The sequence below is a fragment of the Nymphaea colorata genome, chromosome 3 (assembly GCF_008831285.2).
Source record: "Nymphaea colorata isolate Beijing-Zhang1983 chromosome 3, ASM883128v2, whole genome shotgun sequence".
NCBI lineage: Eukaryota > Viridiplantae > Streptophyta > Magnoliopsida > Nymphaeales > Nymphaeaceae > Nymphaea > Nymphaea colorata.
In genome coordinates, this window is record NC_045140.1 from 27,201,745 (window position 1) to 27,273,833 (window position 72,089).

General features: G+C 38.5%; 7 protein-coding genes and 1 non-coding gene across 8 annotated transcripts; 2 read left to right on the top strand and 6 right to left on the bottom strand.

Annotated features, from left to right (window-relative positions):
* Positions 1-2,388: 2,388 nt before the first annotated feature.
* On the top strand, positions 2,389-2,460 carry TRNAT-UGU (transfer RNA threonine (anticodon UGU)). The gene has a single exon. It is a non-coding gene; the product is annotated as a tRNA-Thr (tRNA).
* A 1,591-nt stretch (positions 2,461-4,051) lies between these two features.
* Positions 4,052-5,652, top strand: LOC116250792 (homeobox-leucine zipper protein HAT22-like). The gene is made up of 4 exons (XM_031624726.2): positions 4,052-4,364; positions 4,483-4,760; positions 4,871-4,950; positions 5,088-5,652. Exons 1-4 carry the CDS (start codon positions 4,178-4,180, stop codon positions 5,362-5,364), a joined length of 822 nt encoding a protein of 273 aa, XP_031480586.1. The 5' UTR covers positions 4,052-4,177; the 3' UTR covers positions 5,365-5,652.
* Positions 5,653-14,644: 8,992 nt separating this feature from the next.
* LOC116250427 (pathogenesis-related protein PRB1-3-like) lies at positions 14,645-15,139 on the bottom strand. Its single transcript, XM_031624051.1, has one exon. It carries the CDS (start codon positions 15,137-15,139, stop codon positions 14,645-14,647), a length of 495 nt encoding a protein of 164 aa, XP_031479911.1.
* A 3,907-nt stretch (positions 15,140-19,046) lies between these two features.
* LOC116249556 (pathogenesis-related protein PRB1-2-like) lies at positions 19,047-19,826 on the bottom strand. The gene has a single exon (XM_031622682.2). The coding sequence runs from the start codon at positions 19,723-19,725 to the stop codon at positions 19,234-19,236; it is 492 nt and encodes a 163-aa protein (XP_031478542.1). The 5' UTR covers positions 19,726-19,826; the 3' UTR covers positions 19,047-19,233.
* Positions 19,827-24,955: 5,129 nt separating this feature from the next.
* Positions 24,956-25,730, bottom strand: LOC116251654 (pathogenesis-related protein 1A-like). The gene has a single exon (XM_031626038.2). It carries the CDS (start codon positions 25,642-25,644, stop codon positions 25,150-25,152), a length of 495 nt encoding a protein of 164 aa, XP_031481898.1. The 5' UTR covers positions 25,645-25,730; the 3' UTR covers positions 24,956-25,149.
* A 3,474-nt stretch (positions 25,731-29,204) lies between these two features.
* LOC116251655 (pathogenesis-related protein PRB1-3-like) lies at positions 29,205-31,540 on the bottom strand. Its single transcript, XM_031626039.2, has 2 exons — positions 31,525-31,540; positions 29,205-29,680 (listed from the first exon to the last, which is right to left on the bottom strand). Exons 1-2 carry the CDS (start codon positions 31,538-31,540, stop codon positions 29,205-29,207), a joined length of 492 nt encoding a protein of 163 aa, XP_031481899.1.
* Positions 31,541-48,430: 16,890 nt separating this feature from the next.
* Positions 48,431-49,211, bottom strand: LOC116250828 (pathogenesis-related protein PRB1-3-like). Its single transcript, XM_031624777.2, has one exon. The coding sequence runs from the start codon at positions 49,145-49,147 to the stop codon at positions 48,653-48,655; it is 495 nt and encodes a 164-aa protein (XP_031480637.1). The 5' UTR covers positions 49,148-49,211; the 3' UTR covers positions 48,431-48,652.
* A 20,058-nt stretch (positions 49,212-69,269) lies between these two features.
* Positions 69,270-69,926, bottom strand: LOC116250943 (pathogenesis-related leaf protein 4-like). Its single transcript, XM_031624945.1, has one exon. It carries the CDS (start codon positions 69,852-69,854, stop codon positions 69,363-69,365), a length of 492 nt encoding a protein of 163 aa, XP_031480805.1. The 5' UTR covers positions 69,855-69,926; the 3' UTR covers positions 69,270-69,362.
* Between the last annotated feature and the right edge of the window lie 2,163 nt (positions 69,927-72,089).

Consider the following 72,089-nt stretch of genomic DNA (forward strand, 5'->3'; position numbering starts at 1 on the left):
ATCCTACTTCGTTCTCTTTGCAAGTGAAAGGTCACAGCAATCTCATCCGACGAAAAGTCGCGTCTGGGTTGTCAATGGAAACTTCTGCAGACAAAAGAAAGTTCTGGTTCTATAACACGCGCGCGCGAGAGAGAGAGAGAGGATCACTCTCTCAGTTTCTTTCCCCACCAAGTCCACAGTATACTGCATGTTTGCGTCTGTCTTTTTGGTAAGCTCTGTGTCTTCAAGAGGCGGGTCAAACCAGAACAGCAAAAGAAGAAGAGTCCTCCTCTTGACACCAACATCCTGCAATGATATTTGGGACGTCAGCAATGATTTACAAGCTCTTGCTTTCCGTAATTTACTCAAGAATATTGCTCCATTTTAAAAGTCGAAAAAAGAAGAATCATGGCGAGGAAGCTAAATTATTTTAATATCATATTCTTGGAACTTTGGTTGATTACTTTTCGCTTCATCTAGATGGCATATATCAACGCCAAAAGCAAGCAAACAAACAACCAACCTTGTGGAGAGATAATATATATATAGAGAGAGAGAGAAAGAGGAGATTGTGAAATAAAATAGTATTAAACAAAGAAGATGGGTATAATAACACTAGATCTTGATTGTCTCCTTCTGTTCCATTCAGAGTTATTTGCTTTTTGTATGTTTGCCGAGACCAGCGGCTCTTGTGGGTCCACCATGTTAGGCTCCAAGGGTGAAAAAAAAAAAAACCAAAAAAAAAAAAAAGATGAGAGCTTATCCATACTTTTCTTCTCTCTTTATTTTCTCCCTAAGCGGACCCATTAGCTAACATGGACCCGTTGAAAGTTTCTCTCACGGAATCCGATAGCAAAAGTGGTGGGGGCCACCTTGCCAACCGTGCCGCCAACGTCTCCTTCCTCCGAGTCGGCTGCTGAGACCGAGACGTTAAACCGAGACGAACGAAACGCCGAGGTCTCCAATAATGGAACTTGGAATTTATATTGAAAGTTGGTAAGAAGACCATAATACGGAAGATAATTTTGATTGCTAGTCGGATACAGATCTTCTTATCGAATCCTGATGCTCACCGGCATTAGTTGATAGTCTGATAGATCCGATTCGGTTCACGCAGAGCGTCTCGGAGAGGACCAAAGATATTCACGGTTTTGAACATGCCAAGCGTACAAATCTGGATTTAAGAATCCGCAGAACCTGGATCCTTGTATTTGGATCTTGGATGAGCCTCATATCTGATCCGAACGCAAGAAGATCCGGCTCAATCTTCAGGTAATCCCTGTTTGGGTTGATGCAAGAATCGAGATCCTCTGGTCTGGGATTTTGGATCCTGTCTTGAGTCGAATCGAACCAAATCGATTCAAGCAGCTTTAGACTTTAGCCGAAAGAACAAACACCACCAATAATAACAATAGTTATAACACTGTTTCTTTCTTTTAAGTGATGGCAGCAGCCATAGGTCAGAATCGGATCATTCTGGGCAAGTTTGGATCCTCCGAATCTGCCTTCTGTGCGTTTCGAAGTCAACATTCTAATGCTTTTGGGATGTGGATGTTGAGGAATCGTGCAGGCTGCAGCTTTAACGAAGGAAGTGGCCAATTTTTTTTTTTTCTTGGGCATTAAATTATTAATAAGAAATGATAAGTTTTTTGATAAAATTGAAAAAAAAAAAAGTCGCCAACAGGAGTTTCAGCCATTTGGGTAGCGACTTGGATTTATCAAGTAAATCTCAAATTTGAATAAGAAACTGAAATCTTTTGTTTAGAAGACACATCGATTGATTAGTTACGTATATCATGAACTTGTATACATTTCATTTTCAAATTAATGGATGCTGGATCAAATATAAGGGTGATTAATCAAATTCATAATTCTCAATTCCAGAATCAAATTATAGAAAGGTACATCATGGTTAAGTTCAAATGCTTAAATCAAACATCCTCTTAAGTAATAAAAGTTTCCTCCGCACGGCCTTTTGCTTTACGAACCAACTTTTGTGGGAGGTAAAAACAAAGAGTGAATGGAGAGAAGGCCCCATAATGGCACGACACATAACTTTTCTTGCGTGTGATTTGCTATTTCCAATTCCTGCACAAAAGAAGAATAGTGAGCCAACATTGCATTAATGCGGTGGTGACGATATGAATTTATGTTCATGGGGATCGTGCTTAATCTCTAATGCTTTATATCTCTTTGGTTTCCTGCGAATTGACCCACGCCGTAATGACATTTACCAAAAATCCACTTGCCATGTTTCACTATTATACAAAAGGACGTTAAAGTATTTCTATTTCCTGTTCCCTTTCGCGACGGGGAATCTGAATCAGGCGACAGTGAAGAGACGTCTTCCCTTGATCTTCTGTCACAGTAATCTTTGTTCTTTTATATTTAGTTTTTTATCTCATCAACGCCCCTATAGCTCAGTGGTAGAGCGTCAGTCTTGTAAACTGAAGGTCCGTAGTTCGATCCTGCGTGGGGGCATTTTCTTTTTTTTTTTTTTTTAACGTGAGCCGGCTTTTAAGTTTTCTTTTATTCGTGTGGTGGTTGGAAGCTAAAACTTTCCAAAAATTTAGAGAATGGCAGTGGTTAATAATATTCCAGTTCGGTGTACTTTTGAAAATCATAGTTACATCTGAACTCATGCCTGATTCTTCCGTAAAAGAGGGAAAAGGGAAAAAAGAAAAAAGGCTTTTTACTTTTTATTCTTTTAGTAGGCATTCTTGGTGACCTAAAACTGCCGTCTCTTTACTCATATACATTTGCAGAAAGGTGGTTGGAACAGAAGTTGCTCCATACATGTTGTTGATTTGGAAGTCTATAATGAGATGTGTGCTGGAAGATCAGTCCGAAAAGTATGATACGGAGCAGAAATGCATTGACCGACCCAGACCCAGACCCAGACCCGACCCGCTGAAAAGTCTGTTCTTGACGTAGACCTCTACTCCTCGGTTTGCATCTTCGCAGTCCACTTTCCATTGAACAAAGACGCGAGGGGAGAAAGAACGGACCAATTTATCTTCCCATTCTTTTCCACACTCATTTTTGGAATTTGATCACACGGACTTGATTAAATTCATCCGTTTACTAGACATCGACCATCAAAACTTTCATTTACAATGTCTACCCACTTGAGCAACTTCAGAAATCAATGACTCAGAATTCCACATTTTTCAAAACTTGAATGGCATCTTCTTGGTCAAAGAACAAGATTCAAGACCTCAACATATATATATATATATATATATATATATATATATATATATATATATATATATATATATATATATATATATATATAGAGAGAGAGAGAGAGAGAGAGAGAGAGAGAAATTGTTTGAGGAAAACTAGTGCCGGTCATAATGGAGTGCAGCAACTTTGCGTGTGTTTTAGGGTAAAGTGGGCACACCTCTTGAATAGAGGGCACCCAATCATCATGCCACCCATTTCTTCTCCCTACAATTGGTATACCACAAGTTGGCTTGCAACATCCCCATCCCCATGACCAAACTTATCCGTCTCAATCTGTGTTATATATATATATATATATAAAAGAAAAGAGAGAGAGAGAGAAAGAGATTTAACCTTTCACTTTCATTGAAGGTAATATTCATAAGAACAAATCTTAACTGATGGCTGTAGAAAACACGGTACAGGAATTCAATAATCATAAAAGTCATCTGCATTAGTGCTAGTCAAAATACCAATAATTGCGTCATGATGGTAACTTAGGAGAACTCATATCTATTAACTGTGGTAAAAACACTAAACAGGCCGGTGATGCTCAAGTTAATAATGGCATTGTCTTTAATCATATTGAATTCATTGCTACCAATATTGGTACATCCGTTACACCGGAGCTGGCAATGTAACCAAGCTCCTCATATATATATATATATATATGAACACGCATTTTGTTGTTAAGTTATATTCTATAGTTATTCTTCCATACATTCATGAGGTCGGTTTCTCGTGGTGGTCAACCTTGTCAAGCGATATCTGGGAGGTTTTATTGTGTCCAAGAAAAACGCATAGGTTGACTCCTTTCTTCCTCTCCCCGCATTGGATATATATACAGAAAACGAAGAGCAATATCGTCCCCTGCAGTCGCGCGCACTCTCTCTCTCTCGCTCTTTCTCGAGCATTTCTTTCCAGGAGAAGCCTCTCCCTCTCCTCTTCCAGTTCCACTTTTGTGGTAGAGATGACATTCGAAGATGGGTGCAACACAGTTCTCGTGCTTTCCTTAGGGAACGGCAGTCAAGTGAAGGCCGACAGGTCCTTGAAGATGGAGCAGAGCAGAGCCTCCGGTGTGAGATTCGATCGTCTTTTCCCTTGCACCGATCTCGAATCGGATCTGTCCTTGTGTCTACCAAACTCGACTTCAAGAGGTAGCCTTCACCCTCGACGTGTTTTTTCTTTGCTTCCCTTATGCAGAGACGTCTTTTGTCATCTTCGTTGGTTTACTTTCTGGTTAGTGCTAACAAAGGATCTTTAATATTCTTCTAGAGGAAGGACTAATCAAACGGCAGAAGAAGATCGATGTGAATAAGTTCTGCGAAGAGAAGGAGTGCAGCCTTGCCTCGTCTTGCTCTCCCCACATTTCACAGCCACGTGTTAAGAGAGAAATTAGGGAAGCCTTTAGTGAAGATTTGGAAACAGAGAGGCTGTCGTCCAGAGCTAGTGATGAAGATGAAGAGAGTAACAGTAGAAAGAAGCTTAGGCTGAGCAAGGAACAATCGTCCCTTTTGGAAGATAGCTACAGAAAACAGAGCACTCCCAATCCGGTAACGAGATGCCCGCTATGAAAATTTTCGCTTGATCAAGATTTTGACAATAATTTCTTCTTGGACTCTGTCTTCATGTCCTGAGTTTTGCCGATTTCCTTCCATTGCAGAAGCGGAAGCAAGAATTAGCCGAGCAATTGAATCTACGGCCTAGGCAGGTCGAAGTATGGTTCCAGAACAGGAGGGCAAGGTACCAAAAAATCACAGAGACCTTTTACTTTAAGCACCATCATGAAGTATTTGTGTTCATGTGGGTTGGATTATATTGCTAAGCAGCTCGAAGATATTGTCATGGCATTTAACTTTGTTCCTTTCCTGAATTTACAGGACCAAGCTGAAGCAGACGGAAGTAGACTGCGAGTTCTTGAAGAGATGCTGTGAGACTCTGACAGATGAGAATCGAAGGTTGCAGAAGGAGCTCCAAGAACTGAAGGCCTTGAAATTCTCCTCCCCACTGTACATGCAACTGCCAGCGGCCACTCTGACCATGTGTCCTTCGTGCGAGCGAATCGCCACGAAGGAGACCACCACCAAGGGCCATTTCACCATGACTCCCAAGACCTCCTTCTGCAACCCCTTCTCCCATCCCTCTGCTGCATGTTAGGGAGCCCAACCTTCATATCTTCTGGCAGAGAACTAAAAGGTGGGGGAGGACCTTCATGTTTCTGATGGTCGCGTTCGGGTAGTGCAGCGACAGATTTTAGAGTTTTCCCCTTCGACTGTAAATTCTCACTTTTCTTTTTCTTGGGTTTGTTAATGTTATTGAGACACAACGAAAGGTGCAATTAGGAGTCGATTCTAGATTTTACTGATTGAAGTATTGTACATATACGACAGCAACCCTGTTCTTGGTAGGTCAACTTTTGATGAATATAATATTCTTCCATGCTAATTGTCAAGCCATGAAATCGTCTTCTTGCCTCACGCTTTCATTATATCTGCAACCGTCGATCGGTGGACGTATTTGAGTGGCTAGAGAGAGATAAGATGGGACCAAACATCCTATTCTTCAAACAAATGGGGAGAAAATTAAGAAAGGAGGAAGGTGCCTCCGGCATTGGTGGATGATGATGAGCCGGCCGGGGAATGATGAAGAGCCGGCCGGGGAATGATGAAGATGATTGCTTGATTTTTGGATGGGAAGTCTCGTGATCCCGCTTACGTGATGGATGGACCTCTCACGTGTTTGTTTCTGACTAAACGCTTCGTCCTTAAGTCAAGACGACTTGTCCAGAAACGTGTGCGACAAGGAAATAATAAGAAATCATTGCCTTTTCTTTTCTCTTTTCCAATCTGTTGTTCCAAGGGCGACCAGATGGACCAGCGACAAGTATTAATCCAATCGGTACGTTGGTCGTCATGGTCTGCGAGCGATCGTCATGGACAGACCACACCCACCCACTGCCGGTCAAGATCACACACCACCACCTTCTGCTTCTTCTGCGGTCGATCCGAACTCATTATTCTACGAAGAAGCTGGACCAGGAATTGTTGGTTCAGGGAAGAGAAGCAGAGAAGAGGAAAAAGAGGTGGGAAGTCCACGCAGGAAAAGTGATGGAAGGGATGGGAGAGGAAGAGTATAATGTGGTGCCCGCTTTTTCCGTAACGAGTGGGGTCGTCTCCACGTGATGATGGCTCTGCACTCTGCTCCTTGATTCCACAAGAATATCGCAGAGAGGAGATAGAGTTTCAACTTTTCAATCTCTCTCTTTCTAACAGTGGACGTAATGGGAGCAGCTCAACCGATTTAAGTTTCTTGCCTGCTATAATGGGGAGAAGGAAAACTGATGGAGAAAATGATGCGCTCGCTACAAAAAGTAGCAGCTGCCGTGGATGTGCAACTCATCTCTGTCACGCTTTGAAGTTGCATATTTCTAGATATAAAGGCCTACCCACGTATGCGTATATAAAGCAAAAGCTAGAAACATAATCGCTTAGGTGATCTGTCCACCTTTAAAATCTTCTTTATGTTTTCTATCACTTTGTCTGTGTTGATGATGGATGAGCTCACTAGCGCCTTTTTGGAAAAGTTTTATAGCGGGGTAAAAGAATTTGGTGCATGTCGTTTCCATACGTGAGAGTTGGTTATATGCACCAGTGCACAGCCTTCGGTGCATACCTTTATCTTCATGTACATATGCACATAGTCCTGTGTACAGTACAGGAGTGCATAGAGATTAGGTATGCACATATTACCATTTTTGGTCTGTCATCATCTTCATGTTTGGACAAAAAATGAATGTAGATTCTGTCATCGACTCTTGATGTATTAAATTTTAACTTTATTTTGTCTTCTTCTATACAATGGTGTTGCTATACACAAGGGTATTATTGAATTAGTGCCCCTTAGAGCTTGAATCAATGATATTATTTGAAATATTCAAACTCGAGTGTCGACACGTGGTGAAGCTCTTCACCATGGCATTATGCATTAAAATATATTTTCTTTTAGTGCTTGAAAGGTGAAAAGAATCGGCTCCTGAAACATATCCCAAGTGATCATGAACATCACGAGTCCCCGTCTCCAGTTATCATACGGGGAGAATCGACTCACGCTTTTGCCCGTTGGAGCTCTCCGGGTAAGTCACAAGCTTGGGACCTGCACCATTAAACGTTGCGGCAATTAGGAGGGGAAGAAGGAAGCCATGAATGGTGAGAATGAGCGTGATCCACCGACGTTTGCCTGTTCAATTCTTGTGAACATATTCCATCCATTCATCGGATAGTCATAGTCCCTCTCCATCTCTCTTGAATCTGACTGAGAGAGACACAAGGACGTCTACTGCATGCGTGAGTGGGACGGACACAAAGAACCTGTCGCACCCATGCATCATCTGTCTGCGTCCAATAATGCACCCCTGCCCATAACGTTTGCTACCAATTCCGGGAAAAAAAAGCATCCAATCCAATAGTGGTGCTTGGGACCAGATATCATCACACTAGAGTATGCCCACAGCCGCCGCACCTACCAATCGTGGGTTTGGTAACTCATGAGGTCGTTTGACACTAGTAACAAAATTGTTACTGTATAGTGAAACTACCCAAAAAAAATTAGGAGAGATTCATTGAACCTAGTGTTCTAAAATTTTGAAACAGAAACATTGAAAGTAACAATCCGTTATAGGTACCAAACGACCCTTAAATACACGGTGCACGGTTCACTACATCAAAGAGGAACAACCGGAAAACCACCGGAAAACTATCTATCTGTCGATTTCTAGAATCTTATAGTACTTTGTCTACTAAAGGTTAGAATTTAACTAACGCTTGAAGAAGGTCAAGAATTTGATGCCCTATTGTAGAGAATTACGGACAAAATTTTAATTAATTAATTACAAGAAATTTGCTTGGCTTCATTTTTCCCATTTTTTTTCAAAAGCCTGCACTTTTCTAGAATTTAAACTGCCTTAAATGACAGAAGAAAATGAATCATTTTTGCATCAACATGGTTCGATTGATAAAGTACGGGAAGGGTATGCCACCTGACTGCTTGATTAATTGCCTGTTCGACATTTATGTGTACAAATTTGCTTCAAAGCACAATATAAAAAGCAGAAGAAGTCATTGTATCAAATCAATCGAATGAACGGTATAATTTCAACCGACCTTGTTTCAAGTGCAGATAGGAGTGGCAGGTTGTATATAAGGAAAGTATGCATCTTTCTCATATAATTAAAAGCCTATGCCATGTGGGAAAGCAAATCCCTCATAACAACCAGAGTTATGTGATTTATTTTTATTGTTTCCTACAGCCTACAGCCTTGAGGAAGTTGATGCATTTAATTTCTATTACTTTTCCGATGCAAACTCCTGGGAGCAACGCCTCCCCACCTTTAAAATGTATTTGGTAGCCTCCGGTCTCGGATCTGAGGCAGATTTATGGTCCCTTTTATGTGAGACTTACAGTGTAAACAAATACCAGACTTCACCACTATCTGATAAAAAGGAATTGAGAAATCCTCAGTTTATAGCCTAGGAGGGGGTCTGACCTTTGAATCCATAGATATGAGATTTCAATGACATTAAATCACCGAGGATCTTAAATCCAGGATATTCAATGCCTCAATCAAATTTATATTGTTTTTTCTCTCAAGTAAATGAAAAGTAAACTAGATGATTATCTAAGGTCTCTAAAGATAATTCTTTTCACAAAAGGCCATCTACTAGTAATCATTCTAATGGATCTGAAACTATATTGAGGTGCGATACGATGCATTTGGCCTTTAAATCCCCAGTCCACTTGGGACAGTGGTTACGTGAACACCGATATATGCATTTTTAGATCATTTGCTAGTGAATGATTCCTAATTCCCCCTCTGCTAGTGTTGCACAAATAGATTCCCAATTCCCCCTTTGCTAGTGTTGCGCAAATATTTTTAGATCACCAATAGACGGTATGGCTTACTTAGAAAAACGACATATGACGATATTTGCAACAATACCCAAATATTTTCACCCTAAGTCGTCCTTCTCTCATTCCCATTCTCATTTGAGTACCTGGAATTAGGAGTGACGAGTTAACCGGGCATGTTCCTTCCCTTCCAATTTTGCAGTGGGGTTCGAGTTGTTCTTTCTCAGGCAGAGGAAAGGAAAGAAACTGACACCATCTTAACTTCGAGAGACTTCCAGCTATACTCTACATTAATTCTATCCCTTCTGAAGGGCGATAAGAACTTCAAAATCAAGGCTTTACCTGCTCCAGTCTATAAAAAGCAAACACAGTAAGTGCAACCAGAAGCAGGGTACTGTGCACCTCTTATTGGTTCCAAAATTAAGTTCGATCCTTTCCATGCCCGTCTGGAGATGCATGTGAAACCCACAGTGTTTCACCCTAATTATGATTCCATCTTTCCTGTTTGGCAAACCATCTCCATCATTCTCTGCCTGCTTCCCAAGGGACCAGCCACCCCCACATTCTCCATAGTAAACACTTACCATTTTGGAGATACAAAAGGCAATAGTGCTTTCCTTGATTGCCTTCACCAGATCGATTGAGGGCTCGGCTGGAAACCACCTCTATATATAAATCGAGGAACTGCTGGAAAATCACACACACTCTGTCTAGGAATTTTTTTCCATACGGCATTAATATATATAACAAACAAATTTTTCATTGGCCTTAAAAAACAAAATAAACAATTATAGCTACCAAGAAAATTACAATTGACCCTCAAAACGTGATTCGTTTAGTTATAACTACACATATGCACATATGCCTAGCATACAATCGACAAGCAAATGAGAATCAACAAATGGGCACCAATCATTATGCATGTAAGACTTGGTAACTCTGAAAGATAAAGCCATTACCTACTTCCACGAACACTTGATGCTATAACATGGATGAACCCCTTCAAAAAATGGGTTTTGCTTAAGCCTAGTTTTGTGAAACCACTTTTTTTTAATGAGTTTTCAAAGCCTGGTTTTTGTTTGGATGATTGAAAATGAGTTTTGGAGATAACTTTGAAAAAGGTTAGTTGAATGGAAATTAAAAAATAGTTAGTTAAACTAAACTACAAGGTTAATAGAGATTGTGAACATATTGCAGAAACCGACTTTTACCAAAGCAACAACCATGTTTGAAGCCTTTAAGAGGCTTTGGTGAGTATTAGCTCTTTGGCAGCAGGAAACTGCTTCAACCATGCGCTAAAGGCAGTAGTATCCTGCTTCAAGTGTGCACTAAAGACAGCAAGCCGGAAAGATGCTCGAGCAAAGAATCCACAGCTGGTCTTATCCATAAGTGGCTTTCACTTAAGCATTTCATCAAACAAGTAATAAACAACATAGATATATACATAGCTTACATCCATAGAAAAAATCCTCAGCTTTAAATGCAATACAGAGATAGAGAGAGAGAGAGAGAGAGAGAGACGCGAACCTCTAATAGCTTGCCTCATCTCCCTTTGATGGCATCCTACAGTCGTTTCCTTCATGCATGTTCGTGACATTTGATAGCTTTAATTTCTTTATGAGGTAAACTTGGATGCAAAATGGAAGATAAACATAACCACCTTCCATTTGCTCTTAAAGAAATTTCCCCTGTTCAATTGTTGATGAGGGAGAAAATCATTGCATTTCCACCCAAATAACAAAATGGTGAAAGTGATGAACTGTGCCTCCTTCTTCAGACAGCACTGCAGATGCACTTTGCTAAAACAGTTTCAGATCACCACAAGCCATTGCAGTCAAGAGCATGCGCACGTCACGAAAAGACCCCCTTCTCAGCTTTTGCAAAACTTGACCCAAAACCAGGGCTTCCATGAAACCGGGTTTCTCAAAGACATACTTTTATGCACAGTCAAAACACACTAAAACGACTTTTTAAAGCCAAAAGGTCGTTTTGCCTTCAAAACTTTGTTTTGAGCATGCGTCCAAACATGACCTACGAAAAAAGTTGCTTTCCCATTTTGCAGTTACAAGCGAAGGAGAGGCTAAACAAATAAAATAAAAAAGACACAAAAAAAACTTCGAGTACCCAACATTTAAAAGGAAAGAACGCGTCCTTACAGTGCTCACCTCTTAGGAACAACTGGAAGAGCGAAATCGCAGGAGTAATCTTTTGTGAGAAGTTCGTCGATGAACTGATCAAAGTGACTCAAAGAAAAGCCTGCAACTGGATAAAAAACTTGGAATAGATGAAATCATTTTCAACTTAGCAAACAGCAAGAATAACTCAAAACCGCCGTCCAAACTCCAAACAAAGCAAGCTAATAAAGCTAAATAATTATATGGGCAAAAAATTTACCAAGCTCAGACTTACTTTCATATGATAATTTGCGTTTCAATTTGACAATTTCCGACAACGACTCTAGATATTGGCAAACATCTGTTGCGTTTCCCATTAAGCGCAAATTAAATGCTCCTAAAATTCGAAAGTATCTATTCAATAAATATAGGCAAAATGTTAATTTGACAATTCCTTCTCAGAGGCACTTCATAAACAGATCTGTAGTCAAGAAAAAGGACGTGCTTCAAACAAACGAGTTCCTACACTCTTTCATTGTAGAGAGGGACTGAAAACAAGAGGCAATAAGACATCATTGTAAAGAGGCTACATAAAACAAGAGGGCATGAGGCATCATTGTAAGGAGGAACTGAAAATAGTGTCACAAGGCGACTTTTCTCGCCCACCCATGTGGTGCAACAGCCCTACAAACTGTAGCAAACTTGAAAACAAAGAACGTGTAAATAGACACAAGGAGGAAAAGAACTTGCAGTGAGCTCACTGTTTCATTAATTAGAAAAGTAACCATCACAAAAGAATGTAAGCACTGACTCGACTTTACTTACAAGGTGCCCCCGAATGCTCATTCAAGGATCTTTATGCCGAACACCCAAAACAAAACACGAGATCTCAAACATGACATTTACATTAATGAAAGGGTACTCATTTACAAATGAACAAACATATATAAATGGTGGTTGTAAACAAAAGAAACAGATACAGGAACAGTCTCCCCCCTTCAAATCATGTGCCCTCCTTATGACTGCTGCATTTGAAACACATGCTCCCAAGTAGGCTGCTCTTCATCCGCCCACTTGACAAAATACTTTTTTTTTTGGGTCTCCTAAATAGTTGATCTTATGTCAAACTAAGTGAAAAACTTAGAAATAGAAACTATAAAGGGTCACTGACTCACCCACCTAAAGAGTGCGCTGATGCTACACACACACACCAATGTCTAAATCACAACTTACAAAGTATCTAAATGCTAGACCCTAAATGTTGTACACCAAGTGGTTTAGTCATCAAACACATGCTACACCCTAAATACCTAATTCGTAAATCAAAAGCAGAAAAAAAAAGACGATCAAATAAGACAAACTCAGTGACTCACCGAGTGGTTCAGTCATAGTGGAGGCTAGAGCAGCAGGCGCAGGACGGCAGGGGCTTTGACCCACCAGCAGCATCATGTGTTAGAGGCTGAGAGAAGGAGAAACCAAGAAAGCAGAGAGAGATAGACAGAGAGATAGGCATCAGGTAAGAAACTGAACATGAAAACCGGAGAGGGGCTGAAAAATTTAGGGAAAAACTTACAAATAGAAAGGGCCACCCGCCTAAGCAGTGCGTAGATGCTGTTTTCGACCTAAGGCGGTGGTCGCCCGATGCCCAGGTGAACGACCAGAACTAGCGAGCTAGCGAGGACACTGAAGAGGCGAGGCCGAGGGTCTCTACTCTCTAATTTACCTCTGGTTTTCAAAAATTGCTATGTAACCGTTTCTGTTTTTGTTTTGACCCAAATTCTTATCCATGGACATTTAACATTAGAAACAAATTGTGGGGTTTCATTTGGCATTAAAATTAAAAATAAGATGTGAGTGTTCTACGAATCTGCTTTCTAAAATAATAGATTTATAAAACACTTGAACAAATATCCCTTCAATCCATTGAATAAATATCACTTGAATTCATCTAAAATTTAAAGTAGATTCATGTAAATGTTGTTTATAATGCAAATTACCCGGGTTTCAAGGTATGAAGCCAAATTTTGGTGCCTTAGGGTGTTACCTTCTCATCACTTCAACTTGCGTAAGGGTGGCTACTCTTTGTGGTATGTGAGATTGACACCTTACTCACTCAAAATAAAGATTAACTGCCCACAGTCCCCACCCCCAAACCATTGGGCCAACCCCCTCATAAACAATCTAAATGAAACCCTTAGTTTCTGTGTTAATCATGTTCTCGCACACTACTTAAACCCTTCTTGACTCACCACATACATATATATGCATGTATATCATGCATAGGACTTGGAGAGGATAGACATGGAGTGAGAGAGAGGAGATGGGGAAAGAGGAAAAGATAAGAACCGATTCACTTAGCCTCTATAATGGCACCTCGAATCTCAATCTCAACATTTCTCACTACCATCAAGATAACAACCTCCAAGATTTGAATTGAGGACTTAACCATAACATGCCACCCAACTCAATCAGTTGGGCTACCCATCACTGGGTTGAGAGAGTAAGAGAGAGAATGAGAGAGAGCGACCACTTAAAGTGGGCATACCCTTCGCATTCTGATCAGATCCAGCGTTTACAAATCAACTTATTTGAATCCGGTGCAATCTAATTTATGCTTTTACAGCTCGGAATCTTTTTTTTTTTTTTAAACTGAATTAAATTAATGATCTAACTATCATTAATCCGGTCAGCTTTTTACCCGATTGCAATCAGGTATTTACTCACATTTGAATTTGTTATGAAGCTGCAAACCAAATCCGAAAGTGGTTAGTAATTCAACTAAGCCGATTGAAAATCTCCGTGATTGATCATATCCCGTCATTTATTTACCTCCCTATGTCGTGGGATCCGTTTGAATGAGGACCCTCTGTTTATTTGGGGACTGAAACCATATTGTGTGCATCCGATAAAAAATTATAAAAGATGTAAATCATACTTACATGTAAAAATGATATCTGGATATAATTTCATTTTGACGCAAACTGGATCTAGCTTACAAGAATGATGCGAATTGGACCTGTCTTCCCATTAGATCCAATTCATCAAACATGCATCTTATTTTGAATGGAAGCCATATTAATAAATACCATGCATGCGTCAGAAGAATTTGTCCCTTCAAAATATTTCAGGACAGATTTGTGAATTTGTCCCTTCAAATGGAATTCAGCAACCAGCAAGTCTCTCTCACCACAATTTTTATGAGGACGCATTCAAGTGGATCACTATATACGTATATAATACTATGAATTTGACGGGTAAAACAGCAAAATGCAGTTGGCCGGTTACACAAGTATACGGATCGATGTGCGGGACTTTTTCATCGTCCACCCTTACAACTTAGTCTTCATAGAGGAGACGCTGCTCTAAATATTACGACTCGAATCAAATGCCAACCAATATGCAATATTAGCAGGTTCTCTCTAGTAGGGACGCTGCCCTATAATGTTACCGTAAGGGTCGTAGTTGCAGATGATGAAGATGGCGCCGCTGTTGCACTTGACCCTGGCGCAGCCCAGCCTCACCGAGTTACGCCACACCACTTGGGTGTAGTGCCCGCAGACCTTCCCACTGGCGCAGCTGTTGGTATTGTAGTCGTAGTAGGCCTTTTCGGACACCCAGGCGTTCACGGCATCTGCTGCAGTGAACTCACGCCCACTGCCCCAGAAGAGGTTCTCTCCATACGGTCCGCCGGAGTGGACTAGGCTGCAGTCGCTGATTCTCTGGTTGGCATAGTTTTGGGCGTAGGCTGCAACAGTGTCGTTCCACACCATAGGACCAACACCAACCTGAGCACGAGAGGCGTTGTGAGGAGCAATGAAGTCTTGGGGAGAGTTTTGGGCGTGAGTGCTATGGATTAGCACTCCAACGCCCAGCAGTAGGCAGATCCAAACAAAGGCGCCAGGGGAACGCTTCATTTTTGGCTGATCACAAGAAAGAAAGAAAGAGATCTAGAGGTCTTAAAAAAGCAGCTCTAGGAAGCAAGTTCCGTTGAGTGGAGCTAGCACTTGGGCTTGAGATGAATAAGGGGGAGAGGTTGCAAATTTATAGAGCACGATGCTCAGCATGATCAATTGGCTAGCTGACTATCTTCTTTGTCATCTTTGAAATGTATAGCGTCCAAAGTGGAAAATTTGCCTGAAGTTTTAGCTAGTACGTCCCGAATGATATGGCCCGCCTTTTAACGTAAACAAGCTGAAATAACAAGAAACTAACGGTGATGAGGAAGGACCAGGTGCAATGAAACTGCACAAATTAACAAAGTGCAGTTGCATACACAAAATTAACAATTGTTTTCCAAGTTTTTCTTTTCAAAATGACTATTCTGTAGATGCCATCTGCCTGTTTCAGTTGATTTTGTTTTGATGTCAAAAGAGGATAACGTTTTCGGAGTTTGATGTATAGTTGCTGTTGTAGCTTACAATATATATATGTAATGAAAAGAAAAAGGCACGCATGAATGATATTTAAGTTGTTAATACGTCTGAACGATTAGAATTCCGAAAAGCAATTGAGAAATCGATTCGTGAAACGTAATTGGACAGAAGTGCGAACTTGTAAGACGATTGCATTTGTGTCTCAGGTGAAAAATTTATTGATGGAAAATGATGCCCAGTGAACTCTGAAACGTGATCCTGATTATTTTAATTTCTTCATGATAGGTGACAAGTTCTGGAGCATTTCCGCAGGACCACAACTGTATTAATGTGAATAGATCGTAATATTTAGGCTGTCATTTTGTTTTTCATTGGCATTTCCGATGGATGGTGTTGGATATTCTGAAGCCAGCTAACGTATATATACTTCGTGTGATGACTGATGAATAAATCAAGTTGAAGAACAAGACTACTGCACACGCTATTTTAGGGAAATCTAATATCCACGTTACTCTAGGAGTTGATAGAAGAAGCGTTTCGAGTGTTCGAAGCACTTTCTTTTTTAAGATCAAGCAACTTTCTTGCTTTATGGATCAGCGAAGGAAAGTGCATGAACATATTAGATTTCAGTAGATCTGGTTTGACTTACATGGCGTGTCATACGATGCAAAAGGTCGTCGGAAATTGGCGGACGGGTTTACCATGATCAGAATGTAGAAATGGACAAATCAAGTATCAATATCGCCAATTTCTTCCGGAATTTTTTAGGATCATATTTTTCTAACAAGAGAGAGCTTTTGTGTATTAACCATATAAATCAAATTTTGTTGTTTAATTTGATTAAAGTAATATACAACAAGTCATTAGGGTAACGCAAAAGAGAGGTGTCTCGTAGACGGCCGGTTACTAGTTGGAGTTGCATGAGTGCTCACTCCTCATGCCAAAAATGGGGGATAGCGATGGGGCAGCCAATGGCTCCCACTCACATGAAACATGCAAATAGGGAAGTTGGGTAGGGACTAAAGGTAGGACGAGATAACAATATTTAGATGTGTTAGTTTAGATCTCTTATAATGTTTAGGTAGTGAACCGGTGCCTTCCAGTCAGGCGCGGCTGTCTCAATCTTCTTGGGAAAATCTATAGATCGATCATTGATCCATGTCATATTGGTGCGGTCTCTAGTTACTTGCGTCTGACCAAGTCCAGGGCATAAGCTTGGTGCCGAGATCGAGGAGGTTTAGAAGAGGAAGAGTCCAAGTGTTGGTGTATGAAACTTGATCCATACTGTACACTCATTTGTGATATATGTCATTTTGTACAAATGAGAGTTTGCCCTAATCCTTATGTTTTGAAGATGGCCGCCGCTTGTTTGTGTCTCCGTGTGTGTTCTTTTGAGAGAGAGAATACAAGAGATCTGTGCGATCGTGGACATAGGAGATTATTGCTCCGAACCACGTAAATCGTTGTCTTCTTCCTTGTTGGTTCTAACCCCCTCTTGAGAGTGTGAGAGGAGAGTTTATTGTTGTTGAGGTTTAGAAGAGGAAGAGTCCAAGAAGAGAGTAGAATCGGTCGTACCTCTGGCGCTCAAAGGTTGTATGCTCGTCTAATGAAAACAAGCGATCGGTTGATGAACATGGAAGTTCATGACGACCACGATGCAGTATGCGATCGGTAGCAATTTATATGTCTATGTGTGGACGGTTCAGCTTTTGGCTGACTACGTCAATGGATCAATTGAATAGGATTATATTTTATTATATATGTCTTAATTCTTTTGATCTTTTGGCTGCTTGATTTGATTTTAAAAATGATTTTTAAAATGTTTCCTTAGCTTCATGAATTGTTTTTGCACTTAAACTCACATGGTTAATGGGAACTAACGCATCGAAATAAAAGAACAAAAGCTAAAGGAAAATTTAAATAAGAAGGGATTTAATGACTGCGTCCCCTGTCCTCATGTCGTGACTTCTCCGTCCGTCACACCCCAGTCCCGAATGTGCGGAAAAGAAGTCTCGGACCACACCGTGCCAAAATGTGCGGTCCATGTCCGGGACTGGGGACAGCCACCTCAAAGTTCCAGGAGAACACGTCGCCTGCGATCGAGTGTAGGACCTCACCCGAACGATGGCTGTCGGCCTGGGGCCAGAACTTCAGGCTTCAACCCGCCTACTCCACTCCAAAACAATCCAATCAAAGATATCATGAAATTGTTTGATCTTTGACTGAAGTTGCCTGAAATTAGAGTCTTAATTAAACAGCTTCAGGGCAGCATGAAGTAAAGCCACGTTATCAAGCCTGTCTTAATTAAACTGCCCAAAACATCGATCAAATGCTTCAAAAAAGTATCAATCAGAATAAAATGTGAAACGGCAAGTGTAGTTGCAGATAAAGAACCATAATTTAGATATCTTAATGCATTTTCTAAGTTAGCATATCTCAAGGCATAGAGAAAAGCTGTCTGCAGAAAATAGGCCAAATAGTTAATACTTATCATCAGCATTATGAAAAAACATGAGGCCCGTCTTAATCGAATTTGGCATATATTGACAAACTTTGAAATGACATGCTTGTCATATGAATCCTCACCCCACTTTCACATTCGCTAAAGAATTTTCAAGTTATTCTTAAATTTACTTACATAGCTAATTTGTAAATAATAATGATAATAATAATAATAGCAACTCAAGCATGATATATATATATATATATATATATAGAGAGAGAGAGAGAGAGAGAGAGAAAAGCCAGACACTTAGGTCAGAGAAAAAAATCACACCTTTTAATTTTTTCCAAAAAGTTATTTTAAAATATAAACATTCTAATATGTTTACAAAAACTATTTTGATGTAAAAAATGTTTGAATCAAGTTGTTTTCATGAAAAATATTGGTTTTTCCATTATCAAAATGTTGATGCTATGAGAGCCATTCATTTTTGTTTATTATAAAGATAATATTAAAACCCAAAAAAGGATCAATTTAATGTATATTTTGCATCAACCTATGTTTAAGATCGTATTGGGTAAGGTTAAATTAAAAAAAAAAAAACTTTTTGAAATATCACAATTAAAAAGGATTGATTTTTTTCCCTAACCTATTGGTCAGAAAAATCCGCAAATGATACATAGAGTCTAGGACTGGTTTTCTCATATTAGTTCTCCTCCCCAGGATCAATTGATGTCATGGTGGAGAAAGATGATTGTGAAAAGAAAAAATGAAATCAGATACTAAAATGAGATTTATTTTGGTTAAATATTGGTGTCCTGATCACCAGCTTCCTCAAACCAGATTATGATCCATCTGCTACAATAGGAAGACTAAGACCTTTGCAGTCCGTCAACGAAGCAAGTGTATTAATTTGATATAATTTTGGAATATTCCTTCAAACTTAACATCCTCTGGGTCATGCTTAGGATCATTCACTCAGCACGCTAGATCTCTTTCTCCATATTGACAAAAAACACATATTATTGCTTAATAAGATGTGAAAGAGTGGTCTGCATGCTGGGGAACGCCCAACAACATATACCCTTACATTTTATTTCACATAGACGATTGATCTGCTGCTCTGATATTTATTACAACTCACAGTAATAAAGGACCAGCCAAATGTTAATTTGGCACGTCCTATATATATCTAGTAGGGACGCTGCCCCACAAAGTTACCAGGAGGGTCGTAGTTGCAGGTGATGAAGATGGCACCACTGTTGCACTTGACCCTTGCGCAACCCAGACGGACCGAGTTGCGCCACACCACCTGTGTGTAGTGGCCGCACACCTTTCCACTCGCACAGGTGTTGGTGGCATAGTTGTAGTTGGCCTTTTCGGCCACCCACAAGTTCACGGCATCTGCTGCAGTGTACTCACGCCCGCTGCCCCAGAAGAGGTTCTCTCCATACTTCCCACCGGAGTGGACCAACTTGCAGTCACCGATCCTCTGGTTGGCGTAGTTCTGGGCGTAGGCTGCAACGGTGTTGTCCCATACCATAGGACCAACACCAACCTGTGCGCGAGCTGCGTTGTGAGCAGCAACGAAGTCCTGGGGAGAGTTCTGGGCGTGAGTGCCATGGATTAGCATTCCAAGGCCCACCAGTAGGCAGAGCCAAACTAAGGCAGAGGAATGCCCCATTCGGCTGATGACAAGAACAAAAGGAAAGAAAAAGAATAGAGCTAGCAGAACAGTTCAAGGAAGCAAGTTCCTTGAGTGCAGCTTGCTCTTGTACATCTGATGGAACAATAGGTGGAGGTTGTTTAATTTATAGAGCAACATGCACAGCTTGAACCGACTCGCCGGCTAGCATCGTGATCATCTTTGAAAAGTATGCCGTCCAAAGTGGAAAATTCATCGCAGGTTTCACCAGTACGTCCCAGTCACATGGCCCACCGGAAATTGCAGGAAATTAATGGTGATGAGAAATGGAGTCGTGTAATGGAACTGCACAAGAAACAGTGCAATACCCCATTCACTTTGAAACTCTTCATTTTCAAATGGTGATTCTGTAGACGTTATCGGCATGGTTCGAGACAGCAAGATCGATTCTTTCGCACGATTTTGTTATGATGTCGAAATATGTTGGAATATTTCATTTATATAAAAGTTTAATGACCTAATGTTCCTGAGATTCGATGTTTAGAAGACATTAGCAAGTTACGGCAAGAAAGATGCAACTCCATGAACTATTATTTTGTTAAAACATCAGCAAGGTTATAATAAATTCTAAAGACAATTAACAAGTTGACTGATTTGCCATGGAATGTAATTACATTATTTACCGCCAAATTCTTGGAAAGGGTTCATATTATACCATTATATATCTTTTGTTCTGTTATCTTCCTTTGAGAACGCAGCATACAAGACAGCAACAATGAGGCTGTTAGTTTCTGGTCACAGTTGCTGACTGGAACTGCTCTTTTGTTAATTCCTTTTTCCCCACTTCTATCAATTTTCTCTATGGACGTGATCCTTCTCAGAAGATACATATGATGCATGTCCTACAAGAGCCGTTGTGGTCGTAAATCGATAGAAAGCTTGAGCTTGACTGAGGAATAAGGATTGGAGAAAACCGGGCGATGGAAAAGTTCTTCCGTGTTCCCACGACGATAACCATTGTTACAAATTGTTTTAGAAGCATTTGCCTATATATATAATTAATTAATTAATTAATTTCATTTGATATTTTACAACTAGAATTCCCGTCCCCTTTTGTGATCCGGTTCCTCCACTACCATGAACCTCAATTAGGTTCAAGCAGTTATTGAGAGGACTCGATTACTTTCGTTGGAATCCATGAAACAACTCTAAGAATTTTTTTTTTCCCTTTTGAAAGATAGAGAACAAAGCAATCAACGTATTGATACTGGGAGACTAAAAAAATTCTTACAATGTTTCATTTCTAGGTATATATACACACACACACACCTAAGTTAATTTAGATTTCTAACCAGTAGTTTCTGATGCTTTCCAATCAGTTTGCTGTCCCAATCTAGCTTCTCGGAAAAAGTTAAATCGTCCAAGGTCACGCACAGTCCCACCTGTCGATGGAGTAGTAGTCTCCGGTGGCTTGTGTCTGACCACAAGTCCGAAAAAGCAAAATGGTGATGATGAAGATGAGGTTAGGCGCGCAGAGAAGAAAGAGAGAAGATGATCACCACCACACAGCTGTGATATTGGCATAATATCGCCAGGCATGCATGGCGATCAGGGCTTTGGACTCAAGTTTTTCTCTGAAGGAATTTTTACCCATCAGATGAAAAAGAAGAGCTCAAGTAACGAACCCGAAGGTCATGGCGGCCACGGCATGAAGGAACAGCCGTGTCTATTATTCAAGCGGGTTGGGCCTCGACCTGGAAAAGGACGAGAGACTGGGCGGCCAAGGTGAAGACCCAGAAGAACCAAAGAGCATATGTTTCTTCATAGTTAAGAAAGTGGCCAAAGTAGCGGCGGCGAAGTTTGAGATGAGTTGTGTTTACTGGGTCACGCTGATGGAGACCCATTTGTTGTGACGCACAGATGGTACGTATCATGAGCTTTTACATTTATATAAACGGACAGCAGAAACTACGTACTCATCTTGTTTTCATCACCAACTTTATTAATTATAATTATTTATTTAACCATGGAGTGAGAATGAAGCTATACCGGTGACCCACGTCACTGCTGTATATAGTAATAGCGGCCTCCATGAAGCAAACGAAGAAAAATTGCCGCTTTAGAGTTATGGCTGAAAATTCCACAAGAATAATTTGTTAAAATCATGTAAGATAAAAGGAGGCATAATTAAGATGAGAAGCAAGATTCAGTCCAAAGTCCATGTCAAGGCGGCTTTTCCTGCATGAAATTAATGTGTGTTTCCTGCATCTGTAACAGCGCTGTATACAGTTGCGTATATACTCGTTTTTCCCTGCGCCCTTAATGTTTTCAACGTATGCAGATAGGATCTATCTTCTATATATATTGGTGACAAACTTAATAGTTACAAACTCTTTATCTACACCAGTAGTCGTCATTTCGTAAAAAAGATCGTATATATGTTGAAAGTACCTCGCCTCCGTGTACAAAGTTGGTCACTTGTTAATCTCGTGTAAATTTTTTGTACTCGTTTTCTTGTATATTATTGTACTTACAAGGGGATAATTAGCACTTGCGGAAACTGGATCACTTTCGTTAATTGGTGCAGTTTCTTATTTAAATTTCCATACGCAGAAACGACTATGTATTTTGGGCCCAAGACGAGAAAAGAGTTGAATCTACTTTTGTGGACCGGCCATTTCTGGATGGCTAATTTATAAAAAAAGTGGACCCTCAAGTTCGGTTTGAAACGAACATCATCATCGGTCAAGTGCGTTCTGCCGCTTATAGTTTTCTATACATTTACGATTTGCGTGACTTTATGTTAGAAAAGGTGATTAATTTGGCAACTTGTCGTGAATATATATATATATATATATATATATATATATTACAGTGGTTAGGACCTCGGGTTTTCTTCCTTCTTTGCGTCACACATAATATTTTTTCTAAACTTAAGCAGTACGCTGTTGAAGAAGCATGTTTTAGAAGAATCGTTATGGTAATATGTCATTCAATATTAAGAAGCTAACAATTTTAGAAGAATGCGACGTATTGACGAATTTTATCATCGGTTTCATTTTAGAAGAATCGTTCTAAACTTAGTCAGAACGTAGCATTTGTCATTGATAAAAATGCAACATGACATGGCCATGACCATAGAAAAAGGAAGAACACGTAGGTGAGGAAGAAAAAAACCTCGCTCGTTTAATTGTTGGGAAGAATCGGCAGACTCCTACTTGCTTACCTCCAGAAATGCACAGCTAGCCTTCGGATATTGAGCAAATGGTCTCTTCATGTTTTCGTATCCTTCCCGAGACTTTGTTGGCATACGTTAAATTTTACTTTTTAATATTTCATTTCATTTTATTTTTATTTGTCAGTTTTTTAGTTTTTCCTTAAACTAACGATATAAGTTCTAATTTGGTTCGCTTCTCGATTTTTTTAATATTTTCATGTAGTTAACAGCTTTTTAGGGGTTGTTTGTGGACAGCCCAAAAGTAGGTTTCTGAAGTGTTTGTTTATGGAAAACATGAACATTCTATGTTCAATTTCCATACATTTAAAAATTGGTTTCTAACATAACATAATGTGGTTTAGATTCAGTTGTGTATTTAAAAGTTGTATTCGGCTGTGAAAATAAAAGTTAGATTCAAATTGAATTGAAAAATTGGATATGGATATGCTAGATAACTTTTTTCTTTCCTATTCGAATTAAAATTTAAATTTGAATATCTTAAGATCGATCAATCTGATCAAGGGTACACCCGATTCAATTTCAATCCGTCATCCTTATTTATAACCCTCTTACACGACCAGAAACGGATTGGATCTACTTTTACAAATCTGCCAATTAGAGTCCAACAAACAAACCTTCCTACTTGATCTTGTAGACCGCAACCCAACACGATCCGTCTCGCCGGCGGACCTAAAAGCAGCATCGGCCGCCGTTCTCCGGATGAATTTATTTAATAAACAAATCTGCAAATAAAAATAAGAAACAATTATGTTAAAATATTGTCTAATACAGGTTGATCCGCTGTCTCTTTTAGGCATCCAACATGCGACGTACTTTCATCTATCTTTTTACAAAATCCATGCCGACGTAATCAAGAAAATAAATGTGAAATGATAAGAATGTTCGATGAAGAGGCCTCAGCAAAAATAGATAACTACCTACCATAAATATTATAAAAACAAAAGTGGTCACCATCTTGATCAAAATTTGTATTCCGATGGAAAACTTAAAATGTCAAATACTTCTAGAATAGAAATCAATACCACATTTTTGCATTAAGTTATTCCTGAATACTGAAATTGTCCTTCATTTTATTTGCATTACTTGTATGCAAATTGGCCGATGTATTTGAACCGCAGATCTCGGTAGCTTATAATGGATGCTATATCAAGGTCGAACAAAAAGCTGATGCACATTATAGCCCATCTCTTGTACAACGGAGAAGCCACAAAGAGCCCTTTCCGTTCCTTCTTCCGTGATGCAATTCTCCGATCACATCATGATTTGATATAATTTGAAATTGTTTCAAATTTAAGATTCTTAGGGACGGGATCAAAAGCTACCCCATCTTCAATCCGTGTGTTGTTAATGGGAGATTCATGGGAAGCTATGGCTTTTTACAGGTTGCATGTGGACACTTGAATAAGATCTGGATTGAAGTTTAAAGTTTGATAGGCCATGAATCTTGTTACACGTACATGTGATCACACGAGGGTACCTCATTTGGACTACTGGCTGTATCGACTGCACCAAAAACACAGACCTACTCAAATATGACCATGGACGAGCTCAAATCGAGTTTAGTAATGTATGAGATAACAAAAGGTTTATGAGATGTTGAGATAACAGATAGACTAGAATGTGAGATAATATTTATGAGATAATAAAATAACGCAAACCAAAAACATTTTTTTACATGTTAAAGAGGTCATAATGATATGGATGTACGCATGAACAGTTGACCTCATGAGCCTACAACTTCCAAGGTGCTTGGCTAGACTATGTTATTCTTGTTACCATGCAATTAACCTTCGCATCGAAAAGCACTCTTGAAGTGCTGTAAATAGTAACCATATTAGTTTTCCCGTATATTATTTGTCCTTTTAAGGTGAAAAATGGTACTTCTCTTCACTTTTAAAGCTAAAATGAATCAAGCTCCTTCGTTGGAGCATCGACGCCTGGGGATCAAGCTCATTCATTCGGTATGAATAGACGACGACCCAATTCACGATTACACACACACTCTGTCTCTTTTACTCACAAACAGCGACAGAAAAGCGTGCAATTTTTATTACAATGAGTAGATACTATTTGACAGACAGATAAATTAAGCAACAGAGGACGTTGGAGAACATTCGTAGGATATATCTTCAGGGCTAGCCAACGTCCACCCTTACAAGTTATTCTATACTCCGTTTATTACATACCCAGAAGGACAAGCCAAACGCGGGGTACATCCTTTACAACTAGTAGGGACGCTCCCCTCTAAAGTTTCCACGAGGGTCGTAGTTGCAGGTAATGAAGATGGCACCATTGTTACATGTGACCTTAGCGCAGCCCAGCCGCACCGAGTTGCGCCACACCACCTGAGTGTAGTGCCGGCACTCCTTTCCAGTGGCACAGGTGTTGGTGGCGTAGTCATAGTCACTTGCTTCGGCAATCCACAAGTTCACGGCATCTGCTGCAGAGTAGTCTTTTCCAAAGCCCCCGAAGAGGTTCTCTCCATACGGGCCACGAGAGTGAATCATGTTGCAGTCGCCAATCCTCTGGTTGGCATAGTTCTGGGCGTAGGCTGCAACGGTGTCATCCCAAGAGATTGGACCGACGCCAACTTGGGCACGAGCAGCGTTGTGAGCATCAACGAAGTCTTGGGGAGAGCTTTGAGCATGAATTCCATGGATTAACATTCCAAGGCCCAGCAGTAGGAAAGCCAAAAGAAAGGCATGAGGGGAACGCTCCATGGGGACGATCACACGAAAGAGAACAGAGATGTAGAGGTCCTAAAGAAAGCTGGTACTTCCTTATGTGGCTCTAGCTCTTGGGCTTGTGATCGAAGAACGGGGAGAGGTCGCCAAATTTATAGATCACCATGAACTTAAGTCCATGCTGGTTAGCTTCGTCATCATCTTTGAAAAGTATGCCATCCCCCCTTGCACAGCTTGAACGGGCTCGCTGGTTAGCTTGGTCTTTGTCTTTGAAAAGTACGCCATCCAATATAGAAAGTTCTCGTGAAGTTTAGGTAGCTGCTACGCCCTGTTGGTAGATTTCCCACATTTTAGTATGAAAAGGATGAAACTTCACAGAAAACTATTGGCGATGAGGAGGATCAGGAGCAATGAAAAAAACACCTTCTGCATTTTTCTATTGACAACGGTGGGTGATGTAAAAATTATCAAACTCAACAAGTTCAGCAAATATGGCGAACCACAAATTTACAATTCGTCGCCACCTTCCAACATCTAGTTTATCTTACTAAACCTCCACGTCGCGTCCAAATATGAAAGTTCTTTCGATTGTGACCGACATGGTTCGACACAGTAAAAAATATTCTTTGAGACGATTTTGCTCTGATGCCCGTGTAGGATTTCTAGTATATTATATAAAACTTTGTCTTAATGTTTTGCAGTTACATTGATATCCACGATTTGCATTACAAAAAGAAAATGCAAGCACGAACCATTTAGTCCCACCAAAGTGATCACGCAAAGTCCCACCACAACTGATGCACTAGTCTCTAGTTACTACTGTCTCACCAAGTCCAGGGCAGTGAAGCATGGTGAAGATGAGGTTTAGAAGAGGAAAAGAAGAACAGATTATCACCACCACACAGCTGCGATGGTGCGAAGATATTGCACAAGCATTAAGTGGGCACTAATAATATTCCGCTTCCTATAGTTTTAAAATTCATCCCCAAAAGACGAGGAACCAAGGACCCACTTTATGTGTCTCTTAAAATTGCTGACAATATTAAATATGAAACTCAGCTTTTCAAGCTGAAGCGATACAATTAAACGTACCCCGTGACTCGTGAGTTTTTGATTTATCATAGTGCAATGGCATTTAATTTGTTCTAAGGGTAGCAGCTCAACATATGCTCAACCACCCAATAGGGAGTCATTTTGGTGTAGAGGTATTTGGTCTCATCAGCTTTTACAATTATGGTTAAAAAAAAAAAGAAACTGCTACCTAGCTAATGGGAGGAATTAACGTAAAGTTTGCACCTAAAATTGGCCCTCATATGAGCAAGAGAAAATATATGCGATATAGGAAAATACGGTTAAAATATCTCAAACCATATTCTACGTCAGCATATATAAAAGCCATCAGCAAAATGACTAAAAGACTTAACCTAATCCATAAAATATTATAAAAGCAAAATCGGTCGCCATCTTGATCAAATTTGGTGTTCTTATGAACAAAGCTAAAATGACATATGTTTCTAGAACACAAATCCTTACCATATTTTTGCATTAAATTATTATTGAATACAGAAATACAACGTTATCGTCAGCTTTTGGTGGCTACTACGCGCAAGCCCACATTTTAATAGAGAAATGAACAAACTTTACATGAAATTAATAGTGATGCGGAACGATTAGGATCAATGGAACTCCACACAAGACCATCTTTTACATTTTCCCATTCCAAATAGTTGGTGAAATTAACTCACAGAATCAACAGGAGGCTCTGATGCTTGAGAATCGAAACATGGCACAACGTTTGATAACTAAGCAGCCATGACTTGAACTGTCATTAAGGACTTGGGGCCGACCTTGGACATTGTTGACTCGTCTACCCGTCCACCGGGCCTGATGTCCGGCCTTTTAAGTTTCCATCCAAATCAAACGATGGGTAATTGTTTAAATCAGGTTGGTCATGTTTAAATTCAGATCTGGATAGGGTTTCAAATAAGTATTCTATGCTGAACCTCGAATTGTATGACCAATTTCCATGCATTCAAAAGTTGGTAGTTAACATAATACGATAATGGGTTTAGATTCAGTTGTGTACTTAAAAATTAGATTCAGTTATAACAAGTAATTTCGTTTCATTACTTTCATCCGGACTCGGATGATCTGTTTAATATTTATGGGTTTTACTGAATGGTAAAAAGTATTTTTAGACCATATACAGATTGAATATGCTTGATGGCGTGCCTAAAAGCAGCATCGGCCCATGTCGGGCATAACAACCCAAAAATTTTAAACTTTTTATAAATTTATTTAATAAACAAATCTGGAAATGAAAATAAAAGAGAAGTATGTCAAAAATATTGGCCAATAAAGGCTGATAGGCTATATCTTTTATTCATCCGACATGCGACGTATTTTCATCTATTTTTAGAAATCCATCCTGACGTAATCAAGAGAAGAAATGAAAAATGATGTGAAGGAACGGCTAAGATATCTCGAAAGCCATCCCTCAAAAATAGATAATTGCCTATAATAAATTTCATAAAAACAAAAGCTCTCACCATCTTTGCCAAATTTGGTATTCTTAAGCGCAAACTTAAGATGCCGTATAATTCTAGAATACAGATCCTAATTACCATATTTTTGCATACTGAAATAGTCCTCTTTGCTGTACTTACATGCAAATTGGTCCATGTATTCGAACTGCAGATGTCGGTAGCAGCTTATAATGGATGCTATATCAGGATCACGGGGACGCCAGAAAGGGCCCTTTTTTCCTTTCCCTTCTTCCATGATGCCAGTCTCCGATAACATCATGATTTGATATAATTTGAAATTCTTCAAATTTAAGATCCTTAGGGATAAGATCAAAAGTGGACACGTGAACAAGATTGGGATTGAAGTTTGATAAACCTAAAATTTTGGTATGGGCTTATGTGATCACATCAGTGTGGACAAGCTGGCAGTATCCACTGCACCAGAAACACGGCCTACTCAAATATGACCATGCACAAGATAGGCAGCCATGAACAGCTGACCCGATGAGCCTAGGCTTGACCCGAACTGCGGCAACTCCTGGGGCGACTAGGCTCTGTTATTCTTGTTACGAAGAAATTGACGTTATATGCTGCCTAATATTCGATCAAAATTTATTAGTTGAAGTGAATCAAGCTGCTTCGTTTGAGCAATTTTAGTTTAAATGGCGGCAATGACGTTTTTAGGCTTTGGTTTGAAAATTTATACACGTTTAAGCGTAGTCCCTAGGAGGACCCATGAAAACTTTCTGAGATTCCCCGGTATAAATGGAATTTGATGGAGATCAAGCTCATCCAAATCATGATCAGACCACCTCTCTCTCTCTCTCTCACACACACACACTTATAGAGCAAAATATGTATAGATACTTTTAACAGGGAAAGAAAAATCATACAATCGTAAATGCAAAATATGTATAGATACTTTTAACAGGATAAATCAAGCAACGGAGGCCGGTAGGTGGCGTTGCATACGTCCACCCTTACAATTTATTTTATATAGAGGAGAGAGCCTACGCTCTGTTTATTATATAACCAAAAGGACAAGCCAAACGCGGGGCATGTCCTGCATATCTAATAGGGACGCTCCCCATCAACGTTACCAGCTGGGTCGTAGTTGCAGGTAATGAAGGTGTCACCGTTGTTACATTCGACCCTGGCGCAGCCCAGCCGCACGGAGTTGCGCCACACCACCTGAGTGTAGTGCCCGCAATCTTTACCAGTAGCACAGGTATTGGTGGCGTAGTCGTAGTTGCTCTTCTCAGCCACCCACAAGTTCACGGCATCTACGGCGGTCCACCGAGAACCAGGGCCCCAATAGAGGTTCTCCCCATACTGGCCACCAGAGTGGGTCAGGCTACAGTCACTGATCGTCTTGTTCAGATAGTTTTGGGCGTAAGCTGCAACGGTGTCGTCCCAGGAGATTGGACCGACGCCATCTTGGGCACGAGCAGCGTTGTGAGCATCAACGAAGTCTTGAGGTGAGTTTTGAGCGTAAGTACCATGGACGAGCATTCCAAGGCCCAGCAGTAGGGAGACCCAAACAAGGGCTCCATCGGGATGATCACTACTCCCTAAGTGAAGCTGGCTCTTGGGCTTGTGGTAGAATAACGGCGAGAGGTCGCCAAATTTATAGAGCACCATGAACGTAAGGGCTTGCTGGTTAGCTTGATGATCATCTTTGAAAAGTATGATATCTCACCATGCACAGTATGAACGAGGTCGCTGGTAAGCTTCGTCATCAGCTTTGGAAACTACGCCATCCAATATTGAAAGTTCTTGTGAAGTTTCGGTAGCTAGTACGCCCTGTGAGTACATCAAAATGGACCACATCTTATCATAAACAAGATGAAACTTCGCAGGAAATTAACTTAACTAATGGCGATGCAAAAGGATGAGGAGCAATGGAGCTCCTCAGGCAAAAAAAATCACCTTCTATACTTTCCTAGTCAAACTGGTGGGTGAAATTAACTCACCGAAGCAACTGGAGGCTCTGATGATTGAAAATTGAAATATGTAATATATGAATACTTTACCAAACTCACTAAGTTGAGCAGACTTATAGGAATAGGACCCACCCCAGCCAATGACTATTTTTTATATTGAAAAAAAAATTATTTTTTAGTTGTGTAATGTATTTTTTGTATTAAAATTCAGTTTGGCCCTTCCCGGATCCAGAGGTCGGACCGCTGGCCCGCCTCTAAAGAAAATCTGGGTCCGCCCCTTATTGTGGCCAACATGGTTCAACACAGTAAAATATACTATGAGACAATCTTGTTTTGATTCCTAAGTAGGATTACCAAGTATATTATATAAAATCTCTACGATTCAATGTTTTGCAATTACCTTGACATTCACGATTTGCAAGTTATGAAAAGAAAGATGCAAGCATGAACCCTTAAATTGTTAATGCATCTATATAATCAGACTTTCGTAGAACAATGAAGAAATTGATTTGTGAAACGTTACAGGACAGAGTTTGTGCAAAACGAAGTAATTAGATTGCATGGGATGTTTCAGATGAAAAAGAGTAATTATGGAACATGTTGACCAGTGAACTGTGATTTGGGAAGCAAATATTTTCATCCGTTCTTCTTTTCTTTCATATGAGCCAAGAAGAACATCCCATAGGTCACTTTATATTCTCTTCAACCCACCTCCTCCGAGCCTTTGGAGGACCTTCCAAACCTTGCCCCTGGCCATAGTAGCGGAGGTGGATTGTTGTCACGATTCAATTGGCAGATTTCAACATGCCTCTTAGCAACCTTGGTTTCAGTACCAATTCCAAAAAGGTTATGGAACTAAACTTATCAAAGTGAGGCATTATTAATTCCCTGCATGTGAGACTCTCGGTTAGTTTCGGTTTCAAACTAAAAAAAGGCAACAAACCAAATAATTAATCATTTAACAACTCTTTTTACAAGTTTCTCAAGATTCCGTACAATCTTAAATACCATACTAAAATTTTCAATGTAGGGTTACATAATTAAGACATGTGTTACTACTCACCATACTAGGAATCATTTTAGCGTAGATTTATTTGGTCTGATCAGCTTTTACAATTGTGTAAGAGGCTAACAATGTTATCCATCCAAGTGTAGCAAAACTCTTTCAATGGAATTCATCGCCAGAGAGGAGATATGCTATGATTATTAAAAATTGCTATCTAGCTAATGGTTGGAATCTAAAGTTTGAACCTAAAATTGGTCCTAAATTAAACAAGAAAAAAAAGTGAAGGGTGTAAGAAAATACGGCTAAAATATTTCAAACACTATTCTAAGTCAGCATATATAAAAGCCACCAGCAAAAATAGGAAAAGACTTATCATAATCCATAAAATATTATAAAAGCAAAATTGGTCCGCGTCTTGATAAAATTGGGTATTATTGTGAACAAACTTTAAATGACATATATTTTATAAACCCAAACCCTTACCATATTTTTGCAATAAATTATTCTTGAATACTGAAATAGAAAGTTCTCGTCAACTTTCTGTAGCTAGCACGCGCAATGACAATATGAGATCAAGCACATTTTAATAGAGAAAAAGGCCAAAATCTACGAGAAATTAGTGGTGATCAGAAGCGATCAGGAGCAAGGAACTCAAAAAAGAAACCATCTTTTATATTTTCCCTTTCGAAGGTTATAGTATTTGGTATCCTTACCTACATAGAAGAGGTGTCCATTCTCGACATATCCGGTAGTTGGTAGTGGATATTCTTAATATAACGTCTTCATATCGTGAGTCAAATTGGAAAAACAGTGGTACTCCTTATGTATACTATTTTATTGGAATCTAATCTTCACGTTACTATCGAACGTGAAATATCAAAGAAGGTTCTAAGCATTCGAATCACTGCCTGAAGTAAAATGATTATACATAGATAATACCGACAAAGGAAACTACTGATTATCAACCACTACCTCGAAAATGGCTTTACAAGCGGAGATTCTGTTGTCCTTACCAGAAATTTCTATCTGATAGGAGCATGTGAGACTCTCTTTTCAAATTGTCTGCCCGAATTTTATGTACATTTTCCCATTTCGTTAATGTGTTTCGATTTTCCGATCACTTTTAAGTTACTTTTCATTCATTTTCATGTTTTATTAGTTCCTTTAATTTTCAATGTTGAGTTACATATTAAGACAAGTTTTACTACTCACAATCAGTACCCGTGATTTTTTTCAGCCACATGATATCATTTTAGCGTAGATTTATTTGGTCTCATCAGCTATTACAATTATGTAAGAGGAGAACTGACAATTTTATCCACTTACCCTATCCCATTCTAAATGTTTACAATTCCTAATTTGAATTAGATTGGCCTCTTGTTCACATCATCGGCTTTATTAACTATTTATTTTAAAGGTGAATTACCAGTGATAATTAACCTTTACCGGTGGGTGAGGCCACTGGTAGATATTTTCTAGCGGCCTTCGTAAAGTAAACAAAGAAAAATTCTTGCTTTATACATGTGGCTGAAAATTCCACAAGAATAATTTGGCAAAATCACGTATCATAAAAAGAGATTCAGGCCAAGGCGGCTTTCCAGGAAACTAAAATGTGTTTCCTGAACTTTATACATGACGTTTGTCATCAATAAGATGCAACTAATGACACAAAATGTGATCTTGATTATGAAAAAATAAAGAAATATGCAAATAGTGCGTACCGAAATGTCTATTCGAGCCACCAAAGCAGCCTTAAACCTTAGGGAGATGAGGAGAAGGGGGGCTTCTGTCTTCATTCAGGCAGTCGATACTCTCGCTCACCAGAAAAATAGGTGGGGAAGAAAAGCCACTTTCTGGTAATTGTTAGACAGAATAGGCTGTTTACTGCCTATTTAGCTCAAGAAATTAACAGCTTTTTCTCAGACATTAAACTCATAGTATGTTCATCTTCATTTGTCCTTCCGGGTGAGCAAGGGGTATTAATCCTACCGCCCGAAAAAGGCCCGAAGGCCCCCCCATTCCCCCTGCCTCCGGGGTCCTGAGCTGCGTCGGTGTCAGCGATAGCAACGGTGCACCCTTCAGCTTAGATGCCGCGCCTTACCGCCTTAAGACACAGGAACATAACGCCCACGGGAATCGAACTAGAGACCTGCCTTAGTACAGGCCCCTAGCTCAACCAGCTACGCTATGCCCCTTGAGGCATCTTCATTTCATTTGTCCTTCGAGCGACTCTGTTGGCAAACAAAATTTCACCTTTTGTATACGCATTAAGCACTTTTTACTTTTTCCTTAAATTACGCATATAAATTCTTATTTAGCCCGCTTCTCGATTTTTTAAATGTTTTCTGTCCAGCTCCGCTGCAAAGCATGTCACGGGAAAATCCCTATCATTTATTAACAATATATCTTTTTGTCTACTTAAGAGTTTTTTTTTTTAAAGTGTTTGAATGACACTTTAAAACTAGGTTTTTAAAGTGTTTGGATACCATCAAAGTACAATTTGAGAAAAACTTGGCCAAGACAAAAACTGGTTTTGTAAAAAAAAAAAAAAATTGAAAACTTGTTCCCTCATATTATTTATAAAAGCCCAAGTTTTGAGTGTGTCACCCCAACAAACAAATAAACCTAAGTTTGCAAAATTCATTAAAAATGATAAAATGATCATTAAACGAGCTAGATAAAGTTGTTGTCCAAGCCACCGCTTTGATTTTGCCTATTGATTTGATCAGAAAATCATTAAAAAAAAAACAGGGTTTTCTCATATTTGTGCATTAAGTTGTTCTTGAATACTGAAATTTCCCTTAATTATATTTGCTTTACATACTTGCAAATTGGTCGATGTATTCGAACTGCAGATCTTGGTAGCTTATAATCGACGCCATCTCACGATCGAACAAAAAGTAGATGCACACTATAGTCCATCTCTTTTACAAAGGAGAAGCCAGAAAGAGCCCTTTTGCCACGAAGCAAATCTCCGATCCCATCATGATTTGACATAATTTGAAATTTCTTCAAATTTAAGATCCTTAGGTATCGGTTCTAAAGCCACCCCATCTTCAATCCACCCGTTGTTAAAGGGAGATTCTAGGGGAGCTACGAGTTTCCCAGGTTGTGGATACTTGAAAAAGATCTGCGTCCTTAAATTTTGGTATGGGGCTTGTGTCCAATCAGTGTGACTCATTTGGAGAAGCTGGCTGTATGAAACACGCACTCCTCAATTATGACCATGGACAAGCTAGGCAGCCATGAGCCTAGCCTGACCAGAACTGCTGCAACTTAAGGGGCGCCTAGGCGCTGTTATTATTGTTACGAGGAAATTAACATTATTTGATGCGTAATATTGCATCAAAATATAGTAACAAAGTTCACATCTAAAAGTACACCTAATTGGTCCTATAGCTTTTGCTTATGACAAAGCAAACGAGGGCTTCACTCATGCAGTGCTTTTAAGGTGAAAAATGGTACTTGTCTTCACTTTTAAAGTTAAAATGAATCGAGCTCCTTCGTTGGAGCAATTTAATTTTAAATGGGCAATGACGCCTCTTGTCCTTGGTTTGAAAGTTGTACCCATAATCCTAGTTCCTGGGAGGAGCCATGGAAATTACTTTCAGAGATTCTGATCAAAAGATCCATGCCGCAGTTATAAATGGGAATCAAGCTCATTCGGTCAGTAGACGGCCCAAATCATGTTCAGACTGTCTCTCTCTCTCTATCTATCTTAAACGGCGAGAGAAATGCATACAATGTTTATTACAAAGTATGTATAGATGTTATTTGTGGTGATAAATTATGCAACGGAGGACGATGGATAACATGCGTAAGGTATATGGTCGGGCTAGCCAATGTCCACCCTTACAATTTATTTAAATGGACGAGCGAGCCTGCACTCTGTTTATTACATACCCAAAAAGACAAGCCAAACACTAGGCATGCCCTGTATGTCTAATAGGGAATCTCTCCTATAATGTTATCAGCGGGGTCGTAGTTGCAGGTAATGAAAGCGCCACCATTGTTACACTCGACCCTAGCGCGAGCCAGCCGCACCGAGTTGTGCCACACCACCTGAGTGTAGTGCCCGCACACTTTATCAGTAGCACATGTATTGGTGCCGTAGTCGTAGTTGCTCTTCTTGGACACCCACAAGTTCACGGCATCTACGGCGGTCCACCCAGAACCACCGCCTCCGAAGATGTTCTCCCCATACTCGCCAGTGGCCACGAGAGTGGATCAGGCTGCACTCGCTGATCCTCTGGCTGGCATAGTTCTGGGCGTAAGCTGCAACGGTGTCGCCCCCAAGAGATTGGACCAATGCCATTTTTGACCAATGGAACTAGTTTACACTCTGCGCCTTTTTGTCGATAACAAATAAACTGAAAATCACAGACATTTGTTTGCATCCAGCCACCGTGGAGTATCTTTCACCTGAAGAGTTAACTCAAACCCGGATCCGTTTTTTCTCATCGCTCCGAACCCGTTACATTTTTCTGCCTCAAGTCTTAGAATGCTGGATCTTAACTAGTTGGACTTGGTTCTGGTTTGAGAAAACCAGACCCGAGCTGGAAGTTGGACCTGAATTTGATTGGGTCAGATCTCATCGTTGCAGATTTGGTTGTGCATGAGTTCAAATTGGATATATCATTGACGACGTTATTTAGACGAGTCGATGAAAAATGCCATCACATGAGACCCATTAGTTGCTTATAGCTTAATAATATTCACTTCAAATTGATATTATTAACTAAAATGGAAGTTTTATTGCGTTAAAACACTTGTTCTAGTTTTTTGTTCATTTATATGTTCCTAACTTGCTCGAGCTAAAACTATTTTAATCTTTGGATACATAGTGGTAATTGTTTCAAACCTTTTAGCGGCGCTAGCTATAATCTTTGCCTCATGACAGCCTTTTAACGGGTCAATTAGTGGATACATATGCCGTCCTACTTTTTCTCCACACATTTTAAATATCATTAAATTTAAATTATCATAAACTACACTTTTTAAGTATAATTAAACAGATATGTTAAATAAAACTCTCAAAAAAATGTGAGACCAAGTTCTATACGTCATTCCTGCATATATATCGAGCACACACTAGATATTGACCCTACTATAAAAATGCATATTTACTTTCATGTTCAAACATTGCAGCATAAGATAACAAGTGTATGAGATAACAAATAGATATGAAAAAATAAATAGGTATGATATAACAAATAATTATGAAATAATGTGTATGAAATAACAAATAATTGTGAGATAATGAAAATGTATGAGATAACACTAAACATAAATATGAGATAATGCGTATGAGATAACAAAAGATTTATGAGATAACAGACGGTTGGTATGAAATAATGTTAAACATAAGTATGAGATAATGTTTATGAGAACAACAAAAAAAAAGAAGGCATTTTTTTACCACTAAAGGGGCATATTGGTTATAACGGTATGCATATACAAACTGACAAAATCTTCTTTTTGCGGCTTTATTTTTTGTCCTTACAAAAAGTTTCTTTTATATTAATCATGAACATTTTGTCATTATGGCGCATAAAAATTCATATATGGGAGTATAGTATATAACCAGCTTCGACCTAAAGTTATGACTGACTATGCCTTCTTTTCCGGTCAAACTAGATGTTTAGAGTTTGTGTGGCTGCATAGACTTTCATGTGGCCGACCGCCATTTGGTCGAACCCTCTTACCGACGTACAACTTAGCCAATTGAGTGTTGAGGGCGCTACGTGGGGGTTTAGTGTGAAAAAACTACTGCTACTTTGCTCATTTACTACAAGTTATATCTTCCTATGCATAAAAAAGCAAAAGTGTAATTGCAAATCCATTTGAGGTTCTAGACTTATGTAAATGTCATCTAGCTCTTTTCTTTTTGTCATTATTTTATCATGAAAATGCTAGAACTATCTTTGTAATTGACAACAAAGATATTGTTGACGATTTAAACATGGAGTTAGGAAAGATAAGTGCACAAAATTTTATATTCGTAGCAGAAAATAAAATATTGTGGCCATCGGCCTTACAAAAGACATGATCAAGTCATCAATGTGTTTGACCAAATGGCAAGAGAAACCATTTCCGAAACACACTCCACTGCCGAGTTGAATGGCAACAGAGAAAGAGAGCAACGGTGGCACGTACCAAGTCCAACTTTGAAGGGGTGCATCCGTTTTCCATTTCATCGTATAGATTACGAGAATGAGTTGTGTGTGTTCCTTCGCTACCATTGTCTCATTTTATTAATGATAAGGTTGAAAGACAATTGTTTTAGAGAGATTCAAGGAAAGAATCCCAATAAGATCAATCAAATTTAATGATAAAGGAAAAATAAAATCTTTTTTCAAAAATCAGATTTAGCTTCCCATGTTTATTGTTGCCAAGATTATAGTGTTGTCGATAAGGTTGAAAGACAACCATTCTAGGGATATTTAAGGAAAGAATCCCAACAAGATCAATCAAAATTAATGATAAAGGAAAAATAAAATCTTTCCACAAAAACCAGATTTAGTTTCTTATGTTTATCGTTGCCAAGATTATAGAAACTTCAACTATTTAAGCTCATTCTATGTATTGTCTAACCAGGGCTCACAGTGGCCTTCTATGGTGAAAAATCATGCACGTTTAATGAAAAAATCTTTTCATTGCTAGTTTTTATTTGTTTTGCTTCTTCTTTATTTTTTAACCAGAGCAGGATGCTTGACAAAGAAGAATGAAGACCATAGGTGGCCTGCAGACGACCAAATACATAGCTGCATTCTTCACCAAAGTGAAGACTCGATTCTGTGAAAAAAATCTTAAGGAATCAAACTTGGGTTTTCTGAATCGCTGTCAAAGCTCACAAAAAATTTCATGGAGCAAATTTGGGCTCGCCCAATCACTGCCAGAGAAATGGCATGATCACCTTTTACAAAGTTGTGCAGCAAACTTGGACTTTTAGATCCATTGTCCAGTTTGAAGGAGGATGTTAACGATATGATTGAAAGGCAACCATTCTAGAAAGATTCAAAGAAAGAATCTCAGCAAGATCAATCAAAATTAATGATAATGAAAAAAGGAAATCTTTTTACAAAAATCAGATTTAGTTTCCCATGTTTGTCGTTGCCAAGATTATAGGAACTTCAACTACTTAAGCTCGTTCTATGCATTGTGTAACTGAGACTCATGGTAGTCTTCTATAGTGAAAAACTATGTATATTTAATGAAAAAACATTAAACCAGCCTATAAAACCCACCATTTGAAACAACTGTTGGGAAATTGCATGTGTTGAATGCCATAGGCTTGCTATTCACAAGTCATCATTTGTGGCCATGCGTCTTGCTGATCGCTAATCCTGGATGATACGAATGGAAAGCCAATCAACTTATCAAGTCAACATTGTAAGAATTTCCATGCACGCCAAGAATCAAATAAACGAGAAATGTCAAAGCACATAATAGAAGCAAGTGTAGCCACTCAAAATTTTCCATATCCATCATAACTGGAGATGACATGTTGAAAGCTCTATGGATATTCAAAACGCTCAAGTATGTGATATCTTTGCATGTTACTCTTATGATATGCAAATAACAAAAAAACGAGCGGTAGATCCATTAGAAGAAACAAAATATGTAGCTTTTAGCCATCAACAAGAGAATGTGTTAATAAAGGGATAAAAAAGAGAAACATCGCCATAGAATACAAACACCAGATGGTTTAACTTAGGTTTCAAAACCTTGAGAATCCAAAATTTATGATTAGTTATTGATTTGATTACTTTCTAAAAGTTTAAATGTCTTTAATTACAACTTGAGACCAAATACCAACCTTCTATGTGCGACTGCTCATTTGCTCCAATAAGTAGCAAATTGCACCATAAATCTTTGTATAAGTCAACGTCAATATATTTATAAACTGGAAGGATTAAGGATTTTCTGCCCTTTCAATGTCATGATTGATGAAGATTTCGTTCACCATTCTAAAAAGGATGAGCTAGCTCTAGAGTCTAGCCAAATCAGCAGATTGGGTCGTTCTATTTTTTGAACCACCCTCATATCACATTAACAATGCATCAAGTAGTGTTGACATTGGCCTGGATCAATCTTTGGCCAGCCTACAAACCATAGGTGATAAGACCCAATGTAGAAGTACAACTGCAGATTAAGTTCCCAACAAAGCTTGAGTTGTTCTAGAGGTAGTAGTAGAGCTACCATGGGGGCCGTGTGGGCAACTACCCAACCCAGCCTGTGTAAACATTTTAAAAAATTTTATTTATCATGTTTTGTACTCAAGCCTAGACAGATGGAGTGCCCACACTAGACCCCGGCTAATGTTCTGTAACTTTACATGAACCCAATCAATTGCAATAATAAGATTGATCAGTTCCCATCAACTAAACTTTCAGTATTCTTTTATTGGAATCATTATTTTACTATCTTCAGTTGTTTGATTATTTACTGTTTGCTTGTTTGAATCGTTGTTATGTCAGATCCCTACATCTGATTCAGACTCATAGGCCCTTATTTATAGAGGATCGTGCATGTCATTTGCTAGTTTAAACTGCATAGTGAATCAGCTCATATCTAACTTATTATCAAAAGTGCTGAGTGTGACAAATTTGTTCGATGTTCATTGGGACTTGATGCTTACCAAGTCCCATACATGCATCTTTAACAAACTTTAGAATGACCAACAAAGTCGGAAAAAGTTGCAATATGTTCAGGAATTTACTAAGAGATTTCTTATTCTATTTTCATCAGAGGCCCAGCTAGGGCCCTCTTTCCTTGTGCTATTTCTTTGATATAATATAAATTTGAACTATGACTTTCCTCACCCTGGTGGGTGTATCGCTCCTCGCCCAAGTTCCACAACAGTCCCAAACCTTAAAAGCAAGAAGATAGAGGGAGGAGCTTCAGCCTCTTCAGGGTATCTCTCTCCCGGGCAAGCTGAAACTACGAAGACAAGACGGCCACTATCATAATGGATCGTTCGAGTTCAACTATTAATTGATAACCCATGAGGACTGTGTTTTCCACTACTGATATATTGACTAATCCACTTTGAGAGGGGCAGGAGAAAGTTATAAAGTAGATGTATCTCATCTTCTAGCGTGTAAGCATCTCCTTGTTCTGCCAATTGATAATCTGAGGCTTCATTGAATGATTCTTGTCCAATCGTCTTTTCCAATATGGTCATGAAATAGATCCGGGTGGACAGACTTTCCAATATATGCACATACTATTTTACACTTGTTATTTCAATTACCAACAGGTTACCATGGTTCACGTGTCATTCGATATCAAATTCAAATTTGAAAAAGAAAACAAATTTAACAATGTTTTTTTCAATTTGTAACATCTTGTCCCAGTACATGTTGTATTTGGGCGTTTGTACTTTTCAATTCAATTAAAAATTTAACTTGTGTATAGTTCAATCTAATTCTGAATTAGACTCCAAAACTAATTAGCCAATGTTTGAGCAGTTGATGTGTAACACTTTATTATGAGTAGTATAGGCCTAAATTATAGATTATGATAGATCCTCAAAGACTTATAAAAAAGTTGTTAAGTGATTGTTGTCCACTTTTAGAGTTTAACTAAAATTACTGGGGGCAAGTTGTCATCATTTGGATTTTCCAGCAAAGGTAAATTAATGGCAGATTGGTATTGAGTGTCATCCATACAGACTAATATTGGTCTCTTTTTACTAGTTAATGAAAGTAAAAATTTGAAAAAAGAAATTTTTGACAATATCCAGCGCCCAAGACATGCATACATTAAAATATAAATGTCCCCAAGTTTGGTGCGCTTTCATAATCATAGAATAAAATGCAAATAAAAACAATTAAAATTCCACAGAATTTTCCATCTATTGATTAACCTAAATGAAGATCAAATTTCGGACGGTCATCCATTTGTGTCAGCAGCAGAGCTACATATAGGCTTGTGGGGACAATTGACCACACCAGCCCAAAGAACTGTTGATGCACTCACAGGAAATACAAGCTACGGAAACTTCGCAAGAACTTTCTATATTGGGTGGCGTACTTCAAGAGATCTTCAAAGACTTACAAAAAAGTTGTTAAGTGATTGTTGTCTATTTTTAGAGTTGAACTAAAATTACTGGAGGCAAGTTGTGATCATTTGGATTTTCCAACAAAGGTAAATTAATGGCAGATTGGTATTGACTGTCATCCATTGATAGATGTCTTGGTGGCTGTGAATATGCCATTGAAGATGCTTTTCATCCCTCATATTTCGCTTCAAGCTAATTTTATAAGAAATTTGATTTTGGTGTTGTAAAAGCTGTTTATTTCTCATTATTAAAAAAAATATTAAATTAATGCTTGGACCGCTTTTACCGATGTTTTTTTCACTGTTGATAATATATTTATTTTTTGTAGTGTGGAACTTTCTTGAAGCTAATTATATGTAGAGATGCGTGCCTAGAAGACAAAGGAAACCTTCTTATAAAACAAAAAAACTTACATAGTTGACAAATGTAAGAGAGTTTTCTTGTGTATGTGGACAAATGGAGAAAAAAAAATGTAAAATGGGCATCGCCCACACCAGTCCACACTGGCTCCGCCTGTTATTTGCTGGCTGTACGTGTTCCCACCTCATGCCCGCCTATGGGCTTGGCCAACTTTGATCTTTGTCTACGAAAGAGCTCCGTGTTACTTAGAGTCCTGTGCCGGTCATGTACGTCGTATTTGTACACAAAATTCATCAGCAATATAACTAATGATGAAAATGTCTCTAGTTAATAAAAAAAAAAACTTTTTATAAAAATAAACAAGAAAAAAACTTTAAAAAATGAAAAGATATTTATTTTTAAATAATTTTCAAATAAACTTTACTTCTACCGTTTCATTTTTAGTGTATATATGTTGTGTGCGCCAAGCAGCACACGCATGCAGAAAAGTGGTTGGCTTTTGTACGAAGTTGGTCGCTTATAATTCGCCTCCGGGGACTAAAATCGAAGGGAATTTACAAGCACACTGTGCCACCTCAAACCTCAATAATGGCCTCCTACGTACTCTACTTTTCCCTATTGAATCTTTTTTATCTTTCCGTTAAAAAGGAGAGGACAACGTGGCGTCTAAGAATGAAAGCGCAAGAGGAATAGAAGAAAAAGCCATATGAAGTAAAGACAGAAGCCTGAAAGATGAACTAATCCGATCCAAGATGGAGACCACTTCGAGAAAACTATGATTAACTGGCAGTAGGAAATCAAGGTTCTCGTGACCACCTAAAATTGGAAACCTTAAACCACAAAGATAGCTTCAAAGAAATCAATGGCCAGACTTGAATCAGCGAGCCAAGTACTCAAAACTAGCAACCTTATGCCCCTAGTGTTAAGAGGGATCAGGAGGAGAATCAACTAGACGAGGTTCTTAACATACCCAAAGGAGTACTACCAGAAAGCAGCCTTACTCGAACAGGCCACCACTAAGCAAGAAAGACGGATCTTTCAGAATGAAAAACAAGAACTCCTTTAGGTGGTCACGAGAACCTTGATTTCCTACTGCCAGTTAATCATAGTTTCCTCCAAGTGGTCTCTATCTTGGATAAGATTACTTCAGAAGACTTCTGTCTTTACTTCATATCGCTTTTTCTTCTATTCCTTTTCTTTTCTTGCGCTTTCATTCTTAGACGCCACGTTGTCCTCTCCTTAACGGAAAGATAAAAAGATTCAATAGGGAAAAGTAAAGTACGTAGGGGGCCATTATGAGGTGGCACAGTGTGCTTGTAAATTCCCTTCGATTTTAGTCCTCGGAGGCGAATTGACACAAAACTCAAAGCTTAACCTCGATTATTCATCCCGTAGTTTCAAGTTTCTCTCTCTCTCATATTCTGGTCCTATATTCTTTGGCCGATGAGAATTCTCGAGCGCGGTACCCGCAACCTGGCATCCGTGAGGGTCCAGGAGGTCCAGCGAATATGAACCAGGGCCAGGCCCTCAATGGAGGGGTAGCCAGCAACAATATGTTCAAAGAGGTCTGTCGCAGTATCAGCAACAGCAGCAGCAGCAACAACATCCTCAATGGTTGAGGAGGTAAGCTTCTGTTGAGGCTGGGGCCAGTACAGCAGAGAGGCTTGAAGGGGCTCCAGCTGCTGCCGTGAAGGGGCTCCTGCTGCTGCCGTGTCGTGAAGGGTCTCACTTTCAAGCCTTTCTTAGGTCTCACTTTCAAGCCTTTCTTCCTTTTCTTCTGTTGTTCTTTCTTCCCCCGCTTTTCATTTGGAAGCTAACACTCCTCCACGTGTTCTTGTTGGTCAAACGTTCCCTCTTCAATGGGAGGTTGACAAAAGCAGGATGTTGTCTTACCGGTTGGAAGGGAGACATACTTCTCTCTCCTTCTCTTCCTCTGTGTTCCTGGTTCTTTTTCCCTTTACATGGTTTTCTTTTGGTTGTTAAAATGATAGATGATGGGATGATGGGAGATAAAAAGGAGGAGAACGTCTGATAAAGAAGCACTGGTCATCATCAAAGGACTCACCAAAGCAAACAGCCTTGAGGAATTGTGAGAAAAGCAAGTTTCTTGAAAACCCAAACCCTAATCTCAACCCCAATCCCAACATAGCAAACTCCTCATCCCCCGCAACCTCTCAGATGAAAAAAAGTAATTATGGAACATGTTGACCAGTGAACTGTGATTTGGGAAGCAAATATTTTCTTACGTTCTCCTTTTCTTTAAGAACATCCCATAGGTCACTTTATATTCCCTTCATCCCACCTCCTCCGGGCATTTGGAGGACCTACTTCAGAATTCCAAACATTGCACCCCGCCATAGTAGCAGATGGATTGTTGTAACATTCAAATGGCAGATTTTAACATGTCTTCCTAGCAGTGTTGGTTTCAATTTCAATTCCAATTCTAAAAAAGTTACGGAACTAAACTTATCAAGTGAGGCATTATAATTCCTTGCATGTGAGACTCTAGGTTTCACTCTAACGGCCTGAATAATGGCTCTTAACAGTTTCGGTTTCAGCTTTAAAAAGGCTACGAATCAAGATAAGCAATCATTTGACAACTCTTTTTACAAGTTTCTCAAGATTATGTACAATCTTAAATACTATACTAAAATTTTCAATGTTGGGTTACATAATTAAGACATGTTTTACTACTCACCATACTAAGAATCATTTTAGCGTATATTTATTTGGTCACATCATCTGGAGAACTGCCAATGTTATCCATCCAAGTGTAGCAAAATTCTTTTAGTGGAATTCATCGCCAGAGAGGAGATATGCTATGATTATTAAAAATTGCTATCTAGCTAATGGTTGGAATCTAAATTTTGACCCTAAAGTTGGTCCTAAGATAAACAAGAGAAAAAGGTGAAGGGGGTAAGAAAATACGGTTAAAATATTTCAAACACTATTCTAAGTCAGCATATATAAAAGCCACCAGCAAAAATAGGAAAAGACTTATCATAATCCATAAAAATATTATAAAAACAAAAGTGGTCCGCGTCTTGATCAAATTGGGTATTATTGTGAACAAGCCTTACCATATTTTTGCAATAAATTATTCTTGAATACTGAAATAGAAAGTTCTAGTCAACTTTCGGTAGCTAGCACGCGCAATGAGATGGCGCACATTTTAATAGAGAAAAGGCCAAACTCTGCAAGAAATTAGTAGTGATGCGAAACGATCAGGAGCAAGGAACTCCACAAAAAATCATCTTTTATATTTTCCCATTCGAAAGTTATCGTATTTGGCATCCTTACCTACATACAAGAGGTGTCCATTCTCGACATATCCGGCAGTTGGTAGTGGATATTCTTAAGATAACGTCTTCATATCGTGAGTCAAATTGGAAAAACAATTGTACTCTATATGTATACTATTTTATTGAAATCTAATCTTCACGTTACTATCGAACATGAAATATCAAAGAAGCGTTCTAAGCGTTCGAATCACTGCCTGTAGTAAAATGATTATATATATATATATACTGACCGCAGAAACTGCTGATTATCAACTACTCCATCCAAAATGGATTTTCTTAATCGATTTTTTTTTTTTAAGTTTTCCTTAAACTACGCATATAAATTTTATTTAGCCCGCTGCTCGATTTTTTTAATACTTTCTGTTCAGTTACGCTGCAAAGCATGTCGGGGAAAATCCCCATCATTTATTAACAAAATATTTTTTATCTGGTTAAGAGTTCTTTTAGAACTTGTTTGACTGACACTTTAAAATTAGGCTTTTAAAGTGTTTGGATAAAGTACAATTTGAGAAAAACTTAGCCGAGACAAAAGCTGGTTTTGAAAAAAAAAACTGGTATCTGATAGATAAGTATCTGATTGATGATGGGGCAGACTTAGGTTGATTATTTGGTATTCGAGCAAACCCGATTAAAAAAATATGTCAAGTCGGTCTGGCACGAGTCAAGTATTACGAGCTCGACCTGACTATATATATGCATTTAAAATTCATTTTGAAAGAATTATTATATGAAAAACATAATAATTAATTAAAATACAAGACATCCTAAATGTAATAAAATAACTAGAAGCTGAAACTTAAAAACCTCGACATTGGCCAATGAATCAAATCTTGGGTCTGTTCTGACCCCAGCAAAAAGAGATGCTTTTGGTTTCTCCGGACTGGACCCGCCGACCCTACGAGTCACTGGAGTCGTAGAAAATCTGTTATACGACTTGAAAGTGGAGCCCCTTTGGTAAGATTGGGCACGGTCTAACTCAACTTTTGACAAAGTGGGCCTCGACTGACTTGAAATCTTTGCCGTCCGCCTACCTAGGGTCAGTGTCGACCATCAACTTTATGTTTGTCAAATACCGATTTAATATCCACCAATATTTTTGAAAATTTTTAATATTTCATATTTTAATATCTCATAAACTCTTAATAAGTTGTCATGAGTTTTTAAGAATGTCATCAGCGACACATAAAAAGTTTTTAAGAAAGTAATCGCTGATGCACCAAGAATTTCCAACTGAGTCAATTGCTACTATCATATTCCGATATATATATATATATATCATTGCTATTTAAAAGAGAAAAAAAAGCATTGACACTGCATTGAATGCTGTTTAGTAGGAAAAAACTGAAGAAGACGGTTGGCTGGTAAGAGGAGTAGCATGCAGAGTAACCCAACGTCTACCCTTCTGTTTATTTAGTATAGACGATGAAGTTACAAAAGAACAGCTCTAGCTAAATTCGTGGTCACCTTTTGGAAAGCATGGCATCTAAGGTGGAAAATTTTGGTAAAGTATGGCCATAGTACGTCACATGAGCCACCCTCTTAACGTAAAGAAGAAGGTGAAACAACAAGAAACTTCACGGTGATGGGCAAGGGCAGGTGCAATGAAACTGCTACACGGTCGAATCAGTAGTCTTGCAATTTTTCTTTTCGAAATGATAGTTGTATAGAAGCGTTCCACATGCTTCAAAACAACAAAATAGATGCTTTCATTTGTTATGTGATTGCCTTACAAACATAGTTTCCAATTAGTTTTTTAGGGCTGTTTCTCTCGCCTCCACTTGTTTATATCGTAGACCAATGTAGCAGAAATCAATCCCTCATGAATTGAATCTGCAGGGCTGCAGAACCGGTGAGTCAGTGGCTTCACATTTGATGGAGGCCGGAACGTGAGCTCTACATTAGATGGAGGCCTGAAATCACGGGCAAAGTTGGGTACAAATTTCTAGCTGAGAGGCACTTGAATCACTAGCCCAAGAATGGTGCTTATTTAATTTTTGAGTTATGAAGTTGTAATTTTAAACGTTTCAATCAAAATTTTAATGAGCGAACCCATGTATCTCTGCTACTGGTTCGTTTTTCGATTCAAATTTGCTTTTGTCTTTCTGTCTACTGGAATCTTCGTCTTGATGTTGGACATGTACCAAGAAAGACTGCGACGACTAAAAATTCCATTTCTTTTTGGAATTGTTAACAGACACTTGGAAAATCTCCTACATTTCTCAATTACAACGATTGTGTTTCGTTTAAAATGAGAAATTGGCTTTCCAAATAGTGTATCTTTACTGCATAAACGATCCTCTCATTCTTTTTATTACCTAACTTTTAATTTTCATCAAAACATTTGTGTTTGATTCAATAATGCATATGACTTTATGTTATTACAACTGAACAAACGAATGCATGTGACATGTGAGCCCCACGACGTACTTATTATCCGAATGACCAACATAAATACTTATTCCAATGTTACTGTCGATACTGTCAAAGTTAGAATCTGTGCTCGTGATTCACATTACCAAATTCGGTATTTATTTCAAATCCTTTGCATCAATACAGCTCTGGACCTTGTGGGCCGGTGAGAGAATGATGCAGGTCTCGGCTCCCATTTGAACATTGAAATTAGTCTTAACTTAGTCGTGAGTAAGGACAAATTAGGGTTCGTTAAACTTAATCCATTTTGCATTTAACTAATAGCTTAGTATGTTCGACTAAGCTAAGACTATGCTTAACACTAACTAAAACTCAAGCAAATGATTAGACAAACAAGAGGAACAACTAACAAAGCTTGAATATCTTTTCCTTGTCAACTTATAACTGTCCGTACAAAAATGAACTCATGTCCCATTATATAGAGAAAGGAATGGTTTGGATCGGGATCCGCGTACAAGTATTAGAAACTAATTACATCCAGTTAAGCAGATATAGATCTAGTACATAGGTATTTATATTAAGGACTAAGGTCCAAATAACCAAACAAATTCCAAAACGGAAGTCTAAATGAACTATTAAATCTCATTACAATCCAAAATAAGTTGGATCTGGAATCTGGATCTATCTGCCTCAGGCTCTCCATCATTCTCCAAACTTAAGATCCTTAGGGATGGGTTCAAGAGCTTCCTCAACTTCAATTTTGGTATGGCCGTATTTGATCACATCAGTGCAACTCATTTGGGCAAGCTTGCTGTATCGACAAAACCAGAAACATGGCCTACTCAAATATGACCATGAACAAGCTAGGCAGCCATGAACCTGACCCGATGACCCTACGCTTGACCAGAACTGCCTTAGCTTCTGGAGGGCCAATGCTCCGTTATTCTTGTTACGAGGAAATGAACATTATTTGATGCGTAACATTTCATCAAAATATAGTAGCAAGTTTGCACTCCTGGTTGGTTCTAATGCTTTTGCTTATGACAAAGGAAGCAAAGGCCTCGGCATGAATTAAATTGGTCGCTCATGAAGTACTGTAAACAGTAACACAGTAGAAACTTTCTGAGATTCTGATAAAAAGATCGATGGCCCTTTATAATGGAATTTGATGGGGATCAAGCTCATTTCTTCAGTATGCATAGACCACCCAAATCATTATCAGACTATCTCTCTCTATCTTAAACAGCCAATGAAAAGCACACAATTGTTATTACATATTAAGCATGTATGTATATATATTAGTTAATGGGATAAATTAAGCAACAGAGGACGGTGGATGACATGCGTGGGATGTATGGGCGGGGATAGACAACATCCACCCTAACAATTTATTCCATATAGAGGAGAGAGCCTATGGTCCTCTTTATTACATGGCCAGAAGGACAAGCGAAATGCAGGCATGTTCTGTATATCTAATAGGGACTCTCCCCTACAACGTTACCAGCAGGGTCGTAGTTGCAGGTGATGAAGATGGCACCACTGTTACACGTGACCTTGGCGCAACCCAGCCGCACAGAGTTGCGCCACACCACCTGAGTGTAGTGCCCGCACACCTTATCAGTAGCACAGGTGTTGGTGCTGTAGTCGTAGTCACTCTTTTCAGACACCCAAGAGTTCACGGCGTCAACTGCAGTGTAGTCACGCCCACTGCCCCAGAAGATGTTCTCCCCATACTGGCCGCCAGAGTGCACCAGGCTGCAGTCCCCGATCCTTTGGTTTGCATAGTTCTGGGCGTAGGCTGCAACGGTGTCGTCCCAAGAGATTGGACCGACACCAACCTCGGCACGAGCGGTATTGTGAGCATCAACAAAGTCTTGAGGTGAGTCTTGAGCGTGATTGCCATGGATTAGCATTCCAACGCCCAGCAGTAGGGAGACCCAAACAAGTGCATGAGTGGAGAGCTCCATCTGGGTGATCACACGAAAGAGAAAAAAAGAACAGCTCTAGAAAGCAGGTTCTTCCTTAAGTGGAGCTAGATTTTGGGCTTGTGATAGAAGAAGGTGAGGTCGCCAAATTTATAGAGCATCATGGGCGTAAGGGCATGCTGGTTACCTTCGTCATCATCTTTGAAAAGTATGTTCTCCTACCATGCACAGCATGAACGGGCTCGCTGGTTAGCTTCCTTATCAGCTTTGAAAAGCACGCCATCCAATATTGAAAGTTGTCCTGAAGTTTCGGCAGCTAGTACGTTCTGTGAGTACGTGGCCCACATATTAGTATAGAAAGGAAATGAAACTTCGCAGGAAATTAATTAATGGAGACACGAAAGGATCAGGAGCAATGGAGCTCGACATGCAAAAAGCATCTTTTATATTTTCCTAATCAAAATGGAGGTTGAAATTTACTCAGAGAAGCAACAGGAGACTCTGATGCTTGAGAATCGAAATATGTATCATACGAGTACATATCAAACTCACAAATTCATCATATATCGTGAAACCACGAATTTACAAGTTATCGTATTTGTTATCCTCATCTACAAATAAGGCCTGTCCATTCTCGACACATCCGGTCGTTGGTATCGGATATTCTTCAGGTAACGTCTTCATATCGCGAGTTATATTGGAAAACAATGGTAAGTCCATATGTATACAATTTTATTGAGATCTAATCTTCACGCTACTATCTAAGGTGAAATATCAAAGAAGCGGTCGAATAACTTGTGTATATATATATATATATATATATATATATATATCCAACTACTGTTTCCTTAGATATCTTATAATTAGAATCCCTTTTTTCTGATCCAGTTCCTCGTAAACTCCAATTAGATTCAAACATGATACACTTTTTTTTTTTCTTGAAAGATACATGAGCAAAACAATCAACCTATTAATATTGAGAGATTTCTGACCGGTAGTTTGAACGGCTGCTTTCCAATCAGGCGGGTGTCCCAATCTACGTTCTCGGAAAATTTTGAATAATCCAGGTCGCGCAAAGTCCCACCTATCGATGGAGTAGTAGTCTTATGGTTAATTGCCTGTGTGTGACCATGTCCATGGCCAAAGAAAAATGGTCATGAAGATGAGGTTATAAGGAAAAGAAGAAAGAGAACAGTTGATGACCAGTACCAGACGGCTGTGATATTGGTATATCTACTTCCAATATCGCCAGGAATGGCGGTCAGGGCTGAGCACTCAATTTTTTCTCTGAAGGATTTCTACTCATCTGAAAGAAAAAAAGTGGCCAAGTAATGAACAAGACGTTCATGACGGCCACGGCATGAGCAGCCGTGCCTAATATTCAAGCCGGTTTGGACGAGAGACTGGGCGGCCAAGGTGAAGACCGAGAAGAACCAAACTATATATGTTTACTAATAATTAAGCAAGTGGCCGAAGTAGCGACGGCGAACTTTGAGATGAGTTGTGCTACTGGGTCACGGTGATGGAGATCCGTTTGTTGTGACGCACAGGTGGTGGGTCTCATCAGCTTTTACATTCATATAAACGGACAGCAGAAACTACGAGCTGATCATCAACTACTCCATCCAAAATACTGTTTCTCTCTTCTTATGGCCTTACCAGAGACGAGATATTTTATGCTTACCCTAAAAGATTCTCTGATCAGAGAACGTAGAACTCGCTCTTCAGATTACCTTCCCTTCCTTTATAAGTTTTCTCATTTTCTTCTTTAGTTCAATTAATTTCAGTGTTGCTACTCTATATATATATATATATATATATATAGACACACACACGTTCATGGGCATATTTTATCCCCTCCTCCACTTGTTTATCCAAGTAATTTTTTTGGATACATTCTAAAACCCCACTTGGATTGTAAAAGATGGTTAAATGAAACAGCGTTACGGCTGGGGCGGCATCAGCTTTTGGTACTAATATGTAAATAGTGCACCATGAAGCAGCCTTGAACCCTTGGGAATGAAGGGAAAGAAATGAAGGTTTTGGCCTTCACTCAGATGATGGGATTAGCCTTTCGCTCACCTAAAAATAAAACAGTATTCTAGATTTGGTACTCAGTCGATTATTTAAGCTCAATTGGTCAAAATCCTAAATATTAAAAACAGTTTAAGGAAGCTGGAATCCGGCACCCTTGAATTTGCCTATCGAATCAAATCCGCTTGATGTTGATTCGATTCAAATGGGTCGATTTTGAACCAGCAAAAAATGATCCGGTGCCAAAGTCTCCGGCAATTGTCCGGGACTGTTCCTGTCCATCCTAAAGATTCCCGCAAATGCCATCATCTGTTTCTTACTTGAACTATGTCTAGAAATTAAACCCTTTCAAAAGTTACGTTATAAATGAAAAAAAATTTGAAACGGTAAAGAATATATGCGCTGGAGAAGAAAGGCAATTTGGACAGCCCAAGGCATGTTCGAAGTTCTCAATTCTAATTATGTTATAGTAAATATTAATATCATGAATGCAAGGGATCTAATTTGCCATATATTAACAGACTTTTGAAATTTGCCATGTCTACACAATATAAAGGATAACAAACTTGAGAATTAATAATCAAAGATTAACAATGTGCAGAGCCCAAAAAACATATATAATAATTAGATATAATTAAGCAAAAACGGTCACATTTTAGAACTGGTTTTTTCAAATTTTCTCATCTAGGATCCGCCACATATATATTAACATATTGTTCTCATACATATAACAAATGTTCTATTGTTCTCACATATAACAAATTTAGATTTCTGTGTTGGGGCCCAGGCTTTCAGTGTTTCCATTACGTCGAACTTTTCATTGTTCGATGAGTTCCGATCGGGCGTCAGTTCGTGGAAAAGTTCATATATATGTTGAAAATACCTAACTTAGTGCTACTGCTTTCGCTCATGTACATAGTTGGTCGCATGTAAATCTCGTGTAAATTTTTGTACTCGTGTTCTTGTATATTAATGGGATAATTAAATAGACGTTGTCTTCACTTGCAGAAAAATGGATCGCTTTCGTTAAATGGTGCAGTTTCTTATTTAAATGACAAAACTTCAAGACTTTATGGGGCTCATATTTTCGGCCCACTCCGAGAAAAGGATTGGATCTGCTTTTGTGGACCTACCACTTCTGAATGGTTAATTTACAAAAAAAAATTGACCCCCTTAACGAAGATTATCGATCATTGCTCCGTCAAGTGCGTTGTGCAGCTTGTAGTTTCCTACATTGTTGCTTTGCAAGACTTTTATGTTACGATAAGGAGATTAATTTGGCAGCCTGTGCCTTGTCGCGAATATATAGTATAGTGGCTAGACAGACCTGGGCTTTTCTTCCTTCTTTGCGTCACTCATAATACTTTTTTTCTAAACTTAGGCAGCACGTTGTTGAAGATATGTGTGTTTTAGAAGAGTCGTTGTCATTGAATATTGCAAGAAAAAGATAAAATGCATGACATGACCTTTGTCATTGATAATGAAGAACATGTAGGTGGAGAAGAAAACCCTCGCTCGGGTAACTGTTCGGAAGAATAGGCAGACTCAAAGAAATTCATAGCCGGCCCTCCGACATTGAACTGATGGTGTCTTCATCTTCTTGTGTTCTTCACGTGACTACGTTGGCATACGTTAAATTTTATTTTTTGTATATATTCTTTTCTTTTCGTAGTTTTTATTTGTCAGTGTTTTTATTTTTTTTTTTAATTTTCCCCTTAAACTAACGGTATATTTTCCAAACCAAATTTTTATTGTGTTTTGCTACCATCAAAACATATTTTAAGTTTTAAAAATCATCGAACTAAATTTTCACTAACCGAGTTAGATAATGTCGCTAACCAAACATCCGCTATGATTTTGGTCCGAAAATGATTTTCAGAATGCTGTTTGCTACACATGGATTGTTCTGTTTACCTCAGCCTGACTGACTAATGAAAACCGACTCATCAGAATAAAAAAGGGGACGTGAATGAAGGTAACGAGTGTGCATTGTCCCGACCGGGTCGCTTGGTGCCGAGGAACAAAAGAACGTCATCGACGATTTCTGTCACGGCCGTCTGTTACCGAACGACCTTGAAGGTTGACGGGGGGGACAGGGCGCCGCGTTTGATGGAGACAAGGCCTCCATCTAATTGGCGTCCTCCATCTAAATAAAACGATGGCTGGTTGGCCTTCAAGGGAGGAGACCTTCTTACCAGTGGTTGGATCTGGGTAATCCTTGCTTCACTTATCCGGATCAGCACCACCAGACCCGGTCGAGTCACTGTCCCAAAACTAATGGTGAGGAGCCTAGCTCCCCGCGATCTATCATAGAAAAAGACTTTCTTATTCGCTCCCTCATTTGATATGTAATATTTTACCATGATTTTGGTAATATTTGATAGTATTTTTTTACAGGCAAGGTTCCCATATGAAAAGTGCCTGATTTGAGCTATCGCTTCTGCTAACAGCTACCAAACAGGGGCCCCGGCTCGAAGTTTGTAAAGTGTGAACTTTCATCCTCATTTTCTTAAACATTATTGTCCCCAATACTTATTATAATCTGAAAAATGGTGGTCTTTGGTTACAGAAAAACGAATTGCTTTCATTGGAGCAAATTTTTCTTTAAATGGGCATGATACCTGCAGGGATATGATTATAGCATGTAAAAAAGACCTGGATCAATCATTTCATTTTTTTTTTCTTTTGGTGGATTGGACAGACAGCATAATATGATAAGAGGCTTTCTAGGACAGCAGAAATAAATTTGATATCTAATGGCTGTTATTGTACATGCAAGTTATATAAAGAAGGATGCAAGTGCAAATGATTTAAGTTGTTAAAACTTAATACATCTGCAAGCTTATTACAATTTGAAAACAGAATTAAGAAATTGACAATCTGAAACGCAATTGCACAGAAATTGTGGGATATTAGATTGTATCAATCGAGTCCTTGCTGAAAAACTTATTGATGGAAAATGTTGGCCAGTAGACTGTGAACCAGATGATTTTTATTTCTTTCAATTTCCCTTTCTCAAATGGCAATGCCCTTTGATTTCTTGAACCTGTCAGCAGGAAGATGCATGCATATCATTCCTTTAGTTTTCTTCCTAAACCACTACCTTGCAATCCTTTTCATTAAAAAGCCTTACATTTCTACTTCAACACTCTAAACCGTGGACGCACTTAACGACACGCACAAAGAAACACTTCTAGAAAAGGCCTCAATAATTTCTGCTTCCGATTTTATAAATGGCAGTTCATACTCGTTCGTAAAAGGGTCTTAAATTTCGTCCTTGTCAGCGACATGTTATTGAGCGTTTCTGCAAGTGGCAGCCTGGCTACATGCAAGAGGGTAAAAAGAAAGATATCACAGGCTGCCATTGGTACATCCAATGGTTGGTATCGTGTGTGTGTATATATATATATATATATATATATAGAGAGAGAGAGAGAGAGAGAGAGAGAGAGAGAGAGAACCACGCCTTCCACTTTTGCCTTCTTAGTGACTGACTGCGTCAAAATATATAAGTTGGTTAAAGAGTCAATTGATTTGTATTGAATTAATGTAACTAATTGAGACCTGGTTTTCTTTTCCTTCATTGAGTCACTCCCAATCTTCTAAACTTGGCGGTACGTTCTTGATGACATATATGTATGCTTAACTTAGAAGAATGGTTGTGGTCATAGAATATTGCAACAGAAGAAGCAGCACAACACATTACTGTAGTAGGAGCTGTTCAAGTTGCAACAAACGAAAAAACTTTTCGCCAACTTAACGAGCCGAACAAAGCTGAAACGGTTCGTCTACCCTGGTAAGCCTCCTCCCCCTGCAACTCGTCCCCGCTGGGGAAGAAAGGCTCGACCCTAGAGTAAGTGATGTCTCAATCTTACAGTTTTCCCTCCTGCACCCAGGCAGGCGGCCTTTATAGAAATGCTCTCATTTACATGTAAATGAGAACTACTGCCAGTTTATTCATTAACATGGAAATATAAACTACTGGCTTTTGAAATAAATTAAAACTATGCGATCAAGTTCATAGTTCACTTCCGGTCAACGTTTTCCATCATTTACTTTTTCATCCGGGATCCAATACAATCTAATTTCTTACAACTTCTGTGCAATTATAGGAATAAATTAAATTCATAAGATGAGGTTCATTGTTGACTTGCCGTCAACGTTTTCATCATTTACTTTTTGATCTGGGATCCAATACTATCTAATTTCTTACAACTTCTTTGCAATCACAATTCGCAAATCAATTTCGCAACTGCTCCTTCCGATATTTTAATTAACCTTGAAGATACATTGATATCTTAACAGTTGATGCTTGCGTCTTCTTCTGTTTTCTTTTCTTTTTTTTGGCAATTTGCAAGTAATTATATGAGACTCTAGACATCAAGTTTGAAAAAGATTAATTCACTAATCCTATATTATGAAATCCTATTCAGGCATCAAACCAGAATCGTTTGAAAGTTGGCGATATAAATTGTGAACTTTAGGCCGAAGTTTGTCGAGTTTGATGATGATCTCGTATTATAAATACTTGGATTCTCAATCACCAAAGCCTCCACATGCTTCTCTGAGTTTCACGTACAAAAAATATAAGAGATTTCATGAATTATAACGGCACTGTTTCGTGTGCAGCTCCATTGCTCATGACAATTTATCATCGCCATCTGTTTCTTGTTAAGTTTCATCTTCTTTATATTAAAATCTGGGCCATGCATGCATGTATGGGTTTGTCTTTACGGAATAAATCGTAAGGGTGGACATTGACCTGCCCCCTGTGTCCTGCTCATGTTACAGGCCAACTTCATGTCCGTAGTAGTTTTCTAGTACCGTTTGCGTGATTACTTCATGATAAAAGATTGTGTGATTTTTCTTTCATGTTAGTCTGATCTGCATGCGCCGGCTATGCGTGGTGAGTTAATGAGCTTGATCCCCATCAAATTCCATTGGACATGCATCATCTTTAATTTGAGCCCATATATAATCTCCGGAGGTTCCAAGAGTTGTACATGCATGCTACAATTATATTTCTAGCTACAGGCCAAATTAAATCAAACAGTGACGTGAGTAAGCGATTCCTATCATGCGGAAGAAGGAATGAAAATAGTGGCGCTTTTCTGCAAATGTAAAGCACGTATGAGTTAATTGGGAAAACCATAGAGTTGGTTTAGTTGCAGATCTGACTCATATAAAATCTGCTTACCAAGGACACATATGGATCCAGTTCGGGGACTGATTTTCACAAAGTTGGGTTTCATGATTCTTGTCCTTTTCAAAGAACGCTTCTCGTATCAGATACAAGTTTTTGTAACCAGTGTATCTCCTGATCAGTGGTTTGAATTTATGCAAACGCAAAAGCTGATGAGAAAAGCCGAGGCTCGCGTCCTTTTCATCAGGTCGTGAGCAAATTAAAACCCCAATGCCAAACCGGCCGGCTTAAGACAGACGGCAGAGAGTCATCGCCGCCGATTCTTGGAGAAAATCTTGAAAGCTCAAAAATCTGTGACCGTGAGCCTCCTTTTTGAAAGTCGTGTTCAAACGTAATGGTTAAAGATAAAATAAAATGAAATAAAATTATAGAATTCGGTTTAAGCAGCCACCACCGACTTCTTCTCTCCGGGGCCGCTGGCCATTGTGAGTTGTCATATTCCAAGGCCCAGCAGTAAGCAGAGCCAAACAAGGGCGCCAGCCATTTTGGCTGATCACAAGAAAAAAGCAAAAGAAAAGAGATGCAGAAGAACAGCTCTAGAAAGCCACTACTTCCTTATGTGGAGCTTGTGATACAATAATGTGGAGAGGTTGCCAAATTTATAGACCACCATGCAAATCTTCAATTATATATATATAAACATGGAAGGGGCAGCAAAAAGTGAAGGCATGGTTGACTATATATAGTCAACCATGCCATTAATTTTTGTTATCCCTTCGACGCAGGGGGCGCGCCTATGCCCACCCCAACCAAATGAGAAAAATATATATATAGTGTAAAAATTAATTAATTTTTTTTTTTTGCTTTCATGTATTTTTTTTAGTGTGAGTTAAGTTTAACCCTACCCAAATCCAACCCACAAAACTCATCCCCCATTTAACCCACCTACGAAAAAAATCTTGACTCCACCCCTGCTTCCACGCTAATATATACGTCTAGATTGTAATGAAACTCTCCAAATGTGACCACGTTAATAATGTGAATCAGTCAACTGATCATACTAAAATTTAAGTCTGATGAAAGAAAATGATAAATAATAATTAAATACATGAATATAATGAAACGACATAAACATGTTACACATTCAATCAAAGAACTACGTGCGTGCATGTGATCTATGTAAAAGATGAAAATTAATAGAGACAAATGGAACGTGACGAATGGGAGGATACTTACATGATATCCATGAGAGAGAGAGAGAGAAGAGCCCGAAAAATCAAAGAAGGAGAGAAATAGAAACATGTTTTTTTCTTCCTTTTTCTTCTCTTCTTCTTACTTCATTTATTCTTTCTAGACCAGGTCCAGACCTCTTGGAGTACCTTAGAACAACATTGGAACCATACACAGAAAGGAGGAATAGAAGGTTGGAAAACCATCCTGCCCCCAAACCCTTTTTTATAAGTGTTTTGGCCAGATTTTAGTCAATTGAGCCAATTAATTTTCCTTTGAACGATGTGTTAGACAAATTTACGGTGCAGATTTGGCTGAAAATTTGATCATCAAAGGCACACTTTTTAATAGATGAGATTGACTTTTTGAATTAATTCCAAGAAAATAGGAGTGGGGGCGGCACTCCTAGGGCTTGCTTTTAAAAAATATGAAAAACCTGGGGCAGACGGACGACTAAAATTGATCCACTTAAAGTTGGATTTGATGCTTGATGAGGATTGTGGTCCGAATTCTAACTGTGAATTTGGATTTTTTATTAGATCAGAGGCTTCGACCTGGTTTTGAATTGGGAAGAATTATTTTGGATATCAGATTTGAGATCCAGATAGGAAACATTAAAGACTACAGAGCTAGATTGCGGATTTAGAGTTTAAATTCAAGAGCTCAGATCCATGCACATGACCTGGCCCAACATGCGTTTAGTGTGTTCATGCTCAGTGCTCGGAGGTTGATTTGGGCTTGCTCTGGGTCTGGGCTAGGTTGGATTTAGGTCCAGTATAGGCTTAAAGTTGATTGGGTTTAGCTTTAGCTAAATCTGAGCTGATTGATCCAAGCTGGGTTCAAGGTTGCTTTAGGGTCTGCGTGAGCCACATTGGCTTAGATTTGACATATGGAATATTAAGTTAGGTTTATATAGTTCCTAGCTTATGAAAATGATGCAAATTTTGTCAAAAGATGGTTTTGCCCCTGCACAAAAACCATGTTGTGCGAGCCAAGATAGTCCAAAGACCTTGAAGGATCTTAGGCAATACAAAGATATGTGCTCATGTGAAATTTCATAGAAAAAGGACTTGATTTGCCCTTGAAAAATCAAAATTTTCGAAATGAACAAAGCTGGAAAACGAAAATATGGATGGCGAAATGGAAAACATTGGTTTTGGCCTTGTTCATGAGAAACAGCACACAGATAGTCTCTTCAAGTGACTTTGAATCCATTGGTGTGTTTAGATTCGAAATCTGAATCCTGGATTGATCAAAATTTAGCTCTAAAACCGCATATGCATAATGTCCAGATTTCGACAAGGCAGTTCACCCCACGAGAGTTGGGATTGAAGATGGACTTACATTGGAACCAAACTAAAGCAGATAATATTTTGTTGAGATGTTTATTATCATATTGGTGTGAAAATCACCAATTCAATTTTGGGATTGTGAGAATTTCAACTCAGATATTTGAGCAGCCACTGAAAGCTCTAGACATGCAAAAGAAATAAGTGGGAATGGAAAGTGAACTAGACACTGAAGAACATGTTGCTACTTCAACACAGGCAGACGAGTCCCGAATTGAGAGAACTTTACCTAAGACACTCAAAATGAAAGAAAAAGGATGGCTTTGGTATTATGACAACTCTTTCGAGCTCAAATTAGGACGTGTTTAGTAAAAATTAACTTTGAACGTACACTCTTGGTAATGAGAAAACCTTAACAGAAAGAGTTAGTGCTAAGAATTAGGCGAATCACTGAACTAGTGAAATCATTTCAGCTGAAATAGAGAAAAATGGAAGGATATTTGACTCCAGAAATTAAGGGTTTTACTCAAAATAATTTTCAGATGAAAATGAAGCTGGCAGGATCAGCCGACGATCTAGTGCGAAGAAATTATGGAAAAACAGCATAAATGAGCCATTTTGAGCTAACCAAAATGTGAGTTGGAAAATGAGCTGTGGAAGCTCTTAGTGATTTGTAACTATGAAAATATGCATAATTGAAATGGTAAACCAGGTCGGGAACGGCCCAGCGGGCTCGGCCCGAAATCTGAAACCTGGGCCCGTGTCTGAACCGGCCCGAAATCTGAAACTCGGGTTCGGGCCCAACCCAGCTCGGACCAGTTATAATAAAATAATTTTTTAATTATAAAATAATTTTTTAAATATAAAATACTTTTTTAGTAATAAATATATTATTAAAATAAAAAAAATTAAAAAACGTATTTTTTAATTCTTAACGGGTGGGATTTCTCAGCCTGAACCCAAGGCCCGCCATCGACCCCGCCCTAGGCCAGCCCTATTAACAAGTTATCCAGTCGCACCCATTCCATAGATGTAGTGTGGATGTCAGCTTCGAAAGGTTTTTTATTTTTTTTTAAAAAAAAGGAAATTACCAAAACAGGCACTGCCATTTTTGAGGGAGAGAATCAGGCGATTAAGTCTGGTTCGCCCGATTCTTCTCAGATTGGACCGATTCCCTAGAAAGTAGGGCGATCATTGGTGGCCCTTGAACGAGCTTACGAACCCAGTCAAAATATACCGATTCAATTTGAATCGGCTGACTCTGGTGGTTTAAACAACACTGAGGCCAAGGTCTGTTTAAAAAGCAGGCAAGCTCGGGGCCATGAAGAAATGCCAACTTAAACTACACATACTGCTGCCAGGCCGGCCTGGCCTGACCCTATTGGGCCTGGGCCCGATAGGTCGGTCCGGGTCAGCACGGCCTAGCCAGATCTGTTTAGCTCATTTATATTAAAAAAATATTTTTTTAATTTTTTTGTTTTAATAATATATATTTATTATTAATAAACATATTTTATATTTAAAAAATATTTAATAATTAAAAATTATTTTTAAATTTTAAATGGACAAGACCCGAACCGAAACCCGAGCTATCGGGCCGGGCTCACCGGCCTGTCGGGCCGACCCGATGCCCACCCTTAATCCAGCTATGTGTTTAAGGCCTAGGAATGTAATGAACACACCCACATAAATTGACAGAGGCACACATGCACACCTTGATCATGTAGTTTTAATTTCTTTCTATTTTTCTTTTGATTAATTTCTTCCAAAAAGAAATAGTTTATATTTCCATGTTAATTTTAAATGGACCAGACCCGAACCGAGATCCGAGCTGAACCCGGGGCGAGCTCATCGGCCCGTTGGGCCGGCTCTTACCGGGCCGAGGCTGGGCTGGGCTGGGCTCACTCATCTATATAGAATAACTTGTAAGGGTGGACGTTGGCTTGCCCTGGAGATATATCCGGGGAATGTTATTCCGTTGCATAATTTGTCCCGTCAAATAACTTGTAAAGATGGACGTGGGCTAGCTAGATGGGTCAAATGTTTTCTTGAATTAGAATATGTCATCGGGCGTACTACATACAGAAACATATCAGGGAACCTTTTAGCTTGGATGGCTTACTTTTCAAAAACGATATTCACGAAGGTGATCATGGAGCCGGTTCAAACTGTCCATGGTGCTCTATAAATTTGGCAACCTCTCCAAGACCTCTACGTCTCTTTTTTTTTTCTTTTTATAAAAAAATGTTTTTAAATATAAAATATACTTATTAATAATAAATCAGGGAACCTTTTAGCTTGGATGGCTCCCTTTTCAAAAACGATATTCACGAAGGTGACCATGGAGCCGGTTCAAACTGTCCATGGTGCTCTATAAATTTGGCAACCTCTCCAAGACCTCTACGTCTCTTTTTTTTTTCTTTTTATAAAAAAATGTTTTTAAATATAAAATATACTTATTAATAATAAATCTATATTATTAAAACAAAAAAATTAAAAATATATATATATATATTTTAAACTTGAACGAACGAAACCGGACTGCGTCGGGCTGACCGGGCCCGGCCCGCCCGGCCCAAACCCAAAAAATCCTAGCCTGAACCCGGACCCAACCGGGCAGACCCGACTCCCACCCTTAGTGGTGAGAGTAGGTGGATTGGGGGACATGAAATGAAATTGGGTAAGGACCGAAAGTGGTTAGAGGTATTTTTGTAATTTTCAATAAAATAATTGAAAATTTAGACTTTCTAACTTTTTCGTCATTTTTTTTATCCTTAAAAAAAAAAAGGTATACTTTAGAAAAAATTTTATGCATTGGGATGTGCACGTAACCGAGTGCACGCAACATATATCCATCCTAAAAAAAATGTGGGAGTTGGGATACTTCAGAAATCTTTAAAAAATAAATGGACTTTTGAACTTTTAATTTTCTCACAATCTTTAATGTCCGTACACGGAAAAGCTTCTTATTTTTATGATCAATGATATTCTGGTCATTGAGAATTGTCTTTGTTGTCCAATTTAACTTAGTACCACAGCGAGATGTTAATTAGCTTAAGAATGTCGAGGGATACCATTCATCGGAAGCGCCAATGACGGCCTGAGATGTTTTCCAGTTTTCCGGCCTGGCCTTGGTAGAAATGTTGTCCTTGACTATGATAAAATTCCTTGACATCTAAATAAGAACAACTGCCAATTTATTGATTTAACATGGAAATGTAAACTATTGATTTTCGGAAGAAATTAATCAAAAGGAAAATAGAAAGGTAAAACTACGTGATCAAAGGTGTGCATCTGCGTCTCAGTCAATTTATGTGGTTGTGTTCTTTACATTCCCAGATCTTAAACACAGGTGGATTATATGCGTATGTGCAGTTTAAGCTGATATTCTCGTGGTTCATGGCCCGAGCTTGGCTGCTTTTTAAACAGACCTTGGCCTCAGTGATGTTTAAATCCGCCAGACTCAACCGATTCAATTTGAATCGGTATATCTTGATTGGGTTCTTAGGCTCGTTCAAGGTGCACCAATGATCGCCCTACTTTCTAGGGAATCGGTCAAATCTGGAAAGAATCGGGCGAATCAAACTGAATCGCCTCATTTTTCTCCCTGAAAAATGGCAGTGCCTGTTTTGGTAATTTCTCGTTTTTTAAATTAAAAGACCTTTGGAAGCTGTATTAAGTGACATTCACCCTTCATCTATGAAAGGGTAGTAAAACCGGTCCGGCTGGATGACTTGTAAACCCACATCTCGGTTTGATTCCTGCGAGGCAGCGTCTTGATGGTATTGAGAGTCTTGGCTCATGTTGAGGGTGGCCTGTCGCTGTAATGTGATGGGGTTTTTGCCTTTTTCTTTGTAGACACCTCAAATTTTTCATTACGAAAATGATCATGTTATTCCTCATCATATCAAACCCATCCTTTTTCTTTGATTTTGAGTGTCTCAGGTGAAATTCTCTCAATTAGGGACTAGGTAGCCTGTGCTAAAGTAGAAACATGTTCTTCAGTGTCTAAGCAGATTATCTTTAGCTCAGCTTAGATTCATTGGTCTGAAATCTAGTTCATTTTCATTCCCACTTATTTCTTTTGCATGTCAGTGACTGCTCAAATATCTGAGTTAAAATTCTCACAATCCAAAAATTGAATTGGCGATTTTTTCACATTAATATGATTAGAAACATCTCAACAAAACATTACCAGCATCAGTTTGGATAAAGCACCTCCAATCATACAATTCATCACTCTTGTGGTGTGCACTACCTTGTCTAAATCTGAACATTATCACATGCGGTTTCAGAGCTAAATTTTGATCAATCCAAGATTCCGACTTTGAATCTGAACACACCAATGGATTCAGCGTCACTCGAAGTGCCTATCAGTGCATCTGTTTCTCATGAACAAGGCCAAACCCAATGTTTTTCCATTTTGCCCTCCATATTTTCGTTTTATAGCTTCACCAATTTCAAAAATTTTGATTTTTCAAAGGCAAATCAAATCATTTTTCTATGAAATTTCACATGAGCACATATCTTTGTATTGCCTAAGATCCCACATGGCCTTATGTGTACCCAGACTCGCAAAACATGGTTTTTTCGTAGGGGCAGAACCATCTTTTGACGAAATCTACATCATTTTCATAAGCAGGGAACCACATAAACCTAACTTAAATATTTCATATGTCAGATCTGAGCCAATATAGGTCACGCAGACCCTAAACCAACCTTGAACCCAGCTTAGAATCAATCAGGTCAAACATACCTATACCTAAACCTAAACCTAATCAACTTTAGACCGATACTGGACATAAATCCAACCTAGCCCAGACCCAGAGCAAGCCCAAAGCAACCTCCTAGCACTAAGCATGAACTCACTAAACCCATGCTGGACCCAAGTCATCTGCATGGATCTCAGATCTTGAATTTAAACTCTAAATCGGCAATCTAGATCGGTAATCTTTGACGTTTTACATCTGGATCTCAAATCTGATATCCAAAATAATTCTTCCCAATCCAAAACCAGATCTAAACCTCTGATCCAATAAAAAAAACTAAAAACACACTTAGAATTCAGACCACAATCCTGATCAAGCATCAAACCCATCTTGAACCGGATCAATTTTAGTCATCCTTCTCAGGGCTGCCCAAGGATTTTCAGTATCTTTTAAAAGAAAACCCTAAAAGTGCCGCCCCCACTCCTATTTTCTTGGAATTAATTCAAAAAGTCAATCTCATCTAGTAAAAATTGCACCTTTGATCAATTTTTCTGCCAAAACTGCACCGTAAATCTGTCTAACACATCGTCAACCCATGTTTTCATTTTCAAAGGAAAATTAATTGGCTCAATTGACTAAAATCTGGCCAAAACACTTATAAAAAAAGGTTTGGGGGAAGGGTGGTTTTCCAAACTTCTATTCCTCCCTTTTGTGTATGGTTCCAATGTTTTTCTAAGGTACTCCAAGAGGTCTGGACGTGGTCTAGCAAGAATAAATGAAGGAAGAAGAAGAGGAGAAGAGAAGAAGAGAAGAAAAAGGCATGTCTCTCTTTCTCTCCTTCTTTGATTTTTCATGCATTTCTCCATCTCTCTCCTGGACATCATGTAAGTATCCTCCTATTCTTCACGTTCCATTTGTCTCCATTATTTTTCATCTTTTACATAGATTACATGCACGTAGTTCTTTGATTTAATGTGTAACATGTTTATTTTGTTTCATTCTATTCATGTATTTAGTCATTATTTTATCGTTTTCTTTCTTCATTTTAAATTTAGTGTGATCAGTTGACTGATTCACATTATTAACGTGGTCACATTTTGGGAGTTTCATTAAATCTAGTTTAAGAGATGTTAAATTTTAAGTTAAATGAAAATCGGGCTTGTTGTCATAGGCCAGATTTTTTGCCTAACTTTAAATGATTGTATCTATCAAACCAGAAACCTTTTTCCTAATCAGACTAAAAACATGGTTTTTTGTATGTGTCTAGTTTGTGTCTGCCAATTTTTATCTATTTTTGTTATGATTTGACCTCTTTGTCATGTCAACATTAAAACTTGGTTTTTCGGTCTTAGGTTTTGATAAAACTAAGTCCTAACATTTTTGTGCATTAATTAGCTAAGTTTTCTCACTCCATAAAGCCAAATGAAGTTTGTAAAATCGAGAAGTTTGTTGTATGTGTTCGGTTCCTTGGCCTAAAATTTCATGCAATTTATGCTCATTTGAGCCCTCAATTAAATGCTACAACTTTTTTGCATAACATTGTACAAAACAGAATTTCTGCTTGCCCTTACATGTGTATAATTTTATGTGTAGTTACCGTTTTTTAGTGTTTTTAAGTCCCTTAGTTTTGTTTCATATAGTGAGTTTACACTCAAATTTTCAACCAAAACCAAGTTTTCTACCCCTTATACATAGGATCATAAAATGTAGTTCTTGAACAATTTATTGTTGTAGATTTCTAATAACTTTGCCACTTTTTCATTTTAATGCCTGAAATTCTTTTTCAAATGTGTAAGTTTAGTAGATTCTTTGATATGTAAAGAACCTGTCCATCAAATTTCAGATCAAGATGAGCTTTGTAACCCTACTTTACATCTCTTTGAACTTCACGTAGAAACTGTTATGCAAAATTTTTGTTTTTAAGTTATTGTACCAACTTGATAGATGCTCTGATTTATAGAGAGTCTACAAATAATTCTGATGATTTTGAGTTATGTAGATTCCCTGATGTATAAAAAGTCTACAAATAAAATTTCACATTAATCACCATGCAAATTTGACATGTTTTCCACATTGGCAACATTCATGGTTTGAGTCATTCTTCGTTTTTCATCTTTCAACTTTCCTGCATAAAAATGTTTAATAGTCTATTTTTTATTTTATATCTTTTGTGCCATGAGAGCTTTTTCAAAAATTTCAAATGTCGCTGAAAGCTTGATATATAAAGAGTAAGTATACTAACTTTTTTATCATTGAACATCATTACATTAAGTTTTGCACACCTGAAACATGAGTTTCTTAGTTTGTCAACAAGTTATTTGTGTAAAAAATTTGTTGATCATAACCTTTTCATCTGAATCTATAAAGTTAAATTGCTTTCCTGTTATATAGTGAATCTACAATCCAAATTTCCCATCAATACAAGTAGCAGTAAAACTATTTTATGTATTGTTTCAGTAGCAAATCTTTTTTCTGCACCAATTTCATTGTTTAATATCTTCTTGTAGAAAAGATATGTTTAGATTTATCACTTGAAACTAATCATTTGTAATGAGAAGAATCATTATCCAGAGTTTTGTGAAAATTGGATGGCATGTGCTTATCTTTTAGGACCAATCAAATCAGTAGCAAAAAATAAGTTGCAGCTTTTTTAAGACTTAGCTACATTTCCTTTTTCCGCCTAGTTAGGGATTTTCCACTTGATTTTTTTTTAAACTTAAAAATTTTTATTTTTTTCATCATAAAATTTCTAATTGATGTGGTTAATCATGTGAATCATCAATTTAAGGTTTTCGAATATATTTATTTGGTTAATTTTATTCATGTATTATTAAGTCTGTATTATTTCAAAATACTGCATTTTGACTTTAGCATATGAAATTAGGGTTTTGAATGAGCTTGTGGCAAAAGACTCTTCTCATTAAACTTGATTTATCAAGTGAAAGCCCTAATTTCAATTTGAATACTATATAATTTCGAAATATCATACGATTCATGCATTTATATATGTTTTGCTTTATTTTATTTTCATTAATTTGCTTAATTGTGTTTATTTATGTAGTTTGCTATTGTAATGCATTCATTCACTTCAAATTGCACATGTCTGGGTTTCATTTTAATCATGTTGAGATCATCAGCTATATAATTGCGGCAATATCTCATTCATATGCTTAGCTTCAATTGATTATATGAAAATACAGTTTTCAAAAACATAATTTTCGAATGAACCTTTTCAAATTGGCCTCTTTCAAACTTATTTTTCTAAAAACCTAGATTCGCTGATGATTGAAACTTAATTCTTGGTATTAAACCTAGCTATATCAGAGTCTTCTCACAATATCTTAACCAACGCTTGATATTTGAAATTATGTACCTATTTTTGTACCCTAGTCACGTTAGAACTATATCATAGTCAGATTAAAGCTCAACCTTAGCCAAGTTAAACTCAAACCCTACTTAGACTTAGCCTAAAGCCTAGCAAGTTTAACCCAAATCTCAATAAGGTAGGACTTGTGGATCTTAAAGGAACTGAATCCAGATCTCAATGAATTGGATTTAAATATTGAATTTAAGATCAAATACAAGATTGGATTTGGATTTGACAAATTTGAATATGATTTGGATCGGAAGAATTGGATTATTGAACTTAGACCTTATGAAGACTTGATCCTAGAATAGGATTTCATATCAACAGTTTTGGATTTGGATTTCAAGTTACTCAGATCCAGATTTCTAACCTTTATCCAAAACCCTAAATCCTCAAACTTTGACATTGGATCATGAAATTCCATTTCGGATTTGGATCATGGACTTTGAATCAAGAATCATTGTGAATTGAATCAACTCCCAAATAAGATTTGAACCTAAGACCCTATTAGGATGATCCTAAGTCTAAATGCCATATCTAGATCAATTATTGAATGTTTGCATCATCTTTATTCGATGACCTTGAATTTGAACTTTGAATTAAAGTTTTCCTAGGTCTACGACCCAAACTTAGATACCAGATCTTAATTATGCATTGAATCTATTTTGCATGCATCTATACTAGACCTAGAAATTAACCCTTGCATGGATCTATGATGACATGGATCATGAACTATGTTACTAAATTTAAGAATTTCCTAGTTCATGCTTTCTGATCTCTCATGATCCACTTAGTTTTCAAAAACTTTCAATTTTTAAAATCAAGGTTCCCGTTTTTGTCATTTAGGTTTGACAACAATCATATCTTGGGACCTTAAACACTTAATATGGCTTTTGATCTTATTACTCGTGTTAAAACAACAGGAATGTTCAGATTCATACCGATGAGTTGAGTCCTCGCAATAAGAATACGAAGGCAAATTAATATTTGATAGTTTTTTGTTCATCCTACATGAACAATCATGACATGCAAGATTACTAAATTTTGCAATGTATCACCCTCTTACCCTCCTATCTGCCTTCCACCTTTCTCTTTTTGTTCACTGAAGCAACAGCAGCATGCCGGCGTAACATACACAATAGTGGCACAATCGGTCGCCGCTGCTCATCCTCTTGCGACAAAAAAGTTTCATGGTATCCTTTTCTATTAGTCTTTTTTTGGGTTTTCGATTTTCAAAAGGTGTCCTTCCTTCGAATTCTTTTGGTGGCAATGGACTTTCTCCCTCTGGTCACCTATGTCACCAGAGTACAGGGTGCGGGTGCCGGAGCGGTACATCTTAAAAAATTGAGGTGCAGAGAGGGTATTTTATTATTATTATTATTATATTTAATTTATTATATATATAATAGAATAAGCATGTATATATTATTATTATAATTTAGTTATTAATGTATATAACATACTTGAATAATTGTATTGTACAGGAAAATATCATAACATATATTATATAAGTAATTTAGTAATATGACATTTTAATTGAGCTCGGGTGTGAGCCGGAGTAGCACCCATATCCGGTGCGCACCCGATTCGATGCGACTCAAGTGCAACAGTAAAATAGAAGACTCCGATGACTTCGCTCGTCACCCATTTCTTTGCCGGAACGTCCTTTCCAATCAATCAAGTGAATGTGAGAGCATTCACCAACATCTTATTAATTGAAGAATATAAATTTGGAAAGTATCCGTCCGTTCATCATCGATTTATTGTATTTAGTTATGTTTTCTAATTCTTAGTCCCAAATTAGTAACCGCTGTTTGCTTTGTCCATTTCTGCTTTTGCTTTATTTGTTAGTATTTCTTTTTTGTTATGTTTTGATATTTTTTCAATTTTATCTATTTTTAAATTGTAAATATATTTTAATCAATATGATTTTTCGATTTGATTCACCTAAATCATTTGGCTTTTCAAATCGATTGAAAAACCCTTCTTGGTAACAATGCTTGGCACGCGCTATCAAGCCTCATTGTAAACTGCAGATGGAGACATAACCAAATCCGTTGTGCCATTTGCTCCCTACCTTATCAAAATGGCCTTCCATGAACGTACAAAACTAAAAAAATGTTAAAACAAGTCGCAGTCATCCATTTCATACCATCTACGTTTCTAACACCAGAAACAAGTAATGAATAGTGTACGTGAAGGGCAGTAGCGAAAAAACGTCCAGTATCATCAAATTCCATGAAAATTAAAGGCAGTTTGGCACGAGTGGCAAATTGACACCGCCTTGAACACTGGGGAGGGTAGATTCATGTGCACATGGCATTGAAAATTTATTTATTTATTTATTTATTTATTTAAACTACTGTATGCAGTATGCATCCAGTCTTACATTTTATTATAGGTAGACGAGCTGCTGCTCTGATTATTAAAACTCAAAGTAAACTAAGGCTAAGCCAAATGTTAATTTGGCACGCCCCATATATATCTAGTAGGGACGCTCCCCTACAACGTTACCAGCAGGGTCGTAGTTGCAGGTGATGAAGATTTCACCACTGTTGCACTTGACCCTGGCGCAACCCAGCCGCACCGAGTTGCGCCACACCACCTGAGTGTAGTTCAGGCACATTTTTCCATTGGCACAGGTGTTGGTGTTGTAGTCGTAGTCACTCTTTTCAGACACCCACGCTTTCACGGCATCAACTGCAGTGTAGTCTTGCCCACCTGCCTTGAAGATGTTCTGCCCATACTTGTCGGAGGGTACCAGGTTGCAGTCACCGATCCTTTGGTTGGCATAGTTCTGGGCGTAGGCTGCAACGGTGTCGTCCCATGCCATAGGACCAACACCAACTTCTGCGCGAGCTGCGTTGTGAGCAGCAAGGAAGTCTTGGGGAGAGTTTTGGGCGTGAGCGCCATGGATTAGCATTCCAAGGCCCAGCAGTAAGCTAAACCAAACAAGGACGCCAGGGGAATGCTCCATTTTGGCTGATCACAAGAAGAAAGCAAAAGAAAAGAGAGAGTGGTCTGAAAAGAACACCTCTAGGAAGCAAGTACTTTGGGCTTGTGATAGCATAATGGAGAGAGGTTTTCAAATTTATAGAGCACCATGCGCAGCTTGAATAGGCTTCATCATCTTTGAGAATTATGTCATTCCAAAGTTAGACGACTGATTTTGTTTTGGTGCCTGAATGGGACTTATTATTAGTATAAAAAACTCAATGTCGACCTAAAGTTTCCGAAACTTGGCGTCTATCACTCGCAAGTTGTGAAAGGAAAGACGGATGCATGCATTACGTAAGTTGTTTACGTTGTTAATAGATCTGCAAGGTTAGAAATTTTTTTTGAAAAGCAATTAAGACATTGATTCGCCAAGCGTGACTGGACAAACGTTGTACAAAATTGGATGGCGTCGGATATCTACAGATGATAACATTAATTTCTTTCCACTGTAATGCTTTCCCTTCAGGTGAGCTCATGCCCTCTAATTTCGTCAGTGAAGGTGGCTTGGGTCCTATCATATCCGAGTCCTATATTTTAAAAAATTAAAATGAAGTTTACATATTCATGTCGTGAGTTGAAGGTGATAGTCAACCCATCTATGAGAGAATACACCGTATACTATTATAGTGATTATTCACGTGACGTCCCTCCTCACGCATGCTCGATGAATTTATCATGTACTAGACGACCAATTGTAACTTTTTATGCATCAAAATCACATATAAGTGTTTTATGTTTCGTTGCAAACCCGTGGGAGGAAGGGACCTCTTGCTTGCACAACTATGTGCATGCACAAATATACACAAAACAAACAAAAAATAAAAGGATGGTTAAAGTATTTTCCAAGTCTTTTATAAAGAAATGTACATTAGAAACTTTTTTTAACTTTTTTATAACCTTTTTTTGTCCTTTTAAAAAGTTTTTTTTTTTAAGAAGGGTAATATTTTAATCACGACACATTCTGTATACAATTTTTTGATCAATGAAGTGTAAACATAACCAGTTTCGCTCTTTAACCTTTTTATTTCAAATAATAAAGGGATTTACATGGGAGAACAAAATAACAGAAGAAATGAGGCAGTATGACCTCTCTACACAACTAAATATCTCCATTCCAGTTTGGAATTAAGGGGAATGGGCCATCTTAGAAGGTCAATAGCCGCTTCTGAAGGATCACAAAATTTCAGAATATGCAAAATTCTCCCATGCTTGTCCACACCCAAGGACTTCCCAAAACCACCAGATGAAAATCTGATGGCCCTTTTAATCCTCCCCCAAAATCAGGCAGGTCGTGGAGCAAGTTGTAGAGAAATTGCTGCGCACTCCAGCTATACCGTTCATCAAAAAATCTCACATCGGCAACCGTCTTTAAACAATTTCTGACTTTGACCAGGTAAACCAGCTTCTGTCGTCTCCTTTCCATGCAGCTAGCTGCATGCAGATTGCACAATAACAGAATGATTTGCGAAAGATGGCCACGGGTCCGGCCTGATGCCTGTGGACGACCATGAAGATATTGCTTCTTTGTCCTGCTTGGTCTAAGTGGCATTAATAACAAATTCTTTAATTTCTATCCATATATTCGATTGAAATTTGTCCAATCAACTTCAACTCCATGGGAATCGCATTTCTCCATTTCCGCATTTTGGTCAGGGAGATAGGGATTAGGAAAGCAAGCATGGCAGCTATAAGTCAGCCATTTAAACCAGAACTTTCGGCGCCACCACCATCTAGCTGCTTCCTGAATTGAATTCCAGACCTTGATAGCAATATTGAACCTTGCTCCCGATGATCTCCAATCCATTTTGGCTTTTAGACAATGAATGACATGATTGTTAATTTGCCTGTTCCTGACTACCACATAGGTGACATCTATTTGCTAAGTGAACACCAAATCTTTTGAGCTTGTCTTGGGTTAAAAGGGGAGCGTCCCCTTTCTGCCATACCATCCTGCAGCACAGATCATGAGAGTGTTTATCTCTAATTTCTTCATGAATCGACATGCAAGGGATCAACGTTGCATCTTTCTCACCCCAACGCAGTGTATAAGGGTTTTTTGTTGTCAAATTGGAGCGCAACTTACATGGCTTATTTGTAGCAGTTTTCCTTTGACGTTTTCTTCTTTTTTTCTCTCGTCTTCTTTCCGACGTAACAGTGTATTACTTGGATGACTAAGCAGTTTATATATATAAAGGATCATGTTCAACGCAATTGC

Coding starts and splice junctions, on each gene's coding strand:
- LOC116250792 (XM_031624726.2), top strand. CDS start 4,178: ATGACATTCGAAGATGGGTGCAACACAGTTCTCGTGCTTTCCTTAGGG. Junction 4,365..4,482: donor ACCAAACTCGACTTCAAGAG/GTAGCCTTCACC, acceptor ATATTCTTCTAG/AGGAAGGACTAATCAAACGG. Junction 4,951..5,087: donor TTCCAGAACAGGAGGGCAAG/GTACCAAAAAAT, acceptor CTGAATTTACAG/GACCAAGCTGAAGCAGACGG.
- LOC116250427 (XM_031624051.1), bottom strand. CDS start 15,139: ATGAAGCGTTCCCCTGGCGCCTTTGTTTGGATCTGCCTACTGCTGGGC.
- LOC116249556 (XM_031622682.2), bottom strand. CDS start 19,725: ATGGGGCATTCCTCTGCCTTAGTTTGGCTCTGCCTACTGGTGGGCCTT.
- LOC116251654 (XM_031626038.2), bottom strand. CDS start 25,644: ATGGAGCGTTCCCCTCATGCCTTTCTTTTGGCTTTCCTACTGCTGGGC.
- LOC116250828 (XM_031624777.2), bottom strand. CDS start 49,147: ATGGAGCTCTCCACTCATGCACTTGTTTGGGTCTCCCTACTGCTGGGC.
- LOC116250943 (XM_031624945.1), bottom strand. CDS start 69,854: ATGGAGCATTCCCCTGGCGTCCTTGTTTGGTTTAGCTTACTGCTGGGC.